At 36.0% G+C, this 72089-nt stretch overlaps 5 protein-coding genes across 8 annotated transcripts in view; 2 read left to right on the forward strand and 3 right to left on the reverse strand.

Annotated features, from left to right (window-relative positions):
- The window catches only part of LOC132051526 (uncharacterized), an 11201-nt gene extending 6567 nt beyond the window's left edge, over positions 1–4634 (reverse strand). The window contains exons 1-3 of one of the 2 annotated variants that reach the window (XM_059442662.1): positions 4475–4634; positions 1318–1468; positions 36–133 (exon numbers count right to left, since the gene is read on the reverse strand). In XM_059442662.1, coding sequence (XP_059298645.1) covers positions 36–133; positions 1318–1468; positions 4475–4538 — 313 coding nt within the window. In that variant the 5' untranslated portion in view covers positions 4539–4634. The remainder of the gene's footprint in view (positions 1–35; positions 134–1317; positions 1469–4474) is intronic. The other variant, XM_059442663.1, reaches the window with a different exon arrangement.
- Positions 4635–26720: 22086 nt separating this feature from the next.
- Positions 26721–38688, forward strand: LOC132051532 (subtilisin-like protease SBT2.4). Its single transcript, XM_059442667.1, has 10 exons — positions 26721–26898; positions 27235–27379; positions 27945–28366; positions 32790–32885; positions 33007–33076; positions 34856–35138; positions 35347–35693; positions 36346–36613; positions 37237–37509; positions 38090–38688. The coding sequence occupies exons 1-10, from the start codon at positions 26738–26740 to the stop codon at positions 38500–38502; spliced, it is 2478 nt and encodes an 825-aa protein (XP_059298650.1). The 5' UTR covers positions 26721–26737; the 3' UTR covers positions 38503–38688.
- Positions 38689–39981: 1293 nt separating this feature from the next.
- LOC132051533 (uncharacterized) lies at positions 39982–42640 on the reverse strand. The gene is made up of 2 exons (XM_059442668.1): positions 41987–42640; positions 39982–40392 (listed from the first exon to the last, which is right to left on the reverse strand). Exons 1-2 carry the CDS (start codon positions 42494–42496, stop codon positions 40330–40332), a joined length of 573 nt encoding a protein of 190 aa, XP_059298651.1. The 5' UTR covers positions 42497–42640; the 3' UTR covers positions 39982–40329.
- Positions 42641–67810: 25170 nt separating this feature from the next.
- LOC132051534 (coniferyl alcohol acyltransferase) lies at positions 67811–69540 on the reverse strand. The gene has a single exon (XM_059442669.1). The coding sequence runs from the start codon at positions 69476–69478 to the stop codon at positions 68108–68110; it is 1371 nt and encodes a 456-aa protein (XP_059298652.1). The 5' UTR covers positions 69479–69540; the 3' UTR covers positions 67811–68107.
- A 2238-nt stretch (positions 69541–71778) lies between these two features.
- LOC132051535 (uncharacterized) overlaps positions 71779–72089 on the forward strand; it is a 4726-nt gene continuing 4415 nt past the window's right edge. The window contains exon 1 of one of the 3 annotated variants that reach the window (XR_009413751.1): positions 71779–72054. The gene's annotated coding sequence lies outside the window, so the exon portion shown is untranslated. The other 2 variants (XR_009413750.1, XR_009413749.1) reach the window with 2 other exon arrangements.

Below are 72089 nucleotides of genomic sequence, written 5' to 3' on the forward strand. Positions count from 1 at the left end.
CTCCAAAAAACAATCTAATAAGAAATAACACCCACCTTCCTCACAGGGACCCAGTGAAATTTCACTGCCACACTTAATTACAGCAGCATGCTCATCCTGAACAACTGTCCCATCAACAAGAATTTCTTTCGAACTATATTAGACAAAGATGTAGATAGTCAACACAGATACAACTTTTGTTAAAACAAAAAACAAATGCAATTGTCCAAGAAAAAGTTGTATACGGAAAGCACCAACCATGGAAGCACTAGAAGTCACTAACAACTGTTGAAGAGAATTATTCATTTTTAAACTGCTAGACAAAGCACCAGTCCACAAAGTAGTTTTTTTTTTTTTTTTGGAGAATGGTAAATGAAGTCCACAAAGTAACAATTGACGGAAACGACAAAACAAACAAACAAAAAAGGTTTCCTGATAAATCAGACTATCATTCATTGACCAACAAGCTAAAGTGAATAATATGTCCCGAGCGAGTGACTGCACCAAATTCAGCTACCAAGCTATCTCAATCATGATTTGCTTTATATCCAAAAAAGTATATAGCACAAAATACATCTCTGTATACCACTTATATTCCTCACTAATGACACCACTATGACATAGTTTCCTATCTCTTTCGTTTCAACTTAGCCAAAAAATACAAAGAAGCATAGTTCTCCAAAATGTCATTTATCTCCTTGCCACCTCCAGCTTGTGATCGTCTCTTCTACTATCTTTAGTGCTACCCAATCATTATCAATCAGCGGTCATCGTTTTTTCTACTGTCTTTAGTGCTACCCAATCATAATCAACTCACTACAATTCAACTTCTCTCCTTAAGTTGTGCTCCATTAATATTGCATCCCTCATAGCACACTAAGTGAAAGAATAACCTTCTTTCAAGTTTAAGTGTGCCACAGTATCTTCCACGCATCCCTCCAATCCCCCTCCGAATTTTTCCCTGGAAGACCATTCACTGGCATATTCTACCCAGTGCACTCCACAGTAGGCTAGATCGACCAGATGAAGTATTGCCGATCTTACCATGTATTTCTATTCAAACTCCATGAAGGTCTGATGATCTGGAAAGCTTCCTCTTTTATTCAGGGAAGGAAAGAGTATGCATTCAGCAGCACTTTTCAAGTATTTGTACTACGAAATTCAATTTGGACTGAAGAATGCAAACAATCGAAAACCCAATAACTGGGTGGAATATAATAGCTTAGCTTCTGTTTTGTTAGATAAATGATCAAGAAGTTATCCTAAACCATCTACAGCACAGCATGAATAAAATACACTAGCGCAAAATGAAGTATTTACATAACTAGAAATGTTTACCTCTTATTTTGCATCATGGCAGAAACTAGATCCACATTCCTTGTTATCTTACACCATTCTTGCTTCTCAGAAGAAGAACCCTTCTCTTCACCGCATATTCCCGTCTGCTTCAACCTTAACTCAATTTCTGAATAGCGAGAGTCCGTCGGTACTATATTTATGAGGATAAATGCTTGTCAATAGGCAACATTTATCTCAGCTCTGATCTTCCTTTTACTTCTAAAAGCTAAAAGCATCAAACAAGGGAAGAACAAATAGTGTTTCCAATAGATGTCTATATCACTGCACAACCCGATTAACAAAGCAAAATCAAGTATCACCACTATCAACTAGATGGTGTATCCAGACTCGAGATATTGAGGTAACTAATATTACAAGACTGGCTGGTATTCTAGGATGCAGAAAAGGTTCCTAATGTAATACTTATATGGATCTTCCTTTGGTCGCTAAACACAAAAGTTATAGTGGGTGTCTTAGAAAGTTGTGAGAAAAGACTAGCTAACGGGAAGAAGCAATATCTATCCCTTGAGGGTAAGCTAGCCTTGTATAATAGTGGTTTTGGATTACTTCTCTACATATGTAGTGACATTATTTCCTATACCTGTGAAGTAGACAAGAAGCTGGACAAACTGAGAAGAGACTTACTATGGGAAGGCAAAAAAGAGAAGAAGGTTTTTCATCTAGTAAAGGAGGATGGCTACATTGCCTAAGGGAAAAAAAGAAGGCGGGAATAAATTGACATTACATAATTATAGGATGCTAATGAAATGGCTTTGCAGGTTTGATACAGAGGAGAAAGCTAATCATAGAAAAATATGGTGTCATCCTCACATGGAGTAACTGAAAGAGTACCAGAATTTGTGATCATTGTAGGAGATGGAAGAAAGCTCTCCTTTTGGCTGCACTTTGGAGGAAAACTTTTCAAATTTAATTGGTATGGCACCAGAAAACTAGAGCAACCTTTTATCAGTGTAGAACTCAGAATACATGGGGTATAAATTTCAGAGGAAACCTAAATGACTGCAAGTTGGAAACGTATCTGCACATCAAAGGCTCCATACAAAGTGGCTTGTTACTCTTGGTTGGTAGCAAAAGATACCTGCTTAAGCCATGAAATTTTACAAAGAAAAAGTTTCCAACTTTGCAGCAGATGCTGGTTGAGTGAGGAGAAAAATGAAAGCATTGATCAGTTGTTTCTTACCAATTGTGGCAGTTATTTTCTGGCATGATGAGACTACAGTAACTGATGCCTAATCAACAAAAGAACTATTGAGCTGTTGGTAAAGGGTTGGATAAACAATCTCAAAAGAAGTGAACACAATTCCCACTTGCATTTGCTGGACTTAATGGAAAAGAGGAAATATGAGATATTTTGAGGATACTTCAAATCCAGTTGCAGATCAAATTTAATTGTTTGCTTTTATTTTCATTTTTGGTGTAATATGAATATGTAAATGAGGCTGAGACTGTGTCAGACACCAAAGAATCATTACGAGCATGGCTTGGATAATACCCTGATTTTGCATTCGGTCTTTTGATCCTACTATATGTAGTTCAGCACTTTCTTAATGCTGTTCTGATATTAATAAATCTACTGATAAATAAAATAAAGTATCACCACAAAATTGAGTGATAAGAAGACGAGCATAATTCCTAGTCATCTCTGTCTTTAACAAAGTAGGTTCCATTTAGGAAGTACTAAAAAAAGGATAGCGATGGATCCAACTCACTAAGTCAACCTCAAAAAGTACATAGTATCAACCAAAGTATAAAACATCATGTTAAGTTAAGCTGATATTAATCAGCTCAACAACAAGCTTGTGAGAGCGAGACGGGGGTCGACAATAGGCTGCTTCCTTCATCCCTTCCCCCAAACGCATAACAGGTCAAAGAAGTTTATCTACATAAGACTCTCTTTGAAGGAGCAAACCAAAATGTTTCCTAATAGATTTGAACTTTTAAAGAACAAGTTACCATTTAAGCCAAAAATAAGAACCATCCTTTTAATTCCATTTCCTGTTGTAAGTTTTCCTAGACAAATTCGATTTTTCTTGGTCACATAAGAATACCTTGGTGACATGTTTTAACATAAAATTTCAGCAATTATCTTTATGCCAAATGCCATTGATCAATGATATTCTGGTGTTGAAGAACACAAACTTTTAACATATCACTTGAGATTCTATTTTAACCAACTCCTGTTTATTTAATAACATGTGCAATGAAAAGATCATGCTACAATTTCAAGATTTGAGAAATTCAGAACATGGATTTTAATGTACTATTTGATGATCTTATATGTGAAGATCGGCCCTGAATCTTTTCCCTTCAAGTAATTCACATTGAATTAATATTTAAAATGAGCTTATTCTGATGTAGCACTAATATTTAACTATGCAAATTACAGGAGTTGGTGAATTACTCTATCAGCTATCCATGATTTTATATGTTCACGGCATCTGACCATACTATCATATCTTGGACTGACAGATTGTTAATCAATCCTCCTCCATCCTTCAACTGCACCTCACCCTATGGCCTTATGATAGAACAAAGCCAAACTACACGGACAATATATATAACAAGCATATAGAACTTCCAAAAATTAAATGACACACGAATGCACTAAGTTCAAAAATAGGCGTTCCATGTCAAACCAATTTATCTAGGTCAATGCCGTCTGATTATGGAACTATATACACAAAATCAAATTGTCATAAGCAAAGAGCAGGCTACTTCAACCACTAACATGACTTCAAGAAACCTTAAAAATATAATCTTGGACTCTCTTAAAACCAAACCTGGCCAAAAGATGGCTGAAATTGCAACATTTACTCATTGCATGTAAAGAAAATACTTCAGTTTCCCAGTTTTCAAGACAACCCATCCTTGGAGTCATAACTGAAATTAAAGTTAACCACTTTCACGAAATAAAGAACATATTTCGGTGTCACAAAACCACTTTCACGAAATAAAGAACATATTTCGGTGTCACAAGCCCACATTGTTCATTTACCACAATTCACAATTCTTGATTGAATTCTAATTTGGGTCAACCAAAGAAAGGAAAAAGTTGAGGAGGAAACATTCGTGGTTTTTACAAAACATGACAACCCTTGAAAGTGGGATAAAAGAAAAACAAGGAAAAGGGGCTTACTGAGTTTAGCCCAGACTTCATCTTCAGGAAATTTAGCAGCACTAGAACCTTCTCCCTTTTCCATTGCTGTTTAAGGTGAGTTAATGATACAGTTAATATATAGTATTAGAGGAGAGAAGATTGCAGTGGAAGGAAGGAACAACGCTGGAACAAGTCACTTTGGGGTTTGCCGTTTGCACTTTTGGCCCATTTTAATTTAATTTAAACCAAGGCCCTACACTCCTAACTCCAGTTCAGACAAAATGACAAAAATAGTCATTTAATCAGGGTTGATCTGTCTCGAGGACTTCTGAGAGTCAAAAAAAAAAAAAAAGGACATAAAATTTAATTCTGGGTAAAGCCACCTGGTAACTGGAATTGGTTTAATTACTAGGGTATACTAATTACAACGACTTATTTGTTTGTTATAACATAATTATAATGTAATTACAAACGTACTGTTTGATTGCACGAGTATAATTACACAGTTAGTTTAATTTCATTATCAAAAATTAAAAATTAATAGTTGAAAAATATGTGCTTTTACAAATGATATTAAATTAGGTATTTAACAACACATTATTTCTTGAAAATATATATTAATTAATAATCATATATTTGTATCTAATATTGTAAAAGATAATTGATATATATTTTTTAAATTAATTATATTTTAATTTTAGTTAATTATAAAAATTAAAAGCATAATCTTGTGAGAACATCATGGATTGGATGTTTGACAAAAAAATTAATATTTATAAATATAATTGCATAACATTATTCAAATATTTGACAAAAAAATTTATCAACTGTAAGTGAAAAATAAACATTATGCAATGCAAAAATAACAAGTCAATAATACTAAAACAAATAAATTAAAATCGAAAATATAACCTAAATTCAAAATCCAAAAAAAAAAAAAAAAGTTTAACATAATACTCTTATGTCAACTTCCAACATTACATAAGTAAGTTCGAACATAACTTAAGTAAATATAATTCAAAAGAAAGGGAAAATATAAGTCTATAACCTCATTCACAACTAAATCCTGCTTTAATAACATCACTCATTATATGCCAAGTTTGTTAATGACTCATTCTTTCTGATATTAAGAGCTGTAGTTTCAAAAATTAGAACAACAACACAGTTATGCTAAATGAATAAAATAAAAAAATACGAGCAATTACATGTGTCACGACCCAATTTAGGATCGCGCGGGCACCCACCATTCTCACCTCGGTAGGCGAACCCTTAACCCAAAACAAATTCATAAACAAGTAAAAATTGAGATTAATTATCCTTCAAGATATATTATAATCAAAAGCGGAAGTCAAACCAATGTATATAAACAGAATAGCGGAAGCGTTTACAACAATTTAATAAATACACTGACTCCTTTTCCCATGACCTGGTCTAGACTAGTACAAGAGCGACTAAAATTTGAACACTGAATACAACAATAAATCTAAGACTCAACCTCCATCTCGAAATGAGAATGATGGAGGCCTTCAAGATGGGCACCGTGCATCTTCCAGAAGACTCCAATCGATCAATATCCTGAAAAACTCTACACCCCAAAAGGGATGTAGCAAGAGTAGTATCAGTACGACACTAGTACTGGTAAGCTTCATAGGCCGACAATGGTTAGAAATGCATAACGGTAATAGAATTTACAAACAAGCATAGTAGGCAAAACTAAGTCAACAGCACACATCACCTACCACTCGCCTCAACAAATATGAAGGTTCTTATTTCCATTAACTCATTTTACTTATTACATTAACACTCACTTTATAGCTCATATAACAGACAATAGACAACAATGCTCAAGAATCGCTAGTCAACTAAAATTACATAATTCGCTCATGTTTTAAGGGAAGTTCTCTCGTCATTCTAGTGTTCATTACTCAACCCACCTAGCAATCATACATCTTCATATTAAGGTCACCTAGCACCACGCTTTCCCAATCCAAGCAGCCTATGATTATGGCAACTAATTCGAACTAGTGCTTAATCTAATTCAGTACATCACAATTATATCACCACAAGTCATCACTTATGTTATAGCATATAAACCCAACTGTGCCAAGTCTTAGTACATCCAATCCGAAACCGTATACCTCAACTATATCACAAAAATATCATAAGAAGCCAAGGTACAATGCAATGCAATAATGTATGAAATATGGATGCAATGCATATGCACCGATACACATGTACTCTGATGATGGAACATCACATCTCGGCAGCACAACCCATGGGGGACCTGCGAAGTCCATGTACCGATCCTCACGATTCTGTCAAAGACCTCAGCAATCACTACCAACACTTATACCTCGATTCCGGGATAAACATCGGACATTGGTCCTGACGTCACTCTCATCCAACTGAGCCCAGCTCATAACAGTGTTTTCTTGTATATCATCAATGTATCAACAGTATATCATGAAGGATGAGAATGCGTGCAATGTATGAGTTCAATCTCCATAATCAAATCGATCTCAACAGTACCACACATGGGCACACCAACAATATCAATAAAAAAGGTACACAATAAGCCACAATAGTATCACAAGAATCGTCTCAAACAACAACATTAAGGTGCTACAATATCCCCATCAAGATATATCACTAGTCACCAATATCTATGATCTCCACATGGCAACGAGCCAACAATAAATAGAACAAGATAAGTCACAACACAACAAGGTGGTTAGCCCCAAATCACACAACAAGGCCCAACCTAAGGCAAAATCCAACCCAACTTCATACCCGAAGGTTTACATGCATTTTCTGACAAAATTGTCTAAAGATATGCTTCGTTAATCGAAGTTTCACCATAGGGTAATCATAAACCCACAAATATACTAGTGTTAGATAATAACTACTACCTCTTATACATTAGTAATCTAAGTAATCATCCCAATCTCCAAGTTCCTATACATGCATTCTCCGTTTCATTTAACACTCGTCTATGAAAGTCTAACCGGAGTCTACCAATAGAAGGAAGCCGTAACCTACCTCAGGGCCGAACAGGTGTGCAGACATCCACTTGGATTCCATCTTCCATCTTCGTAGCGAACTTATAGGTCCAAAAGGTCTAAAAACGATGGATGCATTCGAGTAAGTAACAATTGAGGAATTTTGGGTCATAGGGATAGAACGTCATTTCTAACATAATTATTTTAGATTCTGGATTATTGCTATTTCACCTCCTTTAAGGAAAACAAGGTTTACCTAAGTCAAACTTACCTTACTAATTCACATAAGACATTATTAGCAACTAACCAGTTAGCCCATTGAAAAATAGCAAGGATTTTAGGCTTAGAACTAGTTATTAAACTAATTCTTGTAATGAGGAAGCCATCCTAGAGTTACTAACTATTCTAGGTCAATCATTACCACATTTACTGCTTAGCCTCATAAGATTAAAAGAAAGGATCCTCATTTAATGCTCTACTATAATCATAAATGGTGCAAGAGAAAAGAGGGAATTTAAAGGAAGATGAAATGAGGGGTTTAAAGAGTTTACCTTCGCAACATTTAAGTCTCTAGGGTTGGAATTTGTTCTTAGTGGCGGCTGCAGATTTGAGGGAAATTAATATTAGGTCAAGTCAATAAATGAGCTTTAAATAGGGATACAACTGCCCGTCAACCTTTGTGGCGGTCTAGGCCCATTGCCGGCGGCAAGACCGACTGCCAGATGGCCCACCGGTCGGGGCGGTCCTTTAATGACTCTACACCTTCGCTTCAGCGGAGCTTCCTGCTGCTGTTACCACAGCGCTAGGGCGGTAGGACTGTCGCTATGACGGTATGACTGGACCCGGTGGCCCGATCCAATTTTTTTCACAATTCGCACGACTAGTCCAATCAAGTTAGCGATTTTTAAGAGCTCAGTGAACTGAAAGTGTTTTAAGGGGGGCAAGGCTGCGAATTTCTCGGAAGTCAAAGTAATGACGAAATGGGTCATTACAACATGGAATCACAAGAAGTAAAGGTTGGAAATGAGAAGAAAGGAAATGAAAGATAAATTTAAAAAAAGGCAAAATATATTTTTAACATAGAAATAATTAAAAAAGCAAAAAGAAAAAAAATTAAAATAATAGAAATCAAAATAAATTAAAAAAGAGAAGAAATTAAAATAACGACAAAAAAAAGAAAGAAACTAAATTGTAACCATGTAATTATAGGGTGTAATTACACCTAATTCTCAACTCCCCTTGAGAATTAGAGAGTGTAATTATAGTCTCTCAATTTCACTCAATTCTTGCCTAACCAAGTAATTACTTGGTCAAACAAACAGGCCAAACTGTGTAATTATACCCAATTCCAATTACCTGGGTGGCTTTTCAAACAGGCCCTTAAGGTTAGTGTTAGTTATTTAAAAGTTACTCCCAAAAGTTATGAGTCAGTGACTTTATAGTTGGTACCTCCCTTGTAGTGTGTACGCTCATTGTGAAATAGTTGGTCGACTTAATTGAGTAGTGAATTATGTGATAAAGCTCCTATCTTTGTTGTATTTTCTTGACTATTTTCCTTACTTTAATTCATTATTTGTGTCGAATATGTCTATTTTAATGATTTGAACTGCGATAAATGCTTAAGTGTTGTTAATTGTCAATTATATGACTACATTCCTGTTATTTCTTCCTTTCCATTATATTTTCATATAAACTGCACAGGTTAAGTAATGTTAGCTTTTATAGTAACCCCGGTTACTATCCTGTTAGGAGCGGTCAACGAAATGTATTGGGTACGTGTTGATTTTCATACTCGTACTACACGTATTGCACTTTTTGTGCATGTTTGGATCCAATACCAACACAGTTTGTGACTGAGTTTCTAAATTTGAGGATCAAGCTTGATTTATGGTGATCCACTAGCCCTCTATTATAGTAGCCATGGCATCCTTTATGTCATTTCTTTTATGTTGTCAGGCTCTATAATAGTGAGTTTATTGTACTTTTGTTCTAATTTGTTCATGACAATGCAACACCTGGTCTTGGAGAGTTAGTTTTGTATTTTGATATTTATTCTTACGCGTTGTATTTCCAACTTGTGGTAAGGTATGCGTGCACACTACCTTCCCCAAACCCCGCCTGTGGAATAGCACTATGGTTTTTTGTTGTTGTTGTTGTTATTTTATTTCCAAGTTTAATTTTGTTTATGATAATTCAGCATGTTAGACTTGATTATTTGCTTTCGTGTAGTTTGATCTGGGTAATGAATGCTTGGTTTACCTTGCTTAGGGATAGTCGGGTGGCATCACAGCTAAGGGGTAATTTGGATCATGACAATATATCTCCAAGAAAGCTTTTCAGACTAGATATGGCCATTATGAGTTTTATTTATGCCATTCGGGCTTATGAGCACCCGCAACATTTATGGACCTTATGACCCGAGCGTAACAGTTCGTACTTTCGCGAGCGGGGTTAACGCTCGAAAAAGCTACTTAGAACTCGTTGTTGCTGTTTCGGACTTTGTTTTAAAAGAGTCGCCACCTAATTTTTAGGAAATTAGAAAAACCAGTTTTGAAGGGTTTATTCATACATCCTTCTTAATCCAATGTTCTAGGTAAGGTTTCTGATGATCCTCTAAGGAAGGTGTTAGGCACCCTAGTATTAAGGATCCGTACTATACGGTTGACCTTCGAATTTCAATGTGTGGGTATTTGCATGAACTGTTTATTTAATGTAAAATTCCCGTAAAAATCTGTCCTTTTATTGCATATCAAGTTTCCTTTGAAAGAAATGAGTGTAGTTCCCTTATATATGGGCTTATTTTTAGGTTGGATCTATCATATACCAATGAATATATTTCCTCTTATATATGAAGATAAATAATTTTTGTAAGGAGGGAAATTATTTTATGATAAAAATATGCATGTATTTCCGGTTCATGCCTTAATCCACACTTGGTTCGGGTTAATCGCATATGTACGCTAAGAACTCTTTACTTATTCCATTTTTTCAAAAGAATGTTTTTTAGCACTTTGTTTTTAAAAAAATCAGCTTGGTTCGGCATTGGGCCGTAAAAGAATAGGTTCAATTTGTAATGAATAATAGGCGACCACATGTTTTGGAAGCAAGGGTTTTAAAATCATATAAACTTGTGTTTGTTTAATGGAAAAAAGAGCTGTGGTTTTTGGATAAGAAATGTAATGGACTCTAGCCCAGAAAACGTGTTTTGCTTGTTTCATTTTTCTGAAAAAGAACATCCAAGGCTGGATTTTGAGTTCAAATCTTGATTTATGGTAATTTGGTGGGCCTTGGCCCCAAAAACTCGGTTTTATTTGTTGGATTTTGTCCAAAATTACGCCAGTTTTTCCAAGCAAAGTGTAGTATATTTTTTGATTTTTTGAATTCACCATGATACAAAAATCTCTCATTTCTTTTACAATTGGTTTTATTATGAAAAGTAGTGTGTTCCTTTTAATTCTGAAATGAGGGCTATTTGACAAATAATTCCGGTAGGAAACGTTTGTATGCTAACACCTACCCGAATTTCCCTAATCTAATTTATTTTATAAGAAAACCATCTGATTTGCCTCTTAGAAATCCTCTTTAGAAGTAAGAAAATAAGACGGGTTTTGAAAATTCGCGAAGGAGCCTAAAGTCCAACCAAACGGCTTAAGTACCGTTTGCCTAAAACGTCTAGTTCCAACCATTTGGTTTCCAATAGTAATGTGAGTTTACAAATACAAGTATGAATGTAAACGTATCATACAATAATAATGAAATAACTTGGGGTGTACCAAGCCCCTTAACCATTTTCACCCATGGTTAGACCTTCATGGACACACATATTAGCTTCCCTTCCTCGGACTCGATGGAAATCTAAAAGAATTGTCCTATTGGGCCAAAGGCCCAATAGGAAGGCTGTATCCTCAGCCCAAGTGGCTATGCGAAGAGTAAGAAAGGGAAGGGGGAGAAAAGAAAAAGAATTTGGTCAGACTGGATCCTATAAAATTTACATAATATATAGAAGATATACACGTATAGTAATAATAATAATAATAGAAATAGCCAAACTGTCCTAACATGATATTTTTTCTCATAGTGCATTTTTGTGATGTCTGGACTGAGCATTTTGGAATGAGATTAGGGTGGTTGTCACCATCCTTATTCCCAGTGTCACACAAGATTCAAGGGGTTTCATCAAACCCCAGACATGGCTGGCACTAGGGGAAGGTTAGACCAACCCCAAATGATCCTCAACATTACCACAATCAAACACAAGTGTACACTTAGAACCTAATAACATTGAATAGTCTAGCCTTCAAACAAGGACACAGAGGAATAGGCAAAAACATAACTCACAAGAAACAAAGGAAAATATTTCACTGTACAACATTGCTACTACTTAATTACAACAAGGAACAGGAATGTATTCATCATACTATGCACCATCATAAGCTAGGAATGGTCTATGTAAAATAAGCTTATGAATCTTTTTATGAAGATGTACAACCAAAGACAGATTCCAATTTAGAATTCAATCATAGACACACACTGCACATATAAAAGGAACCAAAGCAGGCCCTAGTAAAAAGGAAAGTATATTACAAATCACATTTGCAAAGGCCAGGTGCAAACTGGTATAACATAAGAAAGGAAACTGATTTCAGTCAAGTTAAACACATAAATATGGCATATATGTGGATTTTTCAGGTCCCAGTTAGACTTAACAAGATGAAAACATCAAGTAAAAGTATGCAGGCTACATATATAGCATAGAAAGGATGCATAAAATCATTTATGTCTCTTTGGTGGAGTTTCTTGAAAAGAGGAAGGATCTACATGATCTTAACAGTCTTTAATAACTCAGTTTCAGTTTCAATGCCTTACCTATTCAGATTTCCTGTTTCCCTTTAAGCTCTTCCTTTTTTATTCTAGTTCAATCATGTACATATGCACCTAGGTTCACTACTAGGTTTTACTAAGCCATTTATTAATGCATGTCTGATTTTAGCCAAGCCTTCTAGGTTCTAGCAACAAAGTTCACATGAATTTTTAAAAGATTTATACAGTTATCATGCACCACCATGGGCTTATGAAAGTGCCATGGTGCCTTTTATGTGAAGGAAAAGTGTGTGAATCAAACAGTGCTTGATCACCCCCCTAGATCCCCTCTCAAGGCACCTTTTAAAAAAGACTCTTCCTGGCCATGTGGTTTTAGCTTACCTTCAATCTTTTCTAATCATGAAGAACATTGCTACCATGAATCACTTACAACTAAGTGCCTTAGCAAGTCAAATGTATGGACACATAAGTGGACAAGACCATTTAGGCTAAGACTAGGATCATTTTCACCACTAGAATCTTGCAAAATTCACATAAAAACACAGCATGAGTCAAGGTGTCATTAACAAGTTCTTTAGCTTCCTTCAACTTCACAGAACCATCTTAAATTAGTCTAGGCATTTAACAAGTCATGTTATGTTACAAACTTCATCTAGCCAAGTCATAGAAAGTGTGTATGAGGCAGTCAAGTAATGATGTTAACTAGAATATCTAGATAGATTATTAGAGATTAGACCCAAACACAGATAATTCAAGTAGTGGACAATAGGCAGATTTCCATTTTTTTTTTATCTTGGACTAGTTATATTCTAGTAGAACACATGTAGGAATCTCATGATTTATCAATATATACTAGATTGGCAATTTGACCTTGGATATGACATGATCACACTCATTAGCTAGAGCACAGTATTGACTCTCTCTTTGAAAACATTCAGAACCTCTAAGCAAGATACAAAGGGATTTCAAGCAAAACAAATAACCAAATGACCATGAACCAACCCTCATTCTCAGTAAAGATCCTTTATTACTTAAGCAAGACCAAACCTTTGAGCCTTTGACACAATAAGATTCACAGAAAGGAAGAAAAGGGAAGAGGGAAGACAGACCCAACCGACAAATGAAATAAATCCCTGAACTGTAATGCAGGTGCAGAGAACAATATGGTACCCTTATAAGCAAGGCTGGGTGGCAAACATTTTAAGTTTCTACTCAACTTCTAAAGGGTGGCATCCTCAAAAGAACTGATTCAAACCCCATTACTAACTAATCATTAGGCAGATCCCTTCTCATGAGTGTACACAAGGTTTAACCTAGTCTAGGTGGTGTTATCCTCTCTCTCCCTTTTACCTAGTCATGTTTTAACACTGAAAATAGGCTAGACTTACAAAGCAATGTCACTCTAATAAGCTAAGGGTTCATTGTTAGCCTAACCCCCCTTTTCCCTCTAACAGTCTTGATTTAGTACCTTTCCAAACTTATTCCCATTATGATTCTATCTTTGATTGCTATTCAAACATCTAACTTAATAATGACTAGTTATTAAGGCTAAGTCCACTCAGTATTTATTAATTTAGAACTTAAATTGTCAACAAACAAGCTGGTTATTTTCATTAGCCAAACTTAGTCCAAAGGTCATGATCAAATAAGAACTTCAAGCAAATTAGTTTCCCAACAAAGCATATCTAAACTGTAAATCTTGTTTTAACTTGACTTGTTTTAAAATGAAACAATAAGCCAGACTGATCTAAGAAAGAACACAAGGCTTCCTTATTAAAAAAAATGAAATACTGCATTCTTAATCTGCCTGTGTCCCTAATCCCCTTTTTCTTCCACCATATTTACCAAACTTAAAACAATTACTGCACACTATAGAATTTAACAAGCTAATAGGGAATAGGAACAAATCACAGAGAGGGTCAGGCTATGGTATTTATACAGCAATGCATTATTAACCATGGAAGAAATGACACATTTGCACCCAAATTCTTTAGGCACAACTTTAAGATGGTCCTCACTTAAGCATAGTAGGATAGGAGTAGAGATGCCTCACTTTTAGAAGAAGAACATCACAAATCAATTAATGATAATTCTAGACAAGTTCAAAATGCAAAACAAAGGTCCTTAGACATAATTAGAAATGTACTTAAGTCATGAATCCCTTTTGTAGATAAGTATTATCACATTAAGATGTAAGTGATCAAATTGTGACCCTATAAACATGTCATATGAACTTCCTAACACAAAGCAGTCTTACCAAAGAATCACGCTATCTACATTAGTATTCCAACAGCCTTACAACACTCTATGTGTTCCCTAACTAAACTAAGCACCTCTTATTTCCATATATATATGTTAATAGTGTATTGTTGACCTTTATCAAACCTCAAAACCATTTCAATATAAATCATTTCAAATTTTCAACAATCTCAAATATTCTTGCAAAGGATTAGCACTAATCTAGAACATCCAACTCAAACAAATAATGAGATACTAGATTAAGTACATAAGATAAACAAGGCATCATGTTTAGGAGGGACTCATTCTGAAGCTTATTAAACATTGCTTAAGTCAAAAATCCTATTACAAGACCATAAATCGGGAACACTTAACAACAGAAACCAATCATCAACTTATAAATAAAATAACAAAATATATAAAAGGGGTGGGGTATTACCTTTTTACAATGCAGCCTTTGGTCAAGAATGGATTCAAAAGCTCCTTGTGCTTCCACCCTCGAACTCAACCACAAGAGAAAGAAAAATAAATAAAATTTTATTACTATGGGACTCAAACCCGACAAGAAGAGTTTTCTGAGTCTTAAATTTCAAGTTTTTGACTTAAAATTCTAGCTTTTTTTTCCACCTCTGAAAACTTATTTGTGAAGAAGGTTGGGGTTCTATTTATAGAACCCCAAAATTGTGAAGGAACTTCAAAATACCGATGTGGGGCTAACATTTTTTCCATTCAATGGCCTCTCGTAGCAAGATCTATGATCGAAATTAGCTAGAATTAACAATGCATATTGTTCTACTCGATCTGGCCCATTTGTACTTGACCAATGAAAATTGAACGAATACAACAATACAATCGTAAAATAAAGAACAAAATGCAGGAAATCATATATTAGATTCAAAAATTTAAAGGAAAGCTTAAAATGAAAGTGACTTATACCGTGTTTGGAGGAAGGAAGATAAAAACGAGGCTAGAGCATTAATGGTATCACGCAAAAGGTTGTACGAAGGCTACAAAAGCCTTGTACTCTTTGCAACATTGCCATTTCTGGCATGAGAGAGAAGGCAAAAAGCCAGGCGGCGCTAGGGTTAGGGTATGGGGAAAGGGGAGGGGAAGAGAGAAGGGGTTAGGGGTTGTTTGGTGTGGGAAATGAAAGAGTAAAGGGGTGTTACCCCGTTGTCTGCCAAGTCTTGGGGCGGGTCAGCCCCATTGGGCTTGGACTCAGTCCACTTGATTTGTTTAAAAAAAAATGGAATCCTTTTCATGTGTATACACCAAGTGTATACACATATATCTCATATATATGTGTGTATACATGGTGTATATGCCGAGTATATTAGGTCCTAACCATTTATACTTTAAAATACTATTAAAGAAAAATTTAAACCATGGGGAAAATCAGGTTTCTACGTATTTTTATAATAATAACAAAAAAGAAAAATAATTTTAAAGGTCGGTTAAGTCGTTGATGGGCCTGAAAAGATGTCTTCAATTAATTTGCCCAACGTATTTATTTTAATTATAGCCTTTTAATAAAATTTAAAAATTAGGATAAACACATTATTTTAAATTAAATACCAACAGGCTAATTTCTTTAAAAAGGCTAATTTCTTTAAATGAAGGAATAATTAAATTAATTGTGACCAAGGCAAAAATCAAAAAAGGAAAATATATATCTAATAAGGGCTCAGTTTTTTGCAATAATTATCATTTAATTAATTAACTAGCCTAATCAAATCATTAAAGGGAAATTATGCTTATTTTGTAAAAATCAGGAGTAAAAAGGGGCAAACAATTAATTACTTAACCTATTTAATTTATCCAAATTTCACAGATGAAACAAAAGGAAAAAAAAATGTTTAAAAATAATTTTAAATGATTAAACAAGAATTCCTCTTCTTTCTCTCTTTCCTCTTTAACCAAATATCTTGAAAATTATTTATTATTTTCTAAATAAAACATGATGCATGAAAAACCTTTTTTTGCTAATTTAAAAGGAAGAAATGTTGATCTGGGCACTTTGTAAAAATCATTTAAGGCTATTGGAAATGCTCAGCTTATTCACTTATTACCCGGGAACCCCGAGTGATTAAAATAACTTACGGGAGGTCAAAAATTAGGTGTCAACACCGAGTGTTGAAACTCTTTCTAACGCTTTTATCATTTTGTTCATTGATGATATCTCGGTTTACTCACATAGCCAAGCGAAACATGAGTATCATTTGAGGATAGTGTTAGAGAAACTTCAAAAATACAAGCTTTATGCTAAATTCTCAAAGTGTGTCTTTTGGCTTGAAAAGGTGGCTTTATTAGGTCACGCGATTTCTGTTACACTGCGTATCTCGGAGAAGCACTGGTTAAATTTGAACATAAGTATGTCGAGCTATGGCTAGGTAAAACAACTTTGGATTGTGAGGAATGAAGCATTATTAAGTATATTGTTTAAGTAAAGGATGAATTATGATCTTGTAAGTCGTAACAGGGAAGGACAACCTTGGAACCAAAGGACATGATCATTATCAAGTATGATTAATGATAAATATCATGTATGGAGAGTTTCGAAAGATTCCGGGATCAAGCAAATCAAAGAAAATAAGTTTGACGAAAATTTGGAAAAAGTTGGCAGGATTTTGGGCAGATTTTTGGGTAGATTTTGGAGGGGTATATCTCCTAGTATATTAGGAGTTTTGAGGTGTTTCAAAAGCCTAAAGTGAATTTCGTCGAGTCTAGTTTCCAACGCAGCAAACTGCTCATCGATACGACATCGGAGTAGAGAATTATGGACGTTACAAGTTAGACTGACAGAGCAGAAACACTTGCTACAGTGCTGCTATAGTGACCCGGCCCGAATTTAGAACCTTATAAAAGGGAAAAACCCCATCTTTTTCACCAAAAATCAGATGAGGAAGCTCACCAAAATTCTAGAAAAAACTATGAACTTCCAAGAGCTCCAAACAAAGTTTCCATAACCAAATTAATTAAGGATCTTAGTTGAAGATTTAGAAAGGTATATCAAGGGAACTAACTCATGGTTCTTAAAGATGTATTGATCTTGTGGGCTTAGACTATGCTTGGATTTTGTGTATTCTCCATCCTAAGTTAAGACCCTATACTTCATTTATTGTTTTGAAATTGTTTTGGAAGGCTTTAGTGTAGAAAGATGGAAGATATTATGGTTTGAAGTTAGAGTATAATTGTGATATGGAATGGAGTTTATGGAGTTATAAAAAGAATTATGGTGCTATTTTCATATGTATTTGACATTGATAATGATGTTGGTATTGTTGTTGCGAATTGGGATTAACTTCCGAGAGTAAAACCGTTGGAATATCATATAATTAATGAATCGATTATTAGACTAAAGAAACATCGTGTGGGATGTTTCATGGAGAATATTGGTGTTGATAATGTTGTTGTGATGTTGGTATTGTTGTTGTTCTTTGTTGGTTATTGGATTGTGATTTCGGGCTAGGCATATAAACAGGGGAGATCTTTGCCGAATTAGAACTCTAGAAAGATTTATTTGAAGGATTAAGACAAGCGTATAAAGGTGAGTCTAACAATAGTATAAATTTTCTTGAATATAGATTTACGAGCCTGGGAGGACAAGCGTTGAGTAGTTAAAGTTAAGGTGACTAAAAAGGTATGTTAAAGCTAGTCTCTTTCTTTCAAAAGGCATGATTCCTATGTTATGATTCCATATATGTTTCCATAACCTTCTTACTTCCAAAAGTTAGAAGTTCATGATTCTTAAAAGCTTCTTATGATACCAAATATGAGATGTTTTCTATGATGAACATGATGATGATGATTCCATTTTTGGAGATTCCAAAGCTTATGGATTTGATGCTATTATGAGATTATTGAGCTTATTTCATAATTTTCTTGATTTTATTCATTGTTGTTGATCTTACCTTATGATAATTGTTCCTTCAAGGTGAGATATAGCGATAATGATTGTTCTATAATATAATCGGAGGCTACCGACCTTACGTCACTCCGATAGAGTTGTGGCTTTTAATTAGGCTCTCATGCATGCTTTATATATATGTAAGTATTTTCTTTCACACCGCGCCTTAATGGCCGGACAAGATACTATATATATTTCACCGCGCCTTAATGGCCGGACAAGATACTATATATATATAACACCGCGCCTACATGGTCGGACAAGACCGCGCCTTAATGGCCGGACAAGATGCTATATATATTACCGCGCCTTAACGGCTGGACAAGATATTATATATGTATATATGGAAAATTCTTTTTTTAAAAAGCTAAGCATGCACGACATCCGCCTTAAAAAGACATTCAGAGGCACAGGTTGATCTCTTTTATATTACTTTATCTTCATACTTTCATTATGTTATTTTCCATGTTTGGTATCTCTTACTATGTTACTATTCATGCCTTACATACTCAGTACACTGTTCGTACTGACGCCCCTTCTTGTGGACGTTACGTTCATGCCCGCAGGTTCAGGTAGTCATTCGGACGAGCCAGGCCAGTAGGATCTCCCAGGCCGCAGTCAATGCGCTCCATTTGATCCGGAGCTGCAGCTTTTGGTATGCTATTTATGATGTGTACAAATGTGGGTATGACAGGGCCTTGTCTTGTCTTTCTACAGCTAGACTCCATAAAGGTCTGTAGACAGTTGTATATAGTGGGAATATCATGTATCTTTGTCGTCTCCTATTTTCCATACAGCTCATGCAGTGGCCATGTCGGACTGTGTTATCATCCATTGCACGTATGCCTATATATACATATCCACGTGTATAAATTATGAGTTTTCGAGACAGAGTTCATTGCATAAGTTTTACAGCAGATGCTATTTCCCAGATATGAGTTAGAAATGGGCCACCAGGTTATTCAGCATATGGCAAGTACAAGTTTGGGGTGCTTGGTCAGCAGTGATCGGGCACTCGTCACGGTCCAAGGATTTGGGTCGTGACAATTTCAAAATATGGCATATTGATCCTGAGAAGATAGAAATAGTTTAACAATTTCCTAGCCTACTGCACCGACGGATATACGAAGTTTTCTAGGTTTAGTGGGTTAATTCAGGTATTTTGTAGCAAACTTTTATGACCTTAGCAACTCTGTTGACTAAGTTGACCTATAAAGGTGTTCAATTCATTGGTCTGAGAAATGTGAATTGAGTTTCAAGAAACTCATAACCGGTTTGACTACACCACTAGTTTTGACCTTAACTACGATAAAGGGAGGTTATATAGTGTATCTTGATGTCTCACATACTGGTTTGGATTGGGTTCTGATGAAAAGTGGCAAGGTGATTGCTTACATCTCAAGGTAGCTTAAAATTATGAAATGAAATATTTTACCCATGATTTAGAGCTTGCAACCATTATTTCTATAGTAAATGTATGACGTCATTACTGGTATGGTGAGTTATATGAGATTTTCACGAAATCATAAGAATTTATGATACATCTTAAACCAAAAAGATTTGAATTTGAGACATCGAAGATGACTTGAATTGCTTAAGAATTATGATATCATCATCTTGTACAACTCGGAGAAAGCAAATATATTGGCAGATGCCTTGAGTAGGTAGTGCATGGGCAGTTTGACTATTATTTTAGATACGGAAAAAGCTCAAATATTCCATCCAACTATCAAAAATGGCTCATTTATGCCACTCGTCAATAGTTTGGCTCATTTCTGCCATCGAACTATAGGAAATGACTCATTTATGCCACTCATCAATAGTTTGACTCATTTATGCCATTGCCCGTTACCAAAATGACTCATCCATGCCATTTTTCATTAACACCAGTTTTATAATACCAGATATGACACGTGACCTCTAATTAGAGGTCTACGTCGTTTGATTAAACTAACCCAATTTTAAATGCCAAATTAATAAAAAAATCCGACCCATACACCTTACCCACCCACAACCATAATCTAGTTCGAGGTCACATGTCATATATGGTATTGTAAAATCAACTTTAATGAAATATGGCATGGATAAGTCATTTTGGTAACATGCGATGGCGTAAATGAGTCAAACTATTGATGAGTGCCACAAATGAGCCATTTCCTAGAGTTCGATAGCATAAATGAACCATTTCCTATAGTTCGATCGCATAAATGAGCCAAACTATTGACGAGTGGCATAAATGAGCCAAACTATTGATGAGTGGCATAAATGAGTCATTTTCGATAGTTGGATGGCATATTTGAGCCTTTTCCGTTTTAGATATTATACGTTTTTCTATTATAGATTTTCAGCTTTTAGCTAACGTATTAGCCTTGATGCTTCATGGAGCAGTAAAGTCTTGCCTATGTTGTGGCATAGTCTACTTTGGTTAACCAGATAAAAACTCATCAATATGAGGATCCTTACTTACTTGCACCTAAAGTGAATCAGAGAGGTGCTAAGAAGGTTGTTATTAATGTTGATGGGCTAATGAGACTTCATCAATGGGCTAATGAGACTTCATCAATGACTTTGTGTACCGAATGTAGGAGACTAAAGACAATTAATTTCTTGAGGAAGCAGACAGTTCGAGGTATGCTATTCATCCTAAGGCAACAAAGATGTATCAAGACTTGAAAGAAACACTTTTGGTGGAGAAAGATGAAGAAAAGTATTTTCGACCATGTGGCTCGTTATTTGAACTGTCAACAAGTCAAGTATTAACAAAAAACATGGTGGTTTAGCTTGGAATCTGATCATTCCCGGACAAAAGCTAGAAAGGATCAAAATGGAGTTTGAGGTAGTTTACCACATAATTGAAAAAGCATGATTTAGCTTTGGTGATAGTTGAGAGGCTTATGAATTCCACGCACTTCATACCGTTATAGACTACCAACACGGCAAAGAAACTAACACATATTTAAATCTGTAAGATAGTTTGGTTGCACAAGGTTCTTATTTCTAACATTTCTGATAGAGGTGCGCACCAGTCAGTTTTGGTAGTCTTTTCAGAAAGAATCGAGTACCCAGATTGAGCTTTGAACAATATTTCACTAGCAGATTGATGATCAATCCGAGTGGGTCATTCAGATCTTGGAGGATATGATGAGAGCATGTCCCATTTATTTTTGGGGTCGTTGGGATGATGAACTACATTTCGGCAGGGTTAGCTTACTACAATAGTTACCAATCAAGCTTTCAGATGACCCCTTTTGATGCTTTATACGGTAGGCGGTTGCGTTCTCCAATTAGTCGGTTCGAACTAGGTAAAGGAAAATTTTGGGTTTGAAATTGATATGACAGGCCTAGACAAGGTCAAATTGATCCAAAAACGGCTTAAAACAACATAAAGGAGGTAAAAGCCTATTCAAACATGAGGTTCGAAAATTACAGTTTATCAAGGGTAAGTTAGTCTTATTAAAGGTTTCTCCTATGAAAAGCAGTCATGCTATTCAGTAAGAAAGAAAATTTGAGCCTGAGTAGAGTGGTCCATTTGAAATCCTGTAAAGGATTAGAACTGTGGCCTACAGATTAGCTGTACCGCCTGTTTAATCGGTGGTTCTTCTAGTTTTTCATTATTCCATGCTTCAGATGAAGTCTCATAATCTGAGTCATGTTATCCAGCATAATGCCATTGAGTTAGACCAGAATTTGGTATATGAGAAGATATTGATAGCTATTTTGAATAGATAGGTCTGCTAGTTGAGGTTGAAGAGTATTCTGTCAATGAAAGTGTTGTGGAGGAACCATTCGACTGACAAAGCAACTTGGTAAATGAAACAGGAAATTCAGGGCAGATACCTACAACTAATTGAGACCCCAACTAAATTTATCCACTCGTTCAAGCATGAACGTTAATTTAAATGGTGGAGAATGTAACACCCCAAAGCAGGTATCATTGAAGATCTCTAAGAGAAAGAAATATTTTGAAGCTGCTAGTAATGACTATGAGCAATAACTGACCTTGCAAACATTTTACATCTAGAAGTTCTAAAGGGAATTTTAAGATTCCTTTCCACAAATCCCTTGGAGGATAATAGTTTGCAACAAGCCAACAACTATACAACGCCTAAGTGGCTATTCATATTTAGAATTACTACCCTGGGGAGATTGTCCACAAAATACTGCTTGCTAGTTGGGAAATTACCAATTCATTAGTCTCTCCATAGTGAATTAGAGAGCATTAACCATATCTACTTTGAATGCCCATATGTTGATTTTGTATGGAAGAATTCACTGGCTTGGCAAGATGTTAACAGGTAACCAATGAATTGGCAAACAGAATTGGCTTAGATGTCCATCTGCAAAGAAAAAATTCTTGTGTTGCTATCTTTAAAATGGTGGTTTTTGGTTGTGTGCATCACATTTGGAAGGAAAGGAACATAAGTATTCCAAGCAAAAGTTAGAGATACAACTATACTGATCAAGACTGTTATCCAGGAAGTATGTCATAGAGGCAACTTGAACTTTGGATTAGAAAGAAGGCTTAGATCTCTAAACTACAATCCTATCTACTTTCTGTTAGGCAAGATCTTGTTGAAGCTAGTTAAGGGTAGTGAATTGTGTTGTTGGATGAGGTTGTGTGTAACCTTCAGTCTTTTTTCCTATGCTGAATTCTTTCTCTTGATAATAAAATTGTTTATGTACCAAAACAAGAATGTAACAACTCAACCCTCCTTTTGAACGTTTGTGGTTCAATACATGTTTTTGGGACTCCTTATAAGTCAAAATACTATTTCAAATTTGTTGGCATTATTTGGATTGGGATCAGAGTGTCTCAGAGGAATTTCGACACTATTGGACCTTAAATTGCAGTTGCAGATTTTCTGTAATCTAGTGCACTGTGCATTCGTGGACAAGGCGTGCGATCACGAAAAAGAGTGAGCCAGCATTTAGTGTTATCACATGGTCTAAAGCGATCGCGATGCATGCCACCCAGTTGCTTTAATTATGGTGAAGAGGAAGTACAATTGCGCTGAGTTAGGATCACATCTGAACTGCGATGGCGGTGTGATAGAGTGATCGTCTTTAAAGGGTTGTCAGGTATAAATATTAGATTTCACAATTTCGATAGCCATTTTCTTGGGGTTTTTATTTAGGTTCTAACTGATTAGGGATCAAATAGGGTGGAGATTCAACCTATAGGTCAAGGTAATGATTCCTTATGCTAATCTTGATATTATACTCTAACTTGGAGTAATTTGAAGTAAACTTGAGTTTTCATACTCTAAATTGGGGAATTTGAGACCTAGGTTTAAAAAGGAAAAATTGAGCGATTGGACTAGTAATCTAAGTCAAAACTAGATTTTAATTATTGACTTAGATTCTCTACTTAATGGGTAATCTGATTTCGAGATTTGAACAGTTGACCTTAGGGTGGACTTTTAAGTTGACTTTCGATTGACTTTGACATTGGAGAGTCTTAAAATATAGGACCTAGTCAAATACATACAGTTAAATCCAGATGTGTATTTTTGCATAGATTGGGAGTTGTTGAGCAAGATAACTCACGAGGATTGAGGATACGTCTTTAGATCAAATTTGATTGGAAGGTGAATGAGATTTAACTTCTTGTTTGGCTAACTAATCCTAAAGAATTTTATTTGAGTTTCTTGATGCATTGATATTTTCTAGTTCATGTGCGGGGAAAGTATGAGATCAATAACTATTTTAAGTATACAGTGTTGATCACAAGGGCCTTAACATTGTATTTTATATTGTTTCGTGATACCTTTTAGCAGTTATTGATATTCAACATGTCAGTAGTATTTAGCAGCTAATGATAGTTGATCATGTTTGTTAACTATTGTTGATATTGAGCATGCCTATTCGGAGGTTCTTGATATTTACGATATCTGATTTAGCAGTTGTCCAGACCCCACTTGTGGAATTACAGTGGGTATATTATTGTTGTTGTTGTTGTTGTTGTTGTTTTAGCAGTTGTACTATTTGTCTCTTATTTGCATTTTATTAGTTGTGGTAAGACGATAGGATAGCGACCCCACACTTCTTCTTTAGCGGGGGGCACATATGTCATTAGCATATAACGACTCGATAATACTAAGTGCTTACGGGTAAGACAGGTGGTCGGTGCACCGCGCCAGGCAGATAAGACAGACGACCAACACTCTGAAGACGGGTAAAACATGTGGCTTAACAAACTTCATTTTTCGTAATAGTTTTCTTAACAGCAACATGACTTTTATTGGTTTAGCAGCTTACTCAGCAGTTGAGCTTAATTTTTTTGTATCCTATTTTCATATCGTGATTTAGTTGCTTAGTTGTATAAATGTTTTATACCTGATGAAGCTTTATTATGTCATTATACACTACAATTTTTAAAGCTTGTCCCAGGGTAAGACATGAGTGGATCGAGGATTTTACTAGGTCATTTTAACTTACTATTTACTTCTTTGTGCAGATACTATTGAGGACAACATAGTTGTTGACCGCTGAGGTTGGTCCTCCAGTTTGTCATCAATTGAGGTGAGCCATCCACCAGTCTGTGGAGGTGTTGTTAGGTCTTATCTTTATCTTGCAATCATGTTATTTCTATTTCGAGTTATGTCTTGTATCTTTGTATTACTGGTCTTTAGCAAGATTGCTCCATGACTTAGTAGAGTTGGGAATTTGGAATTTACAATTATATTTAATAATTTATTAATTCGCTTTTACAATATGAGAACATTTTAACTATCATGCAACATTATTTTAGTAGCTTTATTACAACCAATATACCTGGTCCAGGTAGCTATTTATTGCGTGTTGATTATGGTTTAGTGTCAGATTTAGATCGTGACGTATAATGTTTATTGTGAAAATTCATAAAGTGTGTGTATGTGGATAAATATGACGCGTGAGTGAATCCAAGTGTGTGTCTTTGGATTAAGGAAAAAGCTCGTATCCCGTGGAACACTGAAAATACAATAGAGCATCACAAGGAAAATTATGCTAATGGAAGCATGCTCTATATCCCATTGTTATAGAGAAGACAATAAATTGGCTGATATTTTGTGAACAATGGCCTGGAATTAAGAGAACTCACATGGTTCAACAACCGTCAGGATATCCCAATGAAGCTAGAGGAGCAATTCGAATGGATATCCTTCAATTTCGTTCTTTTAGAATGAAGCATCTCAAAAATAATTTCTTCTCGGAAAGAAAGATGGATCATAGGTACCTTTTGATGTTCCTTGACTGATTATAAGTATAGGAGAGGGATATACAATTTTTTTGTTAGTACTCTTCATCATCTTCCCATCAGTAAAAGAATTGCATTTTGGGTAATTCAACAAATGTGTGGGAGGTAAGGTGAAGTCCCCCTCCCAGGTAGATCATTGATGATATATGGAACTGTACAGTTCAATTTAAAATTAAAAAAAAAAGAGTGCGCTGCTAAGTGGAATGTAAGTGCATGTGAGTCTTGTGACGAATGGTCATGAGTGAAATGTGAGGTTCATCTGAGTTAGTGATGAATGTTTATGAGGGAGTTTCGTTAGTTATGCAATGTGACGTGACCAAATTTCGTTTGTTCTTGTTTTTTTTTTCCTTAAAGGACGAGATTTTATAACTGCATAAAGAATAGGCAGGAAAATAAATTGAGATAGCCCATGACGATAATTTTGTTCTTGTTTTAATTTATTTTTCTTTCTTCGCCTTTTCTTTTTCTTTTTTCCTTAAAAGAATTACTAATTTTTCCTACATAACAAATACAAGGCTAATTAAAATAAAGCTCAAGATTCTTTGTAATGTCATGAAATCCTAAAAAGATATATGCAATTATCTTTTGTGATTTAATTTCCTCCAAAATAAAGTTCATTAAAATGAAGTAAAAAAGTTACATAGTAAAGCAAACATAAAAGAAATATTTAAACACTAAAAATAAAGGAAAAATTGGGGAGAATAAATTAATTAATTTTGGACCGCTGATGTTGTAGGTTTTTTTTTTTTTTTTTTTTTTTTTCGGGTCAACTAAACACTTTTATAAATCGTATTGATCGCCTCTATAGTTCTATTATTATATATGCTATAATTTGACATGGCATAATTTAAATTACTCTTCCATTGTAGATTAACCAAACATCTGGATGTGAAACAAGACAAAAAAGGGAAACAAAACAAACGTAACGGTTAATTCTAAAAAGGAGCGGATTTTTCTCTTGGAAAGCTTGACTTTATTCACAACAAGAATGTTTATGCTTCTTAGTAAAGGTGCTTTTTATTGAACTTCAATGTTTCAAATGGCATGAAACCTTCAATTAAACTCTTTTTTTTTTTTGTCCTCCCATAGTTGTGTTAGCCATGATTTTAGTCCTCAAAAACTTGCTACTTCTCTTTGTAGTTCTTGTTTCATGCAATGGCGAAGATAGAAAAATATATTTGATTCTAATGGAGGGTGATCCTGTTGCTTTTCGTCAGGTTAAAATATTTTTAGAAAAAGGCAACAAGCTTGATTCAAATAGGTATTGTCAAAATTTAAGCACTCTTTTCAATTTGAGAATTGAGGTGTGTAAGAGTTTACAAATATTTTTGGAAACAAGAAAATAGTAATTGCTTCCTAGCTAGATGAGTCATAAGTGAGGAAGTGATAATAATCTAAAGTTTTAGTCAGACTTTAGGCCATCATCAATGTATTAAATTATATTATGTGACACAAGTATCCCTCTACCTAACAGAACTGTGTCCTGAAATTCTTCATATGTGTAGTATCTTTTTTGTGTCACGTAAATTTTTTATTTTATTTTTATATATAACAGTTAGAAGCATCTCATGAGTAAGAATTTGTTTTTAATATTTAGCGAAGCAGCCAAGGCTTATGCAAATCAGTTGATAAAATCCCATGATGAGTTTCTACAAAGTAATTTGGAGACAGGGAGCTATAACAAGATTTACAGCTTTAAACACATCGTAAATGGTGTTGCAGTCCACACTACTCCATCTCAGGTATTTCCCACCTTCAAACTATTAATTATCTAACTCTACATGATCTTCACTTATTTGCTAAGTACCATACATCATATTGCACCAAACAAAGTGTAAATCAATTACCAATGTTAATAAATTTTCCACAAGTATTTGATAGTATATGTTTCTTTGAACTTTAGAGTACTAGTAATTTTTGAAAGTAACACTAGCAACGTTTGACCAACTCCGCTGACACAACTAAAAAATCACTATTTATTCTCACTGAAATTTCCTACTGAAAAATGTTTAGTGGCTATTTCCACTGAATGTCAGTGGGAAAAGCCTAAATAGTATTGTTTTCACACGGAAAAATCAGAAAGTTTCTTAGCGTTTCAATGGGAACCTATTTCCCATCATATGTTTTCCCAGTGAGCTGGTTCAATAGGAATGAGGTTGGAAAATCATTTTTTATAACACAAATTTCGCATTGAATGTCGATGGGAAAAAACCTCTGTTTCTAGTAGTGTGATATTTACCAGACTAATCACTATAACAAAAAAAAATTATTGTGAGTTTTCTCATTTGTAATATTCAACCATTTCAGATTCAAAACCTGAAGAATGCTCCTAGAGTGAAGTTATTAGAGGAAGACAAGAGGGTTAAATTAATGACTACTTACACTCCACAGTTTCTGGGAATACCTACAGTATGGGCTCAAGAAAGAGGAGATAAAAACGCCGGTGAAGGAATTGTGATTGGTTTTGTTGATTCTGGCATTAATCCAGGGCACCCTAGTTTTGCTTATGATCCCACAATTGATAATCCTTACAGTTTCACTACTACAAATTCAACACATAATTTTCAACATTTTTCTGGAGCTTGTGAAGAAGGTCCTATGTTTCCTCAGACTTCATGCAATGGTAAGATAGTATCTGCTAGGTTTTTCTCAGCTGGAGCTCAAACTATTGCAAAACTTAATGATTCTGTGGATATACTCTCACCCTTTGATGCTGTTGGACATGGCAGGTAAAATGCATTTTAAGATGTGCTTAAATTTCTTTTACCTAGTTAATTCTGATTGTCATACTTGTCTAAGAGCCCGTTTGGATTGGCTTATTTCTATAAGCTGTTTGCAGCTTATAAGCTGAAAAAAATAAGTTGGGGTAGTCCAACTTATTTTTTTTTTACATAAAAGTTCGTTTTAAATTATAAACGCTTGATAATTTAAGTCAAATGTGGCCCTAATTATTTTTTAAGCTTATTTTAAGACAAAATGACTTTAATTTGTAGTCTACAAAATTAAAAAATAAAAGCAAATTTATAAAGAAACTTATATAAGCAATCCAAACGGGCTCTAATTCTCAATCCATCACTTTGTTTTAGATAAACTCAAATAGTACATTTACTTATTTCAATATTTGCTTAGTATTTATCTAATACTCTACAAACTGGTCGCTTAAACTTTAGAAGTTAACTTTAAACTTTAGAAGTTAACTTATACCACTTAACATAGTTATGGGTATAATTATAATACTTCTCGGTCATGCTATAGTTAAATTTCATGCCAATGATCATTTTCTAAACCCAAAAGGAATAAACTTCTCTGTTTTCTTTTACTCGGGAGAAATTTGTGTTAGACATATACTCTATTTATTAAGTGCCAAATTTTATCAATAAAAATGGACAAATTGGACGTACAAGTGAAATATGTAATAGATAATGTGAAAGTATCTATTAAGTTTCATGCTCCAAAACTAAAAGGTCGCCTGAGGCATTCGACAGCAGATTCCCTGACAAACAAATTCTTAACTCTGTCTCATAACCTATGCGATGTGCACTTCATAGCACCACCGCCTCAACAATAGTCATGATAAAATATACCAATAACTCCAAGTCATGTATATCAAGACCTAAAATTATCCACAATCTCAATTATATAGATCATGTCCCGACAAGGGATCAAATCATACATCATTACTCGTATAAATTCTATACTTCCCACAATGTCTATAGCCTCTAGCGATATACAAAAGCTAAAGACTGAACTTGGGACATAGCCCAGTTAAACAAAGGTCAAACATAAAAATAAAGACCATTGCAAGACAATCATGGTGGGGCTCACTTTAAAGGAGTTGCAGCAATATGAGGTCACTAGCTCGTCTGCTCGTCTCGGGATCACTTGTCTATGAAAAAGATCAAAACAAAAAGTGGATGAAGTTTGCGTATGTTGGTAACTTGTTACTCAGTAAGTTTCATCGACGAACTCCGCTAAATGATTGAATAAGTTTTAGAAAACCATGACATGCAAAGTACAATGTAAGAATACCTAATTAAAGTTCAAAGTATGACTAAAGTTTCGTTCTCTTCTAATTGGGTCATGTTTTATCTGTCTCCTCTCTAACAACTAGCTAACATATCAATTGACCTCTTCGGGCAACAGCAACCACCCGTGCCCCCGACATACCTAATAAACAAAAACCATTACTCCAATCTCCACCCATAGTCATAAAAACATCCCAATCATGACTGCCACTAACTATAAAATTCTTGCAAAAATCACCACCAACAAACCTCAATTTCGATGGTGGAGATCGATTATGCGGGACAAATTGAACACGTATCCCTTTTATCGAATGAAGATCTTACAAACTCATCACCAGAACAATCCGAGGATGAGGAAATAACAAAAAATGCTCAAGAACACAAAAAGATCGACAACAAACGGAAGACAAACAACCGGAATAGGTCCAGCCTCTTACTAACTTGAAAGATGCTTACCCCAAAGTTTGAACTAACTTCGATAAACCTAGAGATAAAAACCCCATCAAGAAGCAGACTAAGAAACTACTAATATCAAAGAAAATCCATATGAAAACAAGCCTTCTTCATCAGGAAACAAAAAGCCAATAAGCAAACAATATCAAAACCGATGTTTTCTATTGTTGTGGGAGTCAAATTTGCTTAAGCTTCTAAAAGCATCACATTGGTTGAGATCAAACATAGGATTCATCTTGATGAGCTGGTTGTATATTTTCTCAAAATTATTTTAGTAAACATAGGTGAGGAGTGTAAATTAACCATAGTTAGAAATTCATCGAAAGGCAAACCTTCTATAGGCGAAACTAGGAAGGTATTTGCTTCTAGATATCACCTTAAGGAACCACTCAAATTTGCCTATTTTAATAGCAAACATGTTTATCTGAATTTTTCCAATGAAGGCGACTACAACTATATCCTTTCTAAAAAACCATCATATCGGTGACTATACTATGAAAGTTATTAAGTGGAGCACTGGCTTTAAAATTGAGGAAGAGACACCTATTATCCATCAATTACCATGAAACTTATTCAGATGGGATGTCGTATTCAGAATGTTGAATGTTTTTGGTACTGTTGTGGCACCTGATTTAGCCACATTTTTTTGGTACTGTTGTGGCACCTGATTTAGCCACATATTCCAATCTAGGGAAATGTCGTGAAGATGAAAGTAGAAATATATTTGCTTAAGCCAAAATTAGATCAAATTTGGCTAGGATTCAATAGATTGGCGGGACAGAAAATATTGAGTATGAGGATACCCTTGATTACTATTTATGCTACAAGCTACAATGCCATACGAGATTTGTATGTAGAAACAAAGCAAGGGATAAAAGAATCAAGGCTTAGAAACGAGAAAACAAGCAAAATAAAGAACGCAATAACACAGAAGATGGATTCACAACAGTCACCAGAAAAGGAAAAGGAAACAAACAGAAAGTTAATTCAAAACCGCAAATGAAACCAGTAAACTAAAACAACAATGGCGGATGATCTCACAGAAACCAGTTTGATACAACAACAACATACACCAACCATCAATAAAGTGTGAAGACAGATCAATAAAAAGAAAAAGTACAACCTTGTTACTACTAAATAACACCAACAAAAAGAGGCATGACAAGAAACAAAGGATGGAGCACCCATAACTGGATCAGATGAAGTAGGATGAAAGAAAAACTACAACAAAAAGGGAAACAAAGAGACAGTGGATACAAAGAAGAAAAAAGTGCAAAGGGAATCATTAAAGAAAATCAGGAAATGCATGAGAACAAAGATGAGCATGAAGTCATAGAGAAAAGAAAGACCAAAATGAAGAAGAACAGTACTTACAAGAATCAGATTTAGCCTAGCTTGAAGGAAACAAAACAAAACAATTAACATGAGCAGGAACAAATCAGTAGCAAATCAAACAAGTACTAAGTTGACAAGAGCAACACACCCACTCAGGATAAGAACAAGGCTAAGACTCATTAGAAGACGACAAAGAGACAAGAAAAATAAAGGCAGAAGGACAACCTCTTAGATAAAAATTCCCAAAAGGAAGAAGAAGCAAAAGAGAACACTAAACAAAGTGAGGACTGCAATATGAGTGAATCAAAATCAGAAGAGTAAAGGAGCAATTATCAAAATGAAAAGCACAAAATGGACGAGGAACTACAATCAATTTAATCATGACAAAGAGAACAACATAATTGAATCAGTATTAAAACATGACGCAGAACAAGAGGTAGAAGAGTCAAACTATGACTCAGCAACTTCATCAGAGTCAAACGAGATAGGACTGGGGAACTGGCCAAACAGATGCAACTAGGAGTTAAATCCAAGAATACTAAAGTGGATCATTACATTGGAGAGGGTAAAAGGAAAGAGAATGATCTTAGGCTTATTATTCCTCCCACCGTGGTCAGTAATATAACTCAAATACAAATTCATAGGGGTCAGCAAGACTGTGTCATTTGGACTGCAGACCCCAGTGGAAAGTTTACGTGCAAGTTTGCATGGTAAACTCTCAGGAAACCTAGAGCATACACTATTACTTCTCAAAAAATATGGCATCCAAAACTTTCTTTTAAAGATTCTTTCTTTATGATGAAACTAGTAAAGGATGATTAGCCACCGATAATAAAACCAAAACGTTTGGATTGCATGGCCTCTCTAAATGCAACTGCTGTAGAACTTACAGGGAGGAAAATATGAAGCACTTATTTGTGGAGGGTGAATTAGCTCACTTGTGGAAGAAATTTGGCAATTCTTATGACATCAAAATTCACAAAGGATCTATTAGAGCATTACTAATGCAATAGGGGAAACTAGAGCCGGAAACAATATCCTTGTACAAAATCACTGATCAGGTTACTTGGATGATGACTTTGATCTTAAATAGTTATTTCCCATGTTTCAATTTGAGAGGAAACTGGACTGATTTATGCGAGTTATGCCTCCTAATGACATGAACCTAACAAATTTTTAAATATAGTCTACCAAAAATAATAATTAAGAAAACATATTCCTTGAGAAACCAGAAAATAGAAGGTAATGAAAACGTTAGCTTGAGATATACGAGAGTAAGATTTTGCCTTCAAGTTTCTGTTACCCTAGATCTTTTTTATAACTACTTTTTACTTTACAGTCATGTCGCTTCAACTGCAGCAGGAAATTTTGGAGTGCCGGTAGTGGTGAATGGCTTGTACTATGGACGAGCAACTGGAATGGCGCCACGAGCAAGGTAATATCACACACATATTTAGAAAAATACACACATACACATAGGCACAACGAATGATTCTGAAAGGACTATATATAGATGGTTTCTGAAGGATTGTTGTGGAATTGCTTATGACAAACAGGATTGCAGTTTATAAAGCTGTTTATCCAACCATAGGAACTCTTTCAGATGTATTAGCGGCAATTGATCAAGTAAGTATTACTCACACTTTGTAACTTTTTATCCAAACTTGTTTGGAACTGAGAAATAGTTATTAGGGTTGATCATAAGCACTCTGGATAATCATATGTATCCTTGACACAACCCAAATCTATAGGATAAATACTCTGCGATTTTGAAATTGGGACGAAAAGCCTTCTTAGCGATCATGACCAACTCCTTTCACTATTATGGAAGTCAATCGATTTAGCCCATTCAACCTTTGTGGCAATCAATCTATAGGCAAAGACCCTTAAGCCGTTTCCTCCAGTCTCACGATCGTGATTACATAATCACCGAAAAATTATTGGTGCAGTACCTCAGCTCAAAACTAATCCCAAACATGCTCGTATCCCTCAAGTCTCAACCCAACATGCCAATAAGTTATAAATAGTATTAACAACTTATAAACATGATCAAAACATGACTCAGAACAAAAATACTCAATTTAAATGGTAGGATCGTTTCCATATTTAAACGTATTAGTCATTTTGCCTTTGCAATTCTGCTGCTATTCTATCAGTAATTATTTTTTAATATAGTTGAAATGCATGCAAGTTGATTCGAACATTAGCATTATTCAAAAAGAAAGTAATTAGTAAGTATTGTTTTACAATTAGCACATGCTGTTTGCAACAAATTTTAAGTGATAGAAATTGACTGCAAATCACAAACAAAATATGTTGAAATAGAGATTTTATTGATGAATATTGCGGGTACACATCTGTTTATTCCCCTGCTTCTTCTCTCCTAATATTTCTCCATAATTCAAGGGCCGTTAGTAGCATCTTTCTCGGACGTAGGAAGACCTCCTTGTAATGTATTTAATCTCCAAGTACGCCTAGCAGTTTGATAAAGGCAGTATTTGATGCCTTGATCTCTTTGTGAATACTCATGAGTTTATGGGATATTTGAGATGCCTTCCTTAGGGAATATGTGTCCCTTTATATAGGTGTGAGCTAGGGTTTAGGATAGAGTAGCCTCCAAGAAACCCTAACCGACCTTAGAGCTTGAAGATGGATTGAACTCATCTTGTAGAGTCCTATTTCAAATCTGCTAAAATTTTGTTGTCTACAAATGCCCCCTACTTCAAGGCTTGTCGGAGTGTAGACTTGACGAACTCAAGATGAGACTTGAAATACCATATTATGGAGCTTCCATCTTGGCGGTTTTGTGACTCCAGATTTTGCATATTTGATTTGTGAGAGAAGAGATGAAGGGAAGATTTGGTCCCACTGGGCTCGCCAATTTATTTGCAACAAATTTTAAGTGATAAAAATTGACTGCAAATCACAAACAAAATACGTTGAAACAGAGATACATTGATAAATATCGCAGGTACACATCTGTTTATTCCCCTGATTCTTTTCTCCTAATATTTCTCCATAATTTGAGGACCGTTAGTAACGTCTTTCTTGAACGTAGGAAGACCTCCTTGTGATGTATTTGATCTCCAAGTATGCTTAGCGCTTTTGATAAAGGCAGTATTTGATGTCTTGATCTCTTTGTGAATACCCATGAGTTTATGAGATATTTGATATGCCTTCCTTAGTGAATATGTGTCCCTTTATATGAGTGTGAGCTAGGGTTTAGGATAGAGTAGCCTTCAAGAAACCCTATCCGACCTTAGAGTTGAAGATGGATTGAACTCATCTTGTAGAATCCTATTTCAAATCCGCTAAATTTCGTTGTCTACACACACATACCCCGGCTCACACCTTCCATTCTTCTAATATGCACCCGTTGAATGAATTTGACACATTAATTTGCAGGCAGTATTAGATGGAGTAGATATCTTGAGTCTGTCAGTAGGACCAGATGAACCACCAGAAGGCACACTCACTTTCTTGAGCCTGTTTGAGATTTTCATGTTAGCTGCGCATAAAGCTGGAACGTTTATTGTTCAAGCAGCTGGGAACGAGGGTCCTTCTCCTTACAGTATCATCTCTTATAGTCCATGGGCTGTGGGTGTTGCTGCTTGTGACACTGATAGAACCTATTCTGCCACTCTTATTCTTGGTAACGGTCTCAAAATTGGGGGTGTAGGACTATCAGGTTAGTTTTGTTACATAAATCTTACTTTTATGTAAAAAGGTTTTTCAAATAGCCTTAACCCAAAAGGCGCCTCTTGGGCTAAAAGTCAAGGGACACATCCGTCCGGACCTAGATCCAAAGCGGATAATACCTTAACAGTTGGATCAGGGTCGTTACAGCTTCTATTATCTTTTGACCTTACTTTATACTGAATTATATATTATTGTAGGACCGACATCAGGAGATGGAATGATTCAGTATAATGAGCTGGTTTTGGCTAAGGATGCGATTAAGATAAATACCACATTTTCAAGAACTGCAAATAATGGGGCCGAGGAATGCCAATATCCAGAGGCATTTGACCCTTTTGTCGTGGAAGGCAGTATTGTCATTTGCACATTTTCAGCTGGTTTCTACAATGGGACTTCTACTCTTACAGCTATCATAGATACAGCCAGCCTTCTTCGATTCAGAGCATTTGTTTTTGTTGCAAATCCAACTTACGGAGATTTCATAGCCGAGCCAATTCCTTTCTTTACTCCTGGCATAATGATACCAACAACTGCTGAGACAAAGGTCTCTAACAAAACAAGTAGATTTACCTCATCATCATTATATATATATATATATATATATATATATATATATATATATATATATATATATATATATATATATATATATCTTTTCTTCTTTTTTGGGCTTATTAATCACTACTACAGCTTAAATTTCCTCTAGTTTATATGTATCTACTCTACTTACCTTCTTTCAGAATGATTTTGAAGCATGAATTGAGAGAATGAAGGTGTTCGGCCAAATTTTTATGAAGAAATAAGTATTCTTAAAGCAGTAACAAAAGCTGTATTTCAAGCTTTCAAGTAGAAGCTGAAAAAAATAATTTCTCCCAAAATAGGTGTTTTTGATTCTTTTAGGACAAAGTTACTCATATCAAAAATTCATTTCTACCAAATTAATTAGTAGTAACTCCATTTTTCACAATATGACAGTTAAAAGCACCTTTTGAAAATATTGGCCAAACACAAACTACTGACGAAAGCACTTCTTAAATGATTTAGCCAACACAAACTACTACTCTCTTAATTTTTTTTTTCAAAAACACTTTTGCTAAGAAGTACAATAAGTTGATTTCGACACTTTGACCAAACAATCTCTAATATCAAACTGCATTTTCAATTAAACCTTCATGGATGTTAGTTTTTACTTGCAGAATATATTGCAGTACTATGAAAAAGAAACTGTAAGGGACAAGAAAGGATTTGTGGTAAGATATGGTGGTAGAGCAGCAATAAGTGAAGGAAGAAATGCTTCTTACAAGGGAAGAGCTCCTATAGTCAGTAGATTTTCATCAAGGGGACCTGATTACATTGATCAGAGTAAAAATCCTACTGATGTACTTAAACCTGATATTTTGGCTCCTGGACACCAAATTTGGGCAGCTTGGAGTCCCATGAGTGTTTCAAATCCCATTCTATCTGGTACGTCTCTATTTCCTATAGTTTTACTAATTTTAAAAGCAAAATTTTCATAATTAGTTTAGTCCTTCTAGTATAAAGTTAATAAAACAAAAAACCAACAACAACCTATAATAATAAGACTTCCAACTGATGCTACTTTGATCTTTTCCTCTGTTTTTTTTTTTTCCCCATCCTGTGTCCTCTATCCGCGTTGGGGTTGGGGCCTGATTGGAATTCACTGGGGGTGTCCCACTTTGGGATTAAAGCACTCCATACCAAAGGCGACTTCATCTAAGGATGGGTACTTACAACCCCACCACAACTAGAGTCGGAGCTAGAGCATTATCAGCTACGGGTTCGGATGAATCCTATAGCTTTTGCTTAGATCCTATATTTGTATCAAGAAATCTATTAAATATATATATATATATAAATATTTAATCCTCAATAACTAAGATGAGCTATGAGTTCGGCAGTAAATTCAGAACCCATAAACTTCAAATCCTGAGTCCACCTTAGATCACAACCTTTGGTAGTGATCTTTCCTATGTTACCTCTTCTACTAACTTAATAACCTTCCAGCTCTTATAATATACAAATGCTAATTAGTACCCAATTTTATGTGTGTGTGTGTGTGTGTGTAGGCCATAATTTTGCTCTAATGTCTGGTACAAGCATGGCAACACCTCATATTGCTGGGGTAGCTGCACTAATAAAGCAATACAATCCATCATGGACACCATCAATGATAGCTTCAGCTATATCAACCACAGCCAGCACTTATGACAATCTTGGAGACCCCATAATGGCTCAAGGGTTTGATCTTTATAGCTTGTACACTTCTGCTCCTTTTGGTTTTGGTGCTGGTCTTGTCAATCCCTCTCGTGCAATCGACCCTGGTCTTGTCTTTGCAGCAGGTAATTCTTTTCAACTCTTCTATTCATTTCTATATGTTCATGTCTACTCACTATATCTAGTATTCCCTCCGTTCCAATTTATGCGACGCTTATTTCTTTTTAGTCGGTCCAAAAAGAAAAGAATGATAGCTCTCTATATTTAGAAACAATTTGATTTTAAACTTCTCATTTTACGCTTAATGAGATGATTCATAGCCACACAAATATTCATAGCGCGCTTATTTTACAACATAAGTTTCAAAAGTCTTCCTTTCGTTCTTAAATTATGTGTTCACTCACACATCTTTACATAAATTAGGACCGAGGGAAAAGTAATATGTAAAAGTAAAAAGGTCAATTTTCTAGGTGAGATTCCTCATTCTAATTTACTACTAAATCAGGCAATAATATTAGAAGAACTTGTAGGATATATACTTCTAGCAACCTTTTCTTCTCCCACTCCTTGTCCACAATCCCATTAATAGGTGACCAGATCTTAAAACATTTTGAATCGACAAAATCAACAAGTTTATGTTTCCTTTTTATTATAATGCCCAATTGCTAAATCAAAAGACAATAACGTGACATATTCTAAATTCAGGGTACGAGGATTACATCAGTTTCCTGTGTTCTTTGCCAAATATTGATTCCACAATAGTCAAAACCGCAACAGGAGGAATTTGTGGTCAGTTATTCGGCAATCCATCGGACCTAAATTTGCCTTCGATTACGATAACATCCCTTACTGGATCGCGAATAGTACATCGGACAGTCATGAATGTGGCAAGCAAAGCAGAGACGTATCTAAGTGCAGTGTTGCCACCAAAAGGAGTAGCGGTTGATATTGAGCCATCTTGGTTTAGAATAGCTCCACAAGGAACCCAAGATTTGCTCATCACGCTCAATGTCACACAGGCTCTTGATGACTTCAGCTTTGGTGAAATTGTTTTAACAGGATCTTTAAATCACCTTGTGAAGATCCCACTATCAATTTTCCCTATTTCTACAATGTGATATCAGAAAATGCAATTACTAAGATTGGTAGTATAGTAGATGAGTAGAGTTTTATAAAAGCATAAAGCATTAAGGTAATGGTCGGTTATGAAGTAAAATATATTATCAGTGTACCCTTTATCTGGTGCCAAGTACGTAATAATTTAGTAGCTTTGTCTCGACTGTCACATAATTGCACGAAAAATGGACCTGACATTTCGTACCTTTACTCTGACTAGTATTTTCACATTTGGCAACATTGGTCCATAACCATAAAGTTTGAAAAAGGCACCAATAGTCCCAACATTTCTATTCAAATCATAGATTCATGTTATAAGCCTTCAAACTCAACATTTAACTTGTTTGAAACTTGTAGAATTCATATCAAACTCATGAAGTCAATAGATCACAACTTGGATACGTTATTTCACCATAACTTGAACATTAATTAACGCTTAAGTGAGCGTTCAGTTACCATGCTAAAGCGGTTTGTTTAATGAATATATTATTCCCTTGCATTACATGCAAGTTACATTTTTGGCAGGTTGCGGGCCTCATTCAATGGACGCAACACGGGCATTAACAATGCCACCTCACCACAGTGCCAGATAACACAGAAGGTTGGGCTTTGTTTGTTGGTGCAGAAGTGAAGAGATTCAGATCGGCTAAAAACTTATTTAAGCCATTTAAAAAAAAAAAAAATAATAATAATAATAACTGTGGTATACGAACCAACTTACACACCCAACTATTTCAGTAGATACCTGCTACGTTACATTAGTATAGGTCCGGGAAAACTATGCCCACTAAGACTTTCAGCTTACACTTTAAATGACCTTCATCAGAATTTGCAAATAACCCATTCTAGTCCCAAAGTTCATATGGTAATAACAAACATTCCATCTCTGCCTTATTACTGAAGGAGACTGTTGAGCTTCCTCCAAACACTAATCAAATAATTATGCTAAATATGCTTTGCTTTAAATTTCATGCGTTTGCAACTACATAAAAGACGTGCAGGTTTCTCCAGAACCATTTGACAAAGAATCAAGGACATTGGCAAAAATGTCATGTTAAGTGTTCAGTGGGAAAAATCAGCCCATGAAAATATACTTCGCTTTAAATTTCTTATCACATGGTAAGCAAGATCACATCACATTCCAAAATGATACTAGGTTCCATGATCGTAAAACAGTACTATTTTGACAAGGGGACCCGTAGCCGCTACCCTTCAGGTGCGCACAGGGTAAACCCCGTGCTCCTGTGCAATAGCCCGCAAACCACACAGGAGAGATAACCCACACGAGGCAAGCCCCGTGCGACCAGCTCGACCCAGAAGGCAAATCCCTGCTGTTGTAGGAAGGGGATCTCGAACCCAAGACCTCCATTATGGAAACCTCATGCTCAACGAACTGAGTGACCCTTGGCAACAAAATGACATGTAATTGACTTCAAAAATGCATAAAACTTTCTTCATTACCTAGTCAGACTTCAAACCACCACCAATAACGCAAGACTAGCATAACAATTACCTCAACTTCATTTTCAGACATACATCACTTTTTCAATTTACAAAAGCTAAAATTATGCCAAGGCGTATACATGGTTATAACAAAATGATACACTTGTAACAACTATACATCTACAAACTCAGTAATATAGTGCCATACATCACCTGCAGGAACCAGGTTACCATTACCTTGAATACTCCATTTCAACAACATTGCCACAAGTCAGATATAGCAATCACACAAAGGTGAAAATGGACTCTTGGATATGCTCCTTGAGTAAGAACCAGTAATTCACCGACATGGCCTTATCCTTGACTAAGATTTCTTTCTCTCCAATTTAGGATACAGCTCTCGCCTTGCTCTTTCCTGGACGTTCTTTAATTAACTTCCTTGATTGATTCTGCAACAGAATGAAATAAGAAATTTCAGGTCATCACGGTATTCTTTTTATCAGTCAAGATTCAGATATTTCAGGTCATCCCAGTAATCTTTTCATCAGTTAAGACTTAAGACTGTCAAAGTTCATATCACATTTTAAACGAAATGAGTCGAGGGTCTATCAGAAACAACCTCCCTACTTGCACAAAGGTAGGGGTAAGGTCCGCCTACACTCTACCCTCCCCAGACCACACTTGTAGGATTACACTAGGTATTATGTTGTTGTTACATTTTTGAAAGAAACAGGAAAAGAACGGAGCATGTTATTCTTCATACTTCACATACATCAAGCAAAATTCATCTGAGGAAGGCAAATAAACCTATGTTACTCGGACTCTTCAAAAATAGACATGGGTGCGTGTCGGATCCTCCAAAAGTAGTGCATTTTTGAAGGATCCGACACGGGTGCGGCATCATTTTTGGAGAGTCCGAGCAACATAGAAATAAACATAAAGAGACTAGACGAGCAACCAATACATTCAGTGCAACAAAATTCAATTGCACTTTTTGGGGATTTAGACCTATAAAAAAAAAAAAATTAGAAGGCAGCATTTAGAAGGCAATGAATGAGGGCAAAACCTCGAATAGCTCTTGAATACTTCGATGCAAAAGCAAAATCATAATTTGTTATAGAAGACTTCGCCAGGAATCCAGCGTAACAACTAACAAGTCTCAAAATAAATTTATATCAACAAAATTATAAAAATAGAGGATCAATCCTCAATGAATGCATTTTTTGAAATTTTGAGCATCAACCTTCATTGCCAGCCCAACCTATAAACACCTCTCATGAATTCTTTTTTCAATGTTAATAGTACATCAAATGTTACATCTTCACCCAAGGCACATAATTATGAATAAGTAATAGCAAAAATTTAAGATATAATGGTCCAAAATACACCTGAAATATTATTTTTAATACATAAATGGTGATAATCCAGATAGAAAAAGGGAACAACTGATAGTTTGGATGTGAAACTCGTGAAAAAAAGAATATTTCCGGGTGTGTTTTCAACCATTAACTCAAAACATGATGAAAAACCAGGTCTTGGCAACATTAGCACCGCCAAAATCCCCAAAACAAAACCAAAAGGGCAATTCAAGATTCTAGGAATACACAAGCACATATACGAAATAAATTACTCCCTTTGTCCCAATTTATGTGATACAGTTCTCATGTCAAGAGTCAAACTTGTTTACTTTAACCGTGAATTCGGACATACAATCTTTTAAGTTTTTTGAAAAATAATTTACAATATTTAGAAACTACATAAAAAGTACTCTAAATCACCATAATTAACAACAACGACAACATACCCAGTTTAATGCCACAAGTGGGGGTCTGGGGAGGGTGGGATTTATGCAGACCTTACATCTACCTTTATGGGGGCAAAGAGGCTGTTTCCGAAAAACCTTCAGCATGATTAACAATTTAAGATATTTAAAGGGCATACAATATAAATCGCAATCAAATATTTGCTCGTTTGACTTTCGAAATCCAAACTGTACCACATAAATTAGGACGATAAAGGGAGTACTAAAAGACGGCATCATACCTCAACAATTCTTCCACCATTATCGAACAAAACCAGATTTTCATTAACCCCATCATCATTAGTAACAGTACAATCACGCGGAGTCTCGAAAAAAGAAAGCGAAAACTGCTTAGAAACAACCCCAACATCAAAATAAATCAAACCAGAACTGGGTATATCAACACGTATCCCTTTAACAGCAAACCAAAGAAACAATTCTTGAGCAGTAACACCAGATATATTCGAAATCTGACCATAATTAAGTATCCCACACACAGTACTATCATATCTTAAATGGGTTTCAAATTGGGCCGCACAAGATTGTGGTAAATGGGCTTCAAACCGACCCGATGAAGGATCCATTGAGAAATTTGTAATTCCATTTGGTAATAGACCAACAGGGAGACCATGGGAATTGAGAACGTCGTATATTGAAGTGATTTTGTTGGTTGTTATGGAAATTGAGAAAGGTATGTTTGTGAAGAATAATGTTAGTGTGAACATTATTGTGAAATGGATTGATGATGCCATGTTTGTTTGAGAGAAATGGTTGAGGAATTTGATTTGTTTGAGGTTAGGGTTTTGGGGAGAGAGAGAGAGAGAGAGGATCCAAGGTTAAGGAAACAGGAAACAGCTCCTTTTTCTTTCTGTTTTTGTTCCCTTTTTGTTACTACTATATTTAAACATATTTGTATGAGGTATTAATTTTCTTCGACTTTTTGTGTTTGAAATTTAAATGTGATCCCGCATTGATTTGACTTTGGACAACGATTTTAGAAATTTCCTAGTGTATATATTTTTAGAACTAAATGTGTATTTCCTTACGGCTCCACTATTTTTTTCAAAAACTATTCGTAGAACCTTTTGGGAAAATGCATAAATACCCTTTGGACTAAAGCCAAATTTTCATTTGTACACCTTATTTTTCCTGGTGTCCTATTACTCCTCTAAGCTATTAGTAGAATTATTTACTCCGTAGGCGCTTTTTAAGTAGTGTGTGCGTATTTCAACCTCTTGAAAAAGCAAAAATTATTGAAAATCTATTTTAATAGAATTCTTTTATTAAAAAATAGAGGGAAAAGGTCTATATTTACCTTCCGTTATACTTTTGGGCTAAACATACCTTTTGACTAACAGACCACCGATGTTCCACCATTAAAGATCAATTAATCTCTAATCAATCTGATTAACACCAATGACTGTCATCTGTCTTAATTTTTTGGAAAAGGATCAAAACTACCCTCGAACTATCTGAATTTACCCTCAGTTTGTTTTTGGTACCAAACGAGCCCTTGCCGTCACATGAAGGGACCACAAACGGCCTTCTTGTTGGCGGATTGTCTTGAATGCTGACTGAGCGGTCCAATATGAAAAAAATTGCCCACATAGTTGTCCACCAAGGATGTACGAAGTGGCAACCCCCCCCCCCCACCCACCCACATCTCCTTTTAATCTATGTTCAGAGCCTCAACTCCAAATTAGAACCCTAATTTCATAAAAAAAAAAAAAAAAAACCCCTTTCTTCCCCGTTGGATCTCGAAGTATGTCAGAAGGCTCCATCAATTTGCTTGAATGTCGAAATGCGAGAAAATGTAACTGTGGACTGAATGCTCTAAATTTGACAGCTTGGATCGATCCAATGCTGGGAGAAGGTTCTACAAATGTCCAAGACATAGAGTAAGTTGTAAATTAATTTTCGTTTGGCATGTTTGTATAATGCAATGTTGCCCTAAATGGTTGATTATTTGATGGCTGAATTTTATTGGTAATTTAGTATGTATTTTTGAAAAAATTAGTATTTGAAGGTTGAATTTTCTACATTGAATTTCTTGATTTTTTTTTGTTAAGTTACTTCATGTGGATATTGGGAATGGCAAGACAAACCACAACTCCCACCAAGAGAAGTAACTGTTACATTGGAGATAAAGGGTAAATTAGATGCTATGAAGGTTGAAAGAAACAAACTGGAAATGATAGTCAATGGAATGGAAGCGGGTGAAACAGACAATATGAGGAACATAGTCGATGACATGTAGGTTGTTAGCGTTGAAAAGGATTGTTTGAATAAGAAACATAAAGAAATGGATTTTGTCAATGTCCAAGAGGCTGCCAAAATTAAAATTTTGGAGGAGAAAGTTGAAGAAATTGAGCTTATATCAGCCTAAGAGGTTGGAAAAGTTATGATTTTGGAGAAGAAAATCAATAAGTTGAAAACTATCATTTTGGTCTCATGTGCTTTATTCCTTGAGTTTCTTGTAGGGATGATGAAGTGAATGAAATTGCATGTTCTTTGTTCTTTGTTTTATGAGAACTTAGTTAATCCAGGTTGTTGTAATGAAGTTGATTATGATGTTGAACTTAATGCATGTAATTGTGCTGTAATGAAAATTGTCTATATTGGCTATCTTCTTATTTGGTTTTGAATGGGTTACTTCTAGGGGTGTTCATGGTTCGGTTTTGTCCGGTTTCTACCTAAAAGATAATCAAACCAAGCAAGTCGGTTTTCCAAATACAAAGGTCAAATCAAATCAATTAAGTCGGTTTTTCATTGAGTCGATTTTTATCATTTTTTAATAAGATTGATTAATTTGTTAAATATTAATGCTCATTATAATATACTCTTCGGTAGAAATCCCTAGAGACTAGAGTACATGAAGTGAAGGAAGAATAATATACCCTTCATATAATATAGATATTATACATGATACAATCATATTATCCTAGAGACTGATCATACATAATATAGATTTTATAATTAAAACTAGTAAAAACAAACAGATGAAAACATATACGCAAACTCAATAACGTTACCTGCAATTTGTGAAAGCTCAAATGGTTTGGTCTTATAATTGTTCTTGAACTCATTTAGTATAGAGGACGTGAATAACAAGTGCCGAATGCCAAAAGTCCCCTTATGAGCTATATAGGGACAATTTTGTTCTTTGAATTTTCCTGTTAACTTAGGATACTAGTAAAGTACTGTAATACTTTTAATATATATATATATATATATATATATATATATATATATATATATATGTGTGTGTGTGTGTGTGTGTGTGTGTGTGTGTGTAAGTGTGCAAAATTATAATTTTAGATAGTATTTGTATGATCGCTGATTCGGGCTTTTCGGTTATTTTTTATTTAGAATCAAAATCAAATCAAATGTTGTCGGTTTTAAAATTAAAAATCAAACTAAAAAATATCGGTTATTCTTTTCGGTTTGATTCAATTTAGCAGTTTTCTGTGAACATCCCTAGTTACTTCTATTTAATGACAAAGTGTATCTTACATGATAGTGTAAAAGTGGTCATAAATGAAGTGGAAAAAACTGGAAAATCGCTACATCAATACTGGGCAGAAATTGGAAAAAGCTTCACACAAAATGAGTTGAAAAAACTGGAAAATGGCGACATCAAAACTGGATGAAATTACAATGCGTCTGTAGTTCCTGTATTTTGTAATGTTTGATCTGTTAGGATTACAATGTGTCTATAGTTTCTGTATTTGCTACTTAAGATGGCCAGTGTACGTGTGTTGGTCTTGTGTTATATTTTTATAATGGCTCATTTGGTGATTAATACAACAAGAACATGAATATGTACTTGATATGCCAACTGAGGTAATTCAACGGGAATTGTTCTCACAATAAATTGTGGTTCTTCCTTAGAAAATGGAAGTGATTTACTGCCTATATATATATACACTATAACAAGAGTTATATATGTAGAAAATCATTTTGTGGTAAAACTATAACATAAGATTGTATGTGTGATGAATTATTAAATGCTAACCAAATATTTTACATGGTTGACCCGTCGAATTCATTCAGCTGATGGTTCAACTAAAGTCACCTTAGACCCTCGTTCAGGTTATTTCACTTAGCTGATCCGTCGAATGGAGTCATCTGATGGTTCAACTAAGGTCATATTAGGCCCCCGTTCAGGTTATCTCACTTAGTTGATCCGTCGAATGCAGTCATCTGATGGTTCAACTAAAGTCATATTAGGCCCCCGTTCAGGTTATTTCACTTAGTTGATCGGTCATATTATATTATTCAAAGCTTCAACCAAACAATTAGAGGGATAAATTATTCATGGTTCTGTTACTAAGTCAAAATTATCCACATTGGACAAGACTTTTCCAAAAATTAGATCTTAATCATGAAAATCAGAAAAACCACGTGATAAGTTTTGATGATTTGACAAATGTGATCGAGGAACCAGATGGGATCTGTTTGTGGATAGGAACCAGATAGGATCATTTCCCTTGGCTGTCGTAAAAGTCAATTCTGACTTATAAAGGTTCGACCGTACCGATCGATCGGTAAAGAGCTAGCAAAGAAGACAGCCTACAAATGCGTGCTTGCTAGAAGCCAAACTTAAAGATGAAATGTCCCTATCCCTTATCACATGATTCTCACATGCTCTCTAAGATATATACAACATGTTACAAGGTTTAACCTAACACTTGTAAAAGGTCTTCTCAAGAACAAGGCTATCACAAACTCAAGGACCAGATCCCGACAACTGAAAATATCTTAAGTCCTTACGTTTGTTGTGTCTTGTCATTTTGTTCTTTACTCGTAATCCTACTCTACTTTCAAGAAGTGTCATTCTAGGACAGATCTCAACTTTTATTGTTTTGTTTTCTTGGCTATAGTTAGTCAAGTTGTGTAGCTTTATAATAGAGTTATTGTAAAGGGCTTATAATAGAGGTATTGTAAGGAGTGAGGGATTAAGAGTTTAATTCCTAGGTTGCAAGAGTTGTAATCTAAAGTTGCTTAGTTTAGTGAAGATGGAAATCCTACTGGGGTAGGTCGTGGTTTTTAATCTCTTGAGCAAGAAGTTTTCCACGTAAATATCTTATGTTATTTACTTTCAGTCGTTTACTTTAGGGAACAGATAGAGAACCCGATTCTCTATATTGTTTGGTGGACTCTTAGTTTCTATCTTGAGCAGGTTCTTTCTAAAAGTTTAACACCTAGAAATAATCTTTCTCATGGCCGCTCCACCAAACTAAAAGAAGGACAATCTAGCACAAGACCACCAAGATTCAATGGAAATTATTATGGGTGGTGGAAGATAAGGGAGTTGTGGGATATCATCTGTGATGGTCCATTTGTTCATATGAAGAAAAATGAAGCTGGTGTTGAAGCAGAGCCAAAGATGAGGAAAGAATACAATGAAACTGATATAAAAACTGTGGAAAGAACTACAAGGCCAAGAAAATCCTTGTGTGTGGCATTGGAGCTGATGAGTACAATCGAATCTCTTCATGTTAATCTACAAAAGAGATCTGGGATGCGCTTCAAACTGCTCATGAAGGAACAAATCAAGTAAAGCAGTCCAAAATAGACATGCTTACCACTGAGTATGAACTCTTTAAAATGGAAGATGGAGAGTCCATTCATGAAATGCATACCAGATTCACCTCCATAATCAATGAACTCCATTTTCTTGGTGAAATCATCCCTACCAATAGATTGGTTCGTAAGTTGCTCAGTGTCTTGCCTAGTTCATGGGAAAACAAAGTTAATGCTATCACTGAAGACAAGGACCTGCAAAAACTAACCATTGATGAGCTAATTGGGAATCTCAAAACTTATGAGCTGAAAAGACAACAAGATCGGGAAAGAAGGGCGCCAAAAAAGGAGAGGAGCCTGGTTCTCAAAGCTGCTGCCAAAAGTGACTCTAGTGATGGTGAGTCAGACGTGGCTTATCTTACTCGCAGGTTTCAAAAAATGATTAGAAGAAATAGTAGTTTCCAAAAAAAAATGAAGCACAAGCAAAAATCCCAAGGGAAATGATTGTTGTCACAGGTGTAGGAAACCTGGTTACTTTATGAGAGAATGTCCTCTTCACAAGCAGGATTACTACAAAAACAATGTTGAAAAGATAGTAAAGAGGAACTTGGTCCCCGATATAAAACCCAAGAGGAGAGAAGCGGCTAACAACTTGGTGAAACAGGCTCTTGCGGCCTGGGGAAATTCCACAAGTGAGTTTGAGGATGAAGATGATCAAAGAGATGGATCCCTGATGGCTATTAATGATGAACCCTCGAGATATGGATCAATCTTTTCATTAACGGCAAAATCTGATATTGATGGTGATAATGAAGAGGATGAGGTAAATTTTTTAGATGTCCAGAAAAACTTGGAAAATTACTCTAAAAAAAATTGATGTCATTAGCAAATGTATTAATTGATGCTTATCATAGTCTCATCGAAGAAAAGGGTGTTCTAGCTGAAGAAATTGGTGAGTTAGAATAAAAAAGGGATGACTTAGTAGTGCTTATTGTAGATTTGAAGGAACAGGTTCATGAATTAACTAGAGATAATTCCTTATTAAACAACCAAATGAAAAAATGGATGAATACTACTTCTAAAGGAAAAGAAGATGCTAGTACGATTCATCTTGAGCTTGAAAGTGAGCTTAAGAAAACCAAAATGAATCTTACGGCCGAGTTAGAAAAGAATAAGTAGCTTCAAGAGAGTTTTAAAATGGTAAGAATTAAGCTTGATAAGTCACTTCAGTGGACCTGGTTCTCTAATGTAATTGCTTCCATGTACAGGAGTGACGGTGGTGTCAGGCACGGCATTGACTTTGAAAAGACCAAAACTCCCTACAATCCCCACAGCAAGTATATCACTACAATTGAAAATTGGTTGTGTACTCACTGTGGGAAGATTGGTCATTGCAAGGATACGTGTAAAGTAAAATTTCAATCTCTTCAGAAAAACAAAAATTTTGTTGAGAAGAAGTTTGGAGTTGAGGGATCTAATCCCCGAAAAAAAAATGTGTTGCCTGCATGGACGAAAAGAAACTTAATTCACCCATTCTATCATTATAAGGGACCCAAGCTAGTTTGGGTTCCTAAATCTAATAAATGACTCTGTTTGCAGTGGAAGTGAGATGAGGTAGTCAAAAATGGTATATGGATAGTGACTGCTCGAAGCATATGACTGGAAAAATGGATGATTTCCTCTCTTTCAAGGCCTTACAAGATGGGAGTGTGTCTTTTGAAAATGGCAAGAAAAGATATATTCTTGGTGTTGGCAAAATTTGCAAGACACTCTCCCATACAATTGAGAATGTGTACTATGTGAACGGCTTAAATTAAATCCTGTTGAGTATGTCTCAAATATGCGATAAAGAAAATGAAGTCAAGTTCTTGTCCTGTTCTTGCACTGTCACCAACCTCAAATCTGGTGAAGTGGTGTTGATAGCAAAAAGGTTCAAGAACATCTATGTAGCAGACTTTTAGTCATTAAATGGTGGTGATCTGACATGTCTTGGTGCTATGGATGATGATATTGAGCTATGGCACAGATTTCTGGGACATGCAAGCTTCTCTTTGCTGAACAAGCTTGTTGTGAAGGACCTGGTTCGTGGGCTGCCAAAGACCAAGTTCAAAGATCACAAGGTGTGTGATACTTGTATAAAAGGAAAGCAGGTCAGATCCTTCTTCAAACCAAATAAGGAAGTAAATACCTCAAGGCTTGATCTTCTTCATATGGCTCTTTGTGGGCCAATGAGAGTTCCCAGCAGAGGAAGAAAGAATTACATTTTTGTGATTGTTGATGACTAATCTAGGTTCACTTGGACTCTGTTTCTAAGAACCAAGGATGAAACATTTCCTATGTTCGCCGCTTTTGTGAAACAAATCTAAGTAAAACTGGGAAATCACATAGTGAACATTAGATCTAATCATAGTACTAAGTTTGACAATGCCAAGTTTGATGAATTCTGTACGGAAAATGGTATAAGCCACAACTTCTCTGCTCCTAGAACACCTCAGCAAAATGGTGTTAGGGAGAGGAAAAATAGGACACTTGAAGATATGACTAGAACAATGCTGATTGCAAGTGGTGTGTCTAAAAGTTTTTGGGCTGAAGCTGTCAATATTGCTTGCCACTTGATTAACAGATGCATGATCAGGTCCTTGCTTGAGAAGACTCCGAATGAATTACTCAATGGAAGAAAGCCCAAGCTGACTTACCTGAGAGCTTTTGGATACAAATGCTTTGTTCTAGGAGGCCTTGGGAAAATTTGATGCAAAAAGTGATAAAGGAATCTTTCTTAGTTACTCTTCTCAAAGCAAGGTATACAAAGCCTACAACAAAAGAACTTAATGTGTAGAAAAAAGCGTGCATGTGATCTTTGATGAATCAAATGAATTGGGTAGCAAAAGGTCACTCAATGATGAAGCTGAAGATAGAGAATTTACAAAAGTCCCTGATGACCATAGAAATTTCAAATAGAAAGACTGAATTGATGAGTCAGGTCAAACAGAGTGATGAAGAAGATGCAACAGAATTTTCAGAAGGCACAGAGGAATCTAGTCCCCCCATTACTCTACTCGAAGCTGAATACCGGGTAGCTGATATTGTATCAGGTACTCCTGAGGTTGGACAAAGAAGTGGAACTCTATTGATGTCAATGATGAAGCTAATATGGAGGAACTTGGTCCCTCAAATCCTGAAGATCAAGTATCCAACTGGAAGCACAAGAGTTGTCATCCACTTCAAAATGTCATTACTCTTTTAGAATTTGGTATTCATACTAGGTCAATAGCGAGAAACATGTTTGTCTTCTCAGCCTTCCTTTCTAAAAGTAAACCTAAGAATATACTCCTCCAAGGCTTTTTGATTTTCATTTCCTCCATCAAGTAGACACTACATCATGAGCTTGAATTCTCCATTTTGGCCATTCTCAATTTCTTCCACTTTCATTTCCCTATCATTGTCACAGCAAAAAGTAGAATCGTCATAGTGGGGGTTCGGCAAAAGGAAGGACAAATAATCATAATTAGCCCAATGGCCATTTTGACCGCCACATCTATCACATATGCTCCACTCATGGGTTCGAGATTGTGTGCACAATCCTCCCCCGGGAGACTTTAAACAAGTTTGCCAAGAGTGAGGTCCTCCATAATAAGGACAAAGGTCATCTAAGTATGAACAACTACTATCCGGCCATCATACCATTTTTTTTTAAGAAATAAAATAAAGCAAAGAAACAACTACACAAATATTCACAAGTTTGGAACAAAGCAAGTTAGCTTATTTCCCAAACTAGCCTAAATACGCCAAATTGTTCCCCGGCAATGGCGCCAAAATTGATAACGTCCAAATCTATTCCTCAAAGAGAAAGTGTACACGGTCTTATGCAATATAATTTACCCAACTATGAGTCGGGGTCGATCCCACAGGGAATAATATACTAGGCGATTTAAGCAAGTAAGGAATTATCACTTTCTATGCTAAGCCAAACACTTGATAATATTTTGGTTTTTGAGAAAATTATACCTAATGCAAAAATATAAACTAATCTAGAAAGCAAGTAAAATGATCAATGGCCACAAGTTTGGGAATAAAGGAAAGTACGCTCAAGTAACGATCCAATGTATTTCACGATTTTACAACTATGAGTGAGTTTATGCTAATTAGATAATGATTTCTAAAATCTCATCAAAAGTCTCTCGACCAAATTGATGAATTTCACTCTAAGCTTTCTCAAGCCTTAGAGTGTGATATTAAGCACAATTAATATAAGCATTGAAAGATGCTGACTGGGTAGTTGTTATGCAAGAAGAGCTTTATCAATTTAAGTGGAACAAAGTGTGGCACCTGGTTCCTAGACCTTCAGATAAAACAGTGACTGGAACTAGGTAGGTGTTTCCCAATAAGCTTGATGAATTTGGAAACACAATAAGAAACAAGGCAAGACTGGTGGCTCAAGGCTACAACCAAGAAGAAGGGATTGTCTATGATGAGACTTTTACTCCAGTTGCCAGAATGGAAGCAATAAGGATTCTCATTGCTTTTTCATCTCATATAGAATTCAAATTGTTCCAAATAGATGTCAAAAATGCCTTCTTAAATGGATATTTGAAGGAGGAATTTTTGTCAAGCAACCCCCTGGCTTTGAAGTCATGAACATCCTGAGCATGTTTTCAAGCTTGACAAGGCTCTATATGGGTTGAAGCAGGCTCCTTGGGCATGGTATGAGACACTGTCAAAGTTCCTTCTTGAAAATGGCTTTACAAGAGGGAAAATTGATAACACTTTATTTCTGAAGAAAAGAGGGAGAAATTTGTTAATTGTGCAAGTCTATGTTGATGATATCATTTTTGGTGCCACTAATGATTCCCTTTGTGAAGAATTTGCAAAGCTCATGGGAAGAGAATTTGAGATGAGCATGATGGGTGACCAAAATTTCTTCCTTGGGCTGCAAGTCAAGCAAACCTCAAAAGGCACCATGATCAGTCAACAAAAGTACATTAAGAAGCTGCTAAGAAGATTTGAAATGGAAAATGCTAAGACCATTGATACACCTATAGCCACTGCTACTCGGTTAGACATGGATGAACCTGGTTCTCCTGTAAATGAAACCATGTATAGTGCTATCATTAGGTCTTTATTGTACCCAACTGCTAGCAAACCTGACATTGTCTTTAGTGTTGGGTTGTGTGACAAAGGAATCTCATGTAAAGGCTGCAAAAAGAATTTTGAGGTCTCTCAAAGGAACTCCGGACCTAGTCCTCTTCTATCCTTCAGGAGACAACTTTGACTTGATTGGATATGCTGATGTTGATTATGCTGGGTACTTAGTAGACAGGAAGAGCACATCTGGAATGACAAATTTTCTAGGGTCATTCTTGATCTCATAGGGTACAAGGAAACAAAACTTTGTGGCTCTTTCTACTGCTGAAGCTGAGTATGTGGCTACTGCTTCCTGTTGTGCTCAATTGTTATGGATTAAACAACAGCTTCAGGATTTTGGTGTGTTCACTAAATGTGTGCCCTTATTGTGTGATAATACAAGTGCACTTAATATGACAAAAAATCTAGTGCAACATAAAAAGACCAAGCACATTGATGTTAGACATCATTTTCGGAGAGATAATGTTGAAAAGGGATTGATTTGTATGAAGTTCTACAAAATAGAGGACCAGGTAGTAGACATCTTCACCAAGGCAGCAGAGAACACTTTGAAAGAAATCGCTTGGAGTTGCGCTTGATCAAGCTCAACTAGTTAGTTACCCACTTACCATTTCCCTCAACAATTGGCTATGTTAATAGGAAAGGTATAATGCTAAAAAGTATTTTTTTGTGGCATCTAACTCACTCTTATACTGTTACAGGTATACACACATGGCAGCTTCAGGACAATACGAGTATAGGTGTCATTGCATTACTCATAGCTATTGTCCTCATTTTTAAAATTGTTAAGGAACCTGGTTCTAGTGACTGTGTTAGTAGTCTCTTTATCACTTATATATTTTTGAATTGCTTAGGGCTCCATGTCATTAATTTCTTTCCTGCCTCAACCTCCAAAATAAACTTTCAAACGTTAAAATTCCTCCGAACCAACCCGAATACCTGACACCTTTTCATCATACACCGATCGAAATCGGTTCTTTGTCCTTTTATTTAAACCAACTGCTCTTGTCTCTCTCCTCACTTAAAACTCTTAAAGCACCCTCTCTCATTCTTTTCTCTCACTGAGAAACATCTAAACCTCTCTATATTCCCTTCTCTTTGTGTTCTTGTGAGTAAAATTAGCCATGTCTCAACAAGAATCATCTTCTCCAAGCGTGCCAGAAATGAATCCCTCTCACTCACCTTCCAAAACCCCAACTCCATCTGAACCAAAATCCCAAAAATCACCCCCAAAAGTTCCAATCTCTACAGACCAATGTTACGGTTTGCTTTTACGCGGGTTAAGGCATAAAAGTAATCCGAGGTTGTTGGTGCTCTAAATTGGATATTTAGTTGTTTTAGAGTCTCCACCTAATTTATTCAAAGGGAAAATTAGAAAAACTGGGTTTAAGAGTTTTTTAGACCGAGAAAAATTCTCATTATGTACTAGAGATCGAGGTAAGGGTTCTGGTGATCCCCCAGGGAAGGTTTTACGCACCCTGGCATTAAGGATCCATAGAATATGGTTGACCTACGAGCTTCACTGTAAGGTTATGTTATTTGCTTATGTGTTTGTAAAATATTTTCCGCAAAATATAAGCTTTAGCATCATAAGTATAAGTATTTTTTTGAAAATTTGTAAGCAAAAAGTCCCCTTACAAATAAGGGGTTTTGGTTCAAAAAATCCGCGTAAAGCGTTCAACTCACGTTGTTTCCGGACTAGGATACACCCGAGGTTGCCCCCGAGTAGAGTCGCTACTATTCTAGCCCTAACAAATGAGTTTAGTACTTAAGGGTTTTTAATATAAGAAAATAGTGGAGTATTCTCCATTTTTTATATAGTATATATATACATACATACATACATATATATATACATATATATATATATATATATATATATATATATATATATATATATATATGTGTGTGTGTGTGTGTGTGTGTGTGTATATATATAGTCGTTTTTGTCAAATCCGTGAGCTTGTAAGTCAAGTCATATTCTGAGATCTGATCTTCATAGTCCAACAAATCTCAATCACTGTCCATATCAAGAATTTCGGTCCAACACTTAGTCAAATTTGAGCCCAGAAAATGTCAAAATGTATTCAATTTGTTCACAATTAATGGGCTGGGCTCCCAAATCCAAAGTCCAATTTCGGTTCATAAGCCTTAGTGCAGTTTTAGGTCCAAAGTCAAGTATTAAAGCAAATGCCTCAATTTTCTGTTCAAAAACAGTGTGTTTGTATAATTTTAGGTTCAACATTTAGTCATTTTTTTTATCAAAAACAAATACTAGTCTTTTGGAAATCATCTGATGTTATACAAAATTCAGTTTCTCGGTTTTAAAATTCAACTCACATATTTTGAAATCATTCATTGAACACTTTAACATATCCGATTAAGTTTGAAGAAAACATTTTTGATTATTGAACTCAATTCTGATTCCCGCGTTTGAAAACAAGATTTGTTGCCATTTTTATCTTAAATTAACTATTCAACTAGGTGATAAACCTAAGTCTACATCCCATGGGTTTCACTAATATAAGGTTTAAATTACAAATTTACAAATACATCAAATGAGGAAGAAAGAAAGAAATGAACTACCAACGGGCTACTCACCTCGTTAGTGCCATTTTCACCCATGGCTGGGCCTTCGCCATTTACACCCATGGTTGGGCCTTCAATAATATTAGCTTCCCTTGCTTTGTATCATATACCCATAGCCTAAACAGAATTGGGACTGGGCCCCTGTATTGATGCAGAGAAGGCCCAAGAATGCAAGGAGGGAGGTACCACATAAAAGGGGTGAATAATTAATAACTTGTACAAATAAGTCCACACCAAATAAATCAACAGACTAATAATAATGGGCTTTAGGCCCAACAGTCTAATGGTCATAAACATCCAAAGTCCAAAAATGACTAATCAATAGGCACATATGCAGTGTATATTCAAAGTATACAGAGGTATACACCCTAAAGAAGTTGTATTAAGGTCAATACTAGGAAGCTTTTAACCTCTTTTTCCCGATGTTGCACAAGTTCCAAGGGATTTCTAGGAATCCCAAGCATGGCTAACACTGGGGAGCGTTCAAGCTTGACCTATAATGACCAAACTAACCTCCTCCTCAAGATGTTATACACATAGCATACATACAATATACAAACATATACCCTTTAAACTTAGACAGAAATGGAATAACTGCACTTAGAGGCACAAGAACTCTAACACATAACAACTTATGCTAATCACATTTGCACAGAATCACAATCAGAGGAAACAGGCATGTTCAGAGATCTATAGACTTCCTATTGAGCTTATCAGATCCTACACATATACAGAGGACCTCAAATAAACATTTCTTGACAATCTTGTTGCACAATTAAAGCTTAGCTAAATACGTTTGCAATAGGTAAATTCAACAGACTCCAGGCAGGACATAGATTCAGTGTTCAGCAAATTGACAACATGGTAGCATTAGAACAAACTAGCACAACAGGTATCTATTGTAATGGCAGAGACACACAGGTTTGATATTCACCATTAGACATGTATAGAGTTCTGTTAGATAGACAACAAGAAACCATAGCTAAAAACCATTAAGTTCAGCAGATCTAGCACAACATCACACAGCAACATAGGTAGGCATGGATCAGTTGTCAAAGAAACAATGAGGTCAAGCCAATAAGGGTGCATACAAGACAAGGCCTCCGAAATTGGTCATGTACAACTCACACAAAGGGAAATAGGTGCATCTACCAACCTTCTAACCATAGGAGTTAAAAAGGACAGCCTAAGCTTACACTATGACTCCTAAGATACTGAACTTAAAAGCAAGATAATCCTAGCTAGACACTCCAGCATGGTAGACTGAAATTAACAGCTAAACATAGACAATGAGAATTGAACTAAACTTATTTATTAAGCCAAGCATAACTGTTAAACACCTAACTAGACTAATCTAACAACAACAAACAAGCATATCAAGCTAAATTAAGCACATTAAACATGGAAACACACATAAAGAAATACAGTAAAGATAAAATGGAATAGAATGTTACCTTTCTCAGGTGCAGCCTGGAAGAGAGTGGATTTAGAACTCAATTTGTTCCCCCCAAAAGCTCAAATAACCAGTAAATAGCCACACAAGATACAAATTTTAAAACTTAAAACTCAACTCAGAAGTTTAAGGGTCTTAAAGATAAAACCCTAATTTTTCGAGTTCTTAGGCTTGTAAGTGATAAAATCAAGTTTACAAGTTTGAAAATGTGAAGGTGTTCAGGTATGTTAAACAATTGAAGTAAAAGTCCTATTTATAGGAGAAAATCCCCAAAATCTCAAACCTTAATTCGTGATATGGGATGAACCCCCAGAAATTGAGTTTCCCTCCCAAAAATTCACAGATTGTAAGGCTCAAAATAAACCCTAGTTTATAACAATGGCTAGGATGGGTCAAACTCAACCCAATCCATCAATTTATCAAGCAACCAATCAGAATGCTCGATTCAAACGAATGCAAACAAGAACCATTAAGAGTTCTCAGAGATTAACGTTTGACATTGGTATAAATTCAAAAATAAAGCAGAAATCTCACCTCTGTGGTGGTAACCCTGCAGTAGAGGTCGAAAACAATTAAAACTTTACCTCTATTGGCCATACAGGCCTGTACTCGTACAAACTTGGCCTAAAATTACGCCATTTTAGTCTTATAGTGATGAGGAGATAAAATTCTGGGGTTTGCCCTAAGTGGAGAGGAAAGAGGGAGAGGGGTTGGGGGGGAAAATGAAAGAAGAGGGGGGTCTTACCCCTTTTGGATTGACAAGTTGGACCGGGTCGGTCCCTTTTTTGGGCCTGACTCGGTCCAATTAAAATAAGGGGCCTGATTTTTGTTTTGTATGTGTAAACACTTACCTCACGTGTATATTTGTGTATATACGTACATACGTGTGGGAATTTCACACGCGCTTCGATAAATAATAAAATTAAAACTCGCTTGATTAATTTAAAACCGTTAATTAGGTACCCTCAATAGTTAATTAGGTGAGTAAGGTCTTAATTTTGCAAATATGTCCTTTTAGTGACTTGGTTTAAAAACCAGGCTGTTTAAATTACAGCCCCTAGCCAATTTATGGCCATTAATTTACATAAATGCACGTGGTTGATTAACCAATGATGTCCCATAATTAAATAAAGGGTAAATTTGCAGAAATGACCTCAATTATAGGGAGAATTTCCAATTGGGCCATAATTGGGCTTATTAATTGATTATTCAATTATAGCCATTAAATGAACAATTTCTTCAAAATTAAATCATAATTGAACTCTCAATTAATTATAATTCTAATAATTTGACTAAATGGGGATTGAGGACTAAAATGATTAATTTATTTAATTAATCAAATTCCTTGAATTTTAAAACAGAGTAAAATACTTGCCATTTGCCAATTTGGCCAATTTCAACAATTAAATGAATAATTGTTAATTTTATTATAAATGTGCTCATTAATTTATAAATGATTTATAATATTTATAGCAATTATTTTACCAAAATAAGATGGTAAATATTTCTTGAATAATTCTATAAAATCATTTTGGCCTTCAAAAAATAGGTATTTGCTCTATTTGAACTCGGGGACTCTGAGTAATTAAACTAAATTCCGGGAGGTCAAAAATTAGGTGTCAACAACCAAAACCCCATAGCCTCACCCATTAGACCTGCGAATTCTGGTCCCCCTAAGACTCGCAAGAGTCAAACTCCTAAGAAATTCGTGTCCTCTTCCTCAACCTCTGTTTCTATTGAGAAAACCGACTCAGTGGAAAGTGGACAAACTGTATCAGTGTCGAAGTATCTTCAAAATACAGAAGAAATGGATGAAAAGGATGACGAGGTCGAAGTGTCTAGTCAAAAGGTTGTGGATGCTGGAGTAAGTATAAATATTCAGGCCTTTGTTACTGAGAAATTAAATACTGGGAACATGCATAAGGTTACCGACATTGATTTTGCAAAGCAACAGGAAAATGTTGGTGACAAAGAAAATGTTAAGAAAATCCCAGCAAAATCAGGTAACCCCACTCTAACTGATATTATTAAAGAGGTAGATAAGTCTTTAGAAAATTTTGAGGGAAATGACACTGAAAGTGAGCTTGAAACTGTTGTTGAGTTTGTAGAAGCCTTACAGGCTAAAGGAAATAGTAAAGGGACTCAGGAGGAACTAGTGAATGTGTCTGAAAAAGGGGAACTGAATGAAGGACCTGGTCCCCGTCAGGAAAAAGTGATGAATATGGTAGAAATAAGGAAACGAATTGAGGGACCTGGTTCCTCAACCCAAGGAGAATCTGAGTCCTCTGCACTCAAGATTGCTCCTACTTGGACAAGACATAAGGCTACTCAAGGACCAATCTGGATATCAATATTATCCCCCAAACTGATCTTATTACTATACCTCTGCGAGATCTTTCTCCTGAGAAGGAACCTGGAGGAGACCTCTCTTGAGAGAAAAAACTCCAAGAAAGGAAAAATAAAGAGTGGAAAGGCTGTTGGAATGCATGAAACAGATGATGAGGATATAATGCATGAGAAGAAGAAAGAGAGTTCTCGAAAAAGGAAGGGAAGAGCGAATGAGGAACCTGGTTCCTCAAAGAAACAAAAGGTTGAATTGTCAGAGGCTGAGAGGAAAGAAAATCTGAAGTCCCAAAAAGTGTTGTTAGGAAGAATGTTTGACTAGGATATTGCTGAAAAAAATGGGATGAGAGAACTTCTTGACATTGTTGAGTTCCAAAAATGGGTTGATCTCTGTCTCTCCGGCCCCCAGTATGTTTGAAGAAGAGGTGGCTAAGTTCTATGTGAATCTGTTATATACTAATGAAGACACCCTGGTCTTAGATGTGAATGGGATTGAATTTGAGTTGAATAAAGAGAATTAAGATTCTTGATGTTCCAACTAATGGGACAGTGGCTGGTCAATCCTCTAAAAGGTTCATGGAATTAGTTGTGAAGAAAAAAGTAACTACTACCGGAGCAAGGCTCTTCAAGAAGCAGCTTAAGCCTGAGTATCAGCTCATGTTTGAGCTAGTAAACAAGTTGCTGCGTCCAAGAGCTGAGCGAAGGTCCATTGCCTCTATCCCTGACCTGATGCTTCTTGAGCCATTAGTGAGCTACAACTCAATCAGTCTGCCTGCTCTCATGATAGAACATATGGTGAAGGTTGTCAATGCAAGAGAGGGAAAGCATGGTCTTCCGTATGAGTTCTTTCTAACCAGGATCTTTGAGCATTTTAAGGTCAAAACAGGAAAGGCCACTATGGGATCCAGGAAGCAGATGTTCACTATAGGAACTTTGGAGGAGTGTGAGTGTGTGCCAAAAAAGGGGGGTGTTAGTAGAAATTCTACTATCTCGAGTCTGATCGATGCCCAGGAGGAGCTTACAGTTGAGATACAAAGACTCAAGGCAGAGAATGCTATCCTGAAGGCTAAACTTGTGGAGAAAGCATAGGAACCTGGTCCTAGTAGTGCTGCAGAGCAAGCTACACTAAGTAAGGGTTGAGAATGAGAAATTGAAAGAAAAGCTTGTGGTGCTTCATGAGCAAATGGCCCAATATCAAAGGTCTGCAAATGAACGCATGGACAGGCTCCTTAAAGCCTTCTCCCCTTAGTCTCTTCCTACCCTGTCCCTCATCTCCTCAGTCCCTATGTTCTTAAACCTTTTTTTATCCCTTCAAAGTTCTGTGTTTATTCCTCCTTAATGATATTGGTACTTGTGGCTGTTTAATTATTATGTTTTGTGCTGTTGGAACTACTATGTTTTTCTATGACTAATCAAATCTGGGAAATTGCTCTGTTTTGTATGCAATAGTATTAGCCTGTGTTCTGTTTTTGCTAATGTTGTGTTGCCTAAGTGGCCATGAGTTAATGCTTCTGAACTTCTTTTTGCTTGTGCCACTCTTACTACTTTTTTCAATGATGCCAAAAGGGGAAGTTCAAGGGTAATGGATAGGGGGAAATTGTTGTGATGTCGTTCCAGGGGTAAAATTGATATATTATTATTTTCACATGTTGTTATGCTTGAAAGATAAGTCTGATTCGGAGGGGGAACAAATGGGAATCTGGTTGTCAGGGGGAATATCAAATTATGGGTTTGTCATCATAAAAAATGGGGAAATTGATAAGTTATGATTACTTTAAGTTTTGATGATTTGACAAATGTGCTCGAGGAACCAGATAGGATCTGTTCCCTTGTGGATAGGGACCAGATAGGATCAATTCCTTTTTCTGTCGTACAAGTCAACTCTACAAACAGTAAAGGTTGTCAGCTTTGTCGTACCGATCGTAAGATGCGAAGACAATGTTAGCCGTCGCTTGCTAAAAGCCAAACTAAAAGATGAAATGTCCCTATCCCTTATCACATGATTCTTACATGCTCTCTAATATATATACAATATGTTATAAGGTTTAACCTAACACTTGCAAATCTGAAAAACACATTATTTTCAACTGCGAGCCGCCATTGTTGTAAAGGTCTTCTCAAGAACAAGGCTGCCACAAACTCAAGGACCAGATCCCGACAACTAAAGATGTCTTAAGTCCTTAGGTTTGTTGTGTCTTGTCATTTTGTTCTTTACTCGTAATCCTACTCTACTTTCAAGAAGTGTCATTATAGGACAGATCTCAACTTTTGGTGTTTTATTTTCTTGGCTAGAGTTAGTCAAGATGCATAGCTTTGCAATAGAGTTATTGTAAAGGGCTTACAATAGTGGTATTGTAAGGGGTGAGGGATTAAGAGTTTAATTCCTAGGTTGCAAGAGTTGTAATCTGAAGCTGCTCAGTTTAGTGAAGTTGAAAATCCTACTGGGGTAGGTCGTGGTTTTTAATCCCATGAGCAAGGAGTTTTTCACGTAAAATATCTTGTGTTATTTACTTTCAGTCATTTACTTGAGGGAACCTGGTTCTCAATACTGTTTGGTGGACTCTTAGTTTCTATCACTATGATAAACTAAACAAACAAACAACAAAAAATTGATCTTTCATTCATTTATCTTCTTCATACAAGATGCCCCAACAATTATTCCAGCTATAGAAGCAATTAAAATACGGTTGAGTCACCTTATCTACTTTCATCAACAGTAACTGTCGCAGCCTGCTCTTTACTTCAATAATTGGTGTGGAAGTTGTTGTAAGCTTCAAGGGCTTCCTGATATTTGGCACAAATATCATATTTTGTGTCATTTTACATCCTACTCTTTTGACTTTTGTCGCTTAATTCATGATGCAATCGTCGTATTTGAACTTATGTCGTTATATTTCATGTGTATAGGTACGATGAAGACAAACGATGGAAAATCGGGCTAAAAGTGATTGATTTTGGAGCATATGATGATTACACGAGGTGACGAGTCGAAGACCACAAGTGATGAACTAAAAGGAAAAAAAATTGAACTGAAGGTCTCGCTTTTCATCCGCATAGCGGAAGAAAAGCGGAACCAGGCTTGCGCTATCCTTCCGCGTCGCGGGAGGCCTCAGTACATTGCGATGTGGAAGGAAAGCGGGGTTCTGTGCAAGCTTTCCCGGTTCGACTAGGATTAGGTTTACTTATTTTTTTTTTTTACCTTAGACTATATATAGACGTTTTATTAGTTGAAAACGGTGTGCTGAGATTATTTCAAAGACTTGTAAGCCACCGTTCTCTTTTCTCTCTCTAGGTTTATTTTATTTTTCATCTTTTTTAACCCTAGGTTATTCATGAATTCTTTTGTCTATGATCGAATCATGAGTAGCTAAACTTCTTAATTCTAGGGTTGTGGCGAAAGACTTGAAAGTTGATTTGATGACAATTATTATCTATTGATTTTTCATATTTTGGGTTGCTTATTTATTCTTGATCTTAATTGTTTGATTATCTGGCCAATAGTTAGACACTATCTGTGGTGTGCGAATTGAACTTGAGAAAGGGAATTCACGTACGTAATAAGAATAAATAGAGTTTGTTCGACTTAATCGTTTCGCTACTGAGGATAGAGATATACCCTTTAGCCTTACTTAGTTGAATGCGGAGAAATAAATGCGTTCTTGTTACCTCTGATGACCATAGAGATATAGGCGTTATAGTAACATCTACATCACAAAGTATAATTAACCCGTCAACTAGTAACCCAGGAAATAAAATAGGTGCAATTGTCCGAAGATCAACTGGATTGTCGAAAGCCATGACCCTAGATCTTTCTCTCATCTGATAATTCTTACAATCTTTGTCAAGATATTCCCGATACAAAAACACCCAACACAAATTTTTTACTTTTCGGCTTTAGTTTAGTACAATAAACATCTTGATTTTCACTTTCTTGAATAGTTTCATCCGAATTTGAATTAGCTTAACGAGAATCTAAGTCTCCGTGGGATCGATATACGGACTTAACGATCCTATATTACTTGTACGATCACGTATACTTGCGTGTGCGTTTGGGAGCAACAAGTTTTTTGGCGCGTTCTTGGGGGACTTAGAATATTACCGTTTTTCTAATTTGAATTTTGGAATTTCTATTCAAGTTTTTATTTATTTATTATTATTTTATTTTATTTTTAATTTAATATTTTGGTTAGTTTGCTTGATATGGCATCTTGGAGTAAAAATTGGTCGAATATTGGTTGTTCCGTTTGGTGATCCTTGTTTGATTTGTGGAGGACCCCGCTTGGCAATATTGTCAAAATATTTCCGGAATGGGTTGTGTGCACCTTCCCAATCTTTTTGAGTGGAATATTGGTAATATATGTGGTGGTCAAGACGGTCATTGGAATGGTTGTCCTAACTCTTACTTCCCATCCCCGAGCCCATATTATGATTCTCCTGTTATTTGTGATGGTGATAGTAGTAACGAAGTGGAGGATGTGGAAAGTCTTGCTCGGGTTAGCGATATGATGAAGCAAATAGGGGAGCAAATGATGGAGCATGATGCATTAATGAGAGAGCAAAACGCGATAAATGTGGAAAGCCATAGAGAGGATTCGTGCCAAACTCACGTAGAGATGCGAGGTCGAAACATGTAATGATCTACAAGTTACAAAGCTTAACCAATACTCAAGACGAACCTCAAACGAGAAGAAGAGAGCGAGTTCCCACAAGTAGCTAGCTTTGAAGAAGCGAGAGATAGTGAGCAAATCTTGGGCACAGCGGAAAAGCTCAACAAATGAAATTTCATGGGTTTCTCGTGATGGTCTTACAAACATGGCTACATAATTGATAGAAGGTAGGCGCGAGCTCGGACCGGAGATGACCAATTTGGCTCGTATATCCCATGGTTTTGCAGCACAAATGAATAAAAAGGTTGAGGGCGTCGATGCCCAACTACATATTACCTTGGATAGTGGCCAAGATGTGGAGCGAGATAGAGGAATTCCAACCATTTGATCGGATCTTTGTTGATAATGTCATTGTTGAGGAGGTATACAAAAGTAAGGATGTCAGAAATAATACAGTTTTAGAGTTAGGGCGGGTTGGTCCTCGTTCTAAACATTTTTCTACATTATGCGTGGTTGGCAACATGGAAATCGAGCCTTCCACGCCGATGAAGTGTATAGATAAGGAACAAGAGTCTTACATCCCGAAATTTGTCACACCAAAAGACAAAGCGACATTCCTCACTTAAGGGCCAAGAAGTTCAAGAAACGATATCTATTGATTGGTTCCTTTATTTTCACACCACCGCCCCAGAAGCGTGATAGAAAATTGGATGCAAAATTAGAGGTAAAATTCATAAGTTCGAGGTGGAGGAAAAAGTTGATTCATGTCGTGCCACGACAATTAGGGGAAGTCTGAGTACCCAAAGTTGAAAGCTGAGGAGCATGCCAGAGTTTTAAGTGTGGGGTCATTCGCCCCTTGATGATGAGAGCATGTTGCTAGCTAGGCCCTAGTGGGCCCCAGGGAGTATTTCTTACCTTGCTTGCGCTTTGTTTTTTTTCAAATATATATGCATTGAGGGCATTGCATAATTTTAAGTGTGGGGTAGGAAAATACGTCCCTGGTTTGTAACAACATGTTTTGAGGTTGCGAATGATGATTAGTATGCCTTAGGATTATTTTTTTTAGTAATTTTGCATCTTAGTGTCGAAAAAAATAAAAAATAGAAAAAATAGAAAAAGTTGAAAAAAAATTCAAAAAGATTTTATTTTCCTTATTTTTCTTTGATAACTTTTTAAGTCCCTCATTAGTAGGCATGCATCATCCACCCCCTTGGGTTTTCTTATGGCCTCGGTTCTTTCCCGAGGGGGGGCCTTTGAACCAGGCGTAGGTAGATTTTTTTTTTTTTAGTCATAGAAAGGGCTTTTCCTGATGACGGGTCGATGACAACCTGCTTAAGGGAAAATTAGTCCTTAGGGTAGGTGTATTCAAATGCTAGGTGCACGGGTTAGGTGAAGTATTGGCATATGAGTGATTTTGAAATTTTTTTGTGAAAACATGCCTTGAAATTGTATCACTTTTCTTGAAAGCACTTGCAAAATAGTCGTTATTTGACTCGTATGACCCAGTTGGCATTGTTGATTTTCATTGTTGTTTGATTCGAGGGACAACCGGATCCCTCTTGCGTTGATTGTGTGCCATGGGTGAGTAAGGTTTTGCATTTGAATCCATGTTTGATATTGACGTCTAGAACTTGCCCTGTGTGATCACAAAGCGAAATGAAGTTCGGTTGAGCCTAGAAAATGATAGAGGCGTTTCTTTGATTAGTCACTAAAAAGCCTAAAAAGTTACCCCACCAACTTGCAAATAGCACCCTAGTTAACCCTTTTTAGCCTTTAGCCTTTTCTTTGATAGCAGTTAATTAGCCTTTACCCCTTCGTTCTATAAAACTTGATTTTTAATCCAAATACTCTATGAGCACTTTTATCATTTACATGTATAATGGGAGTTGGGATGTGAAATAAAAAGGGGAAATGGTTGTTAATTGTAATCTAGGAAGACAATGGGAGCACCGAATGAAAAGAACTAATTCACTTGTTAGTTGGGAATTGAAAGGAAAAAAAAAAAAGAGAAAAGAAAGAAATCTGGAAAAAAAAAATGTGTAGCGAAAAAAAAGGTTTTCCTTCTAACTTGTGTGACTTTTAAAGAGTGGTGCTTAAACAAAGAAAAATGGGTGAATTGGGAGAAATTTAAAGGTTGGTTGGTGTTGAATAAGGGCTAATGAAGAAATTGTGCAAGAATGATAGAAGTATATGTATTAAAGTGCTTAGGGAGGTTAGTCACTATTATCCAAATAATTTCTACCCGTCCCTTAGCCTACATTACAACCCTCGAAGTCCTACTTGATTCTAGGTTCGTCTTACTTGTATTAGTGGAGTAGTTACACTACGGGCAAGCCTATGGTATGCCGTACTTTGCATGTGATATTCTTTGTGAGAGTGAGCTTAATTATTGATTTTATGTCCATTGATTTAAACATATGTGATTCTTGAGAGATATGAACTACTTTATTTTGGTGAGGGCACATAATTAGCAATAGAGTGGTGAAGTGTTGATTTCTTGATCATAAGGTTGCTTACATGCTTTAAAGTGGTGTCGTTGGGTCAATTGGTTTTAAAATTGAAGTGTTTTTTAGGAAGGTGGTCCTTGGTGCTAAAAATGAGGGTTTTGAATCTTTGGCATGGCTTTCGTAACCTAGCTTATTGTTTTGGGTTTTGAAAATTTTCTTTTGAGATAGTCATACTAGCCGAATCCCGTTGCAGATCTGTTTGAATGAGTTAGGCTAGAAGTGTAGTTTAGTGTTGGTTTGAGTTTGCTCGAGGGCGAGCAAAGTCTAAGTGGGGGGTGGTGATATTTGGCACAAATATCATATTTTGTATCATTTTACATCCTACTCTTATGACTTTTGTCGCTTAATTCATGATGCAATCGTCGTATTTGAACTTATGTCGTTATATTTCATGTGTATAGGTACGATGAAGACAAACGATGGAAAATCGGGCTAAAAGTGATTGATTTTGGAGCATATGATGAACTAAAAGGAAAAAAATTGAACTGAAGGTCTCGCTTTTCATCCACATAGCAGAAGAAAAGCGGAACCAGGCTTGCGCTATCCTTCCGCATCGCGGAAGGAAAGCGGGAGGCCTCAGTACATTGCGATGCGGAAGGAAAGCGGGGTTCTGCGCAAGCTTTCCCGGTTCGACTAGGATTAGGTTTACTTATTTTTTGTTTTTACCCTAGACTATATATAGACGTTTTATTAGTTGAAAACGGTATGCTGGGATTATTTCAAAGACTTGTAAGCCACCGTTCTCTTTTCTCTCTCTAGGTTTATTTTATTTTTCATCTTTTTCAACCCTAGGTTATTCATGAATTCTTTTGTCTATGATCGAATCATGAGTAGCTAAACTTCTTAATTCTAGGGTTGTGGCGAAAGACTTGAAAGTTGATTTGATGACAATTATTATCTATTGATTTTTCATATTTTGGGTTGCTTATTTATTCTTGATCTTAATTGTTTGATTATCTGGCCAATAGTTAGACACTATCTGTGGTGCGCGAATTGAACTTGAGAAAGGGAATTCACGTACGTAATAAGAATAAATAGAGTTTGTTCGATTTAATCGTTTCGCATCGAGGATAGAGATATACCCTTTAGCCTTACTTAGTTGAATGCGGAGAAATAAATGCGTTCTTGTTACCTCTGATGACCATAGAGATATAGGCGTTATAGTAACATCTACAGGCTTGTGAGTAGTTCGAGAAAATATCACAAAGTATAATTAACCCGTCAACTAGTAACCCAGGAAATAAAATAGGTGGAATTGTCCGAAGATCAATCGGATTGTCGAAAGCCATGACCCTAGATCTTTCTCTCATCCGATAATTCTTACAATCTTTGTCAAGATATTCCCTCAAAAACACCCAACACAAATTGTTTACTTTTCGGCTTTAGTTTAGTACAATAAACATCTTGATTTTCACTTTCTTGAATAGTTTCATCCGAATTTGAATTAGCTTAACAAGAGAATCTAAGTTTCTCTGGGATCGATATCCGGACTTAACGGTCTATATTACTTGTACGATCACGTATACTTGCGTGTGCGTTTGGGAGCAACACTTCCTCATCGATTTGTACGACTTGTACAAGCTTACACAAACCCCATTAGCCATATATGCACAATCGACCCATGTCTGGTATATACCGAGTGTCATACCACGAAATACAACATAAAAATTATTAGATTTCGGCATTTTTCAAAATATAATGAAAGGTAGAGAAGAAGAAGAAGATGGCAGGAAGTGAGTGAGTAGGGCGCATATGTTTTCAAAATAAAAAACTGCGGTTGTAATAAAAACTAGGGTTGTATGCATATGGCATCCGGTAGAGGAAAAAAGTGGGAGGTGTATGTATAAAGCAGTCGCATGCTTTAGATAAGAAGAGGAGTAATTATTACACGGAGAGAGATGAGAGAGACAGTGCTAACCCTTAAAGTTAACGATTGACTTTAGTGTGAAGGGTATAACTGGAACAAAATTATCACCGTCCGTGTAAAATGACATAAATATCCCCCTCATTCTGCCCACAAGATTTCTACCCAAAAATCATTTTCCAATACATTTTTAAGGGGAGTAACAAGTCAACATGGGTCAACTAAAATGAAACTGAGGGAGTACATAGAATCTGAAAATAGAAATCCTTAATTTGGAAAGATGCTTCTAAATTAGGAATGTCAACAGTTTCCTCTCTGAATACACCAGAGGGCTAGATAATTTTAAGATGGTCTGAAGTCATAGGTTGAAAAACATGTTCTGTATCTGATTCTAATGCCTCAATCATCTCAGGCCACAATATAGCTGAAATAGTCCAAGATCCATCACCCTTAGCACCTGGCCTTTGGTTAATATAACCAACTCCAATCTTTTTTATTGTAGAGTACACTGTTCCTAGAACTGGAGTTCCAAATCCAAAATCCACTTCAGCCACCGGGAATCTCCGTCCTGATGAGACCACAATAGTCGGACCACCTTGTCCGAGGACAACCTTTGAGAGCATCAACCCAGGCTTGTTCCATTCAATCCAATCAATTAAATCCAAGAAATGTTCTGCACTCGTCACTTTAGATATAGCATTGTGCACGTTATTCGCGACGTCTGATATAGACCCGTGCTCAATTTCATTCACATTTGCTTCTCCAACGGCTATAGATAAGGCATTTCCGATATAGTTCTCCGTTACTTTCTCATTTTTATTGCATATCCTTGTTCTTCCATCTACTAGCCATCCCATCTTGCACTTGTTGTGGTGGTCTTTATCAATTGCTTTGACCATAATCTTCCAGATACAAGCTGAAAACGCCTCGATTTTTGTCCTTTTGGTACCATCAATTGATGCCAATTTTTGCAGCCTATCGATGCTCGATGCATCAACGTAGTATAGGCGCTTAAGCAATTTCCTCGGGGTCAATATGTTGTGTATATCATGTAGGGAGCATGAAATGAACGATTGGTCAAAGGAAGGGTTGTAAATAGGCGGATCCCGAGCACGAAGAAGATAACGCCTGTGATCCGGCGAGAAAGAGAGCGGTTTTTTTCTCGCTATCTCGGACCACATTAGTAGAAACTTACTAAAGGAACTAGCATCGCCTAACGCATGGTCAAATGTGAATGTTATAAATATGCCTCCACATTTGTAATTTGTGAGTTGGACTTGTACCGGAAACTCCTGATTTATTGGAACTAATTTCCCCTCCAGACAATTGTTGAGATAATACAAGTCAAGTTCTGTTAGTGAAATGCTGGCTTGTGCTTCCAGAAACAAAGCACCAGTATTATCACATACAATTTCAGGCTCATTTGTTTCTGGATTTGGAATAATTCGTCCAGCAAATGGATAGAAATGTGATAGGCAATTAGCAAGGGACTTTTTTAATTCATCCGCGATTGAAGCTGATGAGTCGTTAGGTTTTGCTTCGCGATAGACGTAAAAATATGTCACTGGAAAGCGTCCAGAGAGGAGGTCGAGATTTGAAAGTGTGAGAATATGGTGCTCTGGAATTGGACCACTGGCTTTTACTATAGATTTTCTGATGAAACTTACTGTGTAATCACCACGGCTTGCATCTTCCAGTGCCATGATATTGCCTAAAAAATATTAACTTTGGATTGTAATTTATTTGAGATATTTTGGTCTAGTGCATACAACACCTTTTTATAGGAAAAAAAAAAAAAAGTATTTCGAGATAATGATGTCTGTTAGCATTATGAATTAATTTAGTCACTTCAGGAAAAAGGGACGATCAGAACTGAGTCATAGTGAAATATGCTTAGCGAAGATCACACTATGAATTATTTGGACTTGTTTTATTATCTTATTGACTTGTGTCAAGTTTTTACGGTTTGGTTGGAATTCACTCACAGGGGGTCCATTCTCAGCAGCCTTTTTGAGTCCTACACGAAACAATATATGAGCAATTAGTTTCTCTTTAAACTCTGTCCGTTGGACTTGGAAGACATGCAAATTTCAGGTATGAACACAATATAATAGGACATGCACCGGAGAGTTAATTGCTATAATACCTACTATAACAAAACTATTTTTTAAATTACCTACTATAACAAAACTATTTTTTAAATTAGTTCATTTTAAAAAGAATAACACATTTTAAACTAAACTAATTTCAGTTGAACTTCCTAATTATCCTTAATGATAAACGATAAATATCAATGACTATACAAATGTTATAATCGTATCCGATTAAATTGCGTCATATACATTGAAACGAATGAAATGGAATAACAACTAAAGATGGCTAACGAATGATAAGACTCCGGGCGGAAGAGACTTCCCAAAGGCCAAGATACTTGGAATATGCTGTTAGCACTATAATAAATATCTTGATTGAATGCAATTGCTAAAGTTCAACAGAATGACTTCAGCAGTTATAGTGCGACGCCCTTTTTGACAAATGGGAACTAGCTAGCAATTATCAAGTTCAACAAACCAATTATTATATCCCTCTATCATGAGGTAGCTTATGGGGACGAGCTTGTTCTTTTCATTTTGTAAATGTATTTGTAGACTAAACACATAAGTTATTTGGATCTGAAGGATCAGCTTTTTTTTTTTTCCTTTTTTTTTTTTTTGGTTGTTGTTGGGGCTAACGTTTTGGTATCAGAAGCTCATTAGTCAGACTAATTTAAATTCACGCTAAGTAAGCCCACTAAGAAAGTGGAGTAAAGCGCCCTCCACCAAGAGGTTTTCACTTTTATAAACTAGAGACTTCTGATTAAGGGCGGAGGAATTTCAACCATTCCAATACACCCCCACGATAATAAAAGAACTGATATTCATTACTCTATGAAAAGCATCATTTAATTTATCTTTGGGAATCTCCATCTCTCTTGACCCCCTTACTTATCGCGTCATTTATTTTCTTTGCCGAAGTTAACAAGGAAAGTCCAATTGAACTATAGAACTCAAGGAATCACTGAATTCCTACTCGTGACGTTGTTGCTTCTGATGAATGTTCAATAGGTTAATATTAGTAGCCAGATTGGGCAATTCGGAGAATTGCCCTTCTTTTGGGGTGGTCTTTAAATTTTGCCCTTCATATTTGAAATTTTTAAATTTTGCCCTTCATATTTGAAATTTTTAAATTTTGCCCTTCGGCTAACACCCATAGGTTCGTGTTCAACCCACATAATTAAAATTTTAAAAAAAATTCGCAAGCGCTTTAAATTTTCATGCCGCCAACAAAGATACACTTGTTAAGGAATTACACATTTACGCCGACCCGATACCATGTCTTATGGGCAGTACTTGGCATAAGTATGCCGGTCCCAGATAACTTTGATAATTCCTTCACAAAGTTATGCCTGGGGCATACTTTTAATGGCAAACTTTTATACGACTTCCGCATAACTTTATGAATTATCAAAGTTATGCCGAACCCGCATACTTATGCCAAGTCCGCCCATAAGGCATAAGTATGCCGGTCCCGCATAACTTTGATAATTCCTTCACAAAGTTATGCGGCGGGGGCATACTTTTAACGGGCAAACTTTTATGCCTAATCTCTAAAGATAATCGTGAAGGAATTATCAAAGTTATGTCGACCCCGCATACTTATGCCAAGTCCGCCCACAAGCATAAGTATGCCGGTCCAAGATAACTTTGGTAATTCCTTAACAAAAGTATGCCGGTCCGCATAGCGAAATTTAAACTTGCCTTGCGAATTTTTTTTTTAAAATTTTCACCGCCCGTGGGTTCGAACCCCGAACCATGGGTGTTAGCCAAGGCAAATTTTAAAGATTTCAAATATGAGTAAAATTTAAAGACCACCCCAAACGAAGGGCACTCCGCGCAAAAAAATGGTAGTTATAGACCTTCAAACTCCTCACTCCACCTCTCATAGTCAGGGGCGTATATTTAATTTAAATTTAAACTATTAATAAGTGGAAGTTCCCTCGTAAGATGAAGGGTACTCCCGAAATAATATCATCTCTTAGAGGCATTTTGGTATTTTCAGTTCAACCCTCTTTTTCCTTTCTCAATGACAAGTGTTGTAGCAGTTTCCAGTTGTATCGTACAACTGGGTTACACTACAGTCCATTGATTATCAAGAGCCTGACTCAATTTTGCCATTTCTTCTTCATCAGTCTTTTATGTCTTTTTTCCGTTCTCTGCAACTTGAGGCTCGCCTTCTTCTGGTCACTTACATTTCAATTGTTTCCTCCCTCTCACC

Source organism: Lycium ferocissimum, chromosome 4, assembly GCF_029784015.1.
Source record: "Lycium ferocissimum isolate CSIRO_LF1 chromosome 4, AGI_CSIRO_Lferr_CH_V1, whole genome shotgun sequence".
Taxonomy (NCBI): domain Eukaryota; kingdom Viridiplantae; phylum Streptophyta; class Magnoliopsida; order Solanales; family Solanaceae; genus Lycium; species Lycium ferocissimum.

Bases quoted from the DNA above. Each gene is read 5' to 3' on its own strand.
- LOC132051532 (XM_059442667.1), top strand. From the start codon at position 26,738: ATGATTTTAGTCCTCAAAAACTTGCTACTTCTCTTTGTAGTTCTTGTT. The intron at 32,886-33,006 runs GTAATATCACAC...TATGACAAACAG, and splicing joins GGAATGGCGCCACGAGCAAG to GATTGCAGTTTATAAAGCTG. The intron at 33,077-34,855 runs GTAAGTATTACT...ATTAATTTGCAG, and splicing joins TATTAGCGGCAATTGATCAA to GCAGTATTAGATGGAGTAGA.
- LOC132051533 (XM_059442668.1), bottom strand. From the start codon at position 42,496: ATGGCATCATCAATCCATTTCACAATAATGTTCACACTAACATTATTC. The intron at 40,393-41,986 runs GTATGATGCCGT...ATTCTGTTGCAG, and splicing joins ATGGTGGAAGAATTGTTGAG to AATCAATCAAGGAAGTTAAT.
- LOC132051534 (XM_059442669.1), bottom strand. From the start codon at position 69,478: ATGGCACTGGAAGATGCAAGCCGTGGTGATTACACAGTAAGTTTCATC.